At 44.5% G+C, this 51,844-nt stretch overlaps 8 protein-coding genes and 1 non-coding gene across 11 annotated transcripts; 5 read left to right on the top strand and 4 right to left on the bottom strand.

Moving 5' to 3' along the window:
* Positions 1–1,645: 1,645 nt before the first annotated feature.
* Positions 1,646–3,781, bottom strand: LOC120641763 (peroxisomal 2,4-dienoyl-CoA reductase [(3E)-enoyl-CoA-producing]-like). The gene is made up of 5 exons (XM_039917992.1): positions 3,488–3,781; positions 2,918–3,077; positions 2,472–2,641; positions 2,169–2,391; positions 1,646–1,946 (listed from the first exon to the last, which is right to left on the bottom strand). Exons 1-5 carry the CDS (start codon positions 3,671–3,673, stop codon positions 1,792–1,794), a joined length of 894 nt encoding a protein of 297 aa, XP_039773926.1. The 5' UTR covers positions 3,674–3,781; the 3' UTR covers positions 1,646–1,791.
* A 492-nt stretch (positions 3,782–4,273) lies between these two features.
* LOC120641762 (peroxisomal 2,4-dienoyl-CoA reductase [(3E)-enoyl-CoA-producing]-like) lies at positions 4,274–7,175 on the bottom strand. Its single transcript, XM_039917991.1, has 5 exons — positions 6,817–7,175; positions 5,869–6,028; positions 5,287–5,456; positions 4,987–5,209; positions 4,274–4,638 (listed from the first exon to the last, which is right to left on the bottom strand). The coding sequence occupies exons 1-5, from the start codon at positions 7,000–7,002 to the stop codon at positions 4,484–4,486; spliced, it is 894 nt and encodes a 297-aa protein (XP_039773925.1). The 5' UTR covers positions 7,003–7,175; the 3' UTR covers positions 4,274–4,483.
* A 140-nt stretch (positions 7,176–7,315) lies between these two features.
* TRNAE-UUC lies at positions 7,316–7,387 on the bottom strand. Its single transcript has one exon. It is a non-coding gene; the product is annotated as a tRNA-Glu (tRNA).
* A 5,998-nt stretch (positions 7,388–13,385) lies between these two features.
* On the top strand, positions 13,386–18,276 carry LOC120641761 (probable potassium transporter 11). Of its 2 annotated transcripts, none has more exons than XM_039917988.1 (9): positions 13,386–14,329; positions 14,775–15,000; positions 15,252–15,497; positions 15,599–15,649; positions 15,929–16,192; positions 16,297–16,349; positions 16,426–16,540; positions 16,743–16,997; positions 17,133–18,276. In XM_039917988.1, exons 1-9 carry the CDS (start codon positions 14,210–14,212, stop codon positions 18,203–18,205), a joined length of 2,403 nt encoding a protein of 800 aa, XP_039773922.1. In that variant the 5' UTR covers positions 13,386–14,209; the 3' UTR covers positions 18,206–18,276. The 2 variants fall into 2 exon arrangements, with proteins under 2 accessions (XP_039773922.1, XP_039773923.1); XM_039917989.1 differs by having other exon boundaries at positions 13,402–14,329; positions 14,778–15,000.
* A 3,207-nt stretch (positions 18,277–21,483) lies between these two features.
* Positions 21,484–24,950, top strand: LOC120641760 (methyl-CpG-binding domain-containing protein 13-like). Its single transcript, XM_039917987.1, has 5 exons — positions 21,484–21,703; positions 22,693–22,769; positions 22,868–22,972; positions 23,140–23,289; positions 23,610–24,950. The coding sequence occupies exons 2-5, from the start codon at positions 22,767–22,769 to the stop codon at positions 24,528–24,530; spliced, it is 1,179 nt and encodes a 392-aa protein (XP_039773921.1). The 5' UTR covers positions 21,484–21,703; positions 22,693–22,766; the 3' UTR covers positions 24,531–24,950.
* An 8,084-nt stretch (positions 24,951–33,034) lies between these two features.
* LOC120641757 (UDP-N-acetylglucosamine diphosphorylase 1-like) lies at positions 33,035–37,184 on the top strand. The gene is made up of 15 exons (XM_039917984.1): positions 33,035–33,284; positions 33,837–33,891; positions 34,000–34,151; positions 34,261–34,300; positions 34,629–34,718; positions 34,805–34,917; positions 35,033–35,107; positions 35,319–35,358; positions 35,447–35,529; positions 35,606–35,683; positions 35,777–35,920; positions 36,016–36,083; positions 36,359–36,473; positions 36,572–36,728; positions 36,847–37,184. The coding sequence occupies exons 1-15, from the start codon at positions 33,111–33,113 to the stop codon at positions 36,942–36,944; spliced, it is 1,482 nt and encodes a 493-aa protein (XP_039773918.1). The 5' UTR covers positions 33,035–33,110; the 3' UTR covers positions 36,945–37,184.
* Positions 37,185–37,459: 275 nt separating this feature from the next.
* Positions 37,460–39,553, bottom strand: LOC120641759 (40S ribosomal protein S11). The gene is made up of 6 exons (XM_039917986.1): positions 39,468–39,553; positions 38,844–38,884; positions 38,661–38,761; positions 38,118–38,262; positions 37,937–38,026; positions 37,460–37,740 (listed from the first exon to the last, which is right to left on the bottom strand). Exons 1-6 carry the CDS (start codon positions 39,477–39,479, stop codon positions 37,644–37,646), a joined length of 486 nt encoding a protein of 161 aa, XP_039773920.1. The 5' UTR covers positions 39,480–39,553; the 3' UTR covers positions 37,460–37,643.
* A 358-nt stretch (positions 39,554–39,911) lies between these two features.
* On the top strand, positions 39,912–45,300 carry LOC120641758 (CCR4-NOT transcription complex subunit 9-like). The gene is made up of 10 exons (XM_039917985.1): positions 39,912–40,226; positions 40,332–40,546; positions 42,203–42,274; positions 42,516–42,605; positions 42,741–42,783; positions 42,891–42,997; positions 43,404–43,499; positions 44,250–44,440; positions 44,517–44,586; positions 44,707–45,300. The coding sequence occupies exons 2-10, from the start codon at positions 40,343–40,345 to the stop codon at positions 44,815–44,817; spliced, it is 984 nt and encodes a 327-aa protein (XP_039773919.1). The 5' UTR covers positions 39,912–40,226; positions 40,332–40,342; the 3' UTR covers positions 44,818–45,300.
* Positions 45,301–46,344: 1,044 nt separating this feature from the next.
* Positions 46,345–48,348, top strand: LOC120641756. Of its 2 annotated transcripts, XR_005662382.1 has the most exons (3): positions 46,345–46,875; positions 47,383–48,123; positions 48,329–48,348. XR_005662382.1 is itself a non-coding variant. In XM_039917983.1 (2 exons), the coding sequence occupies exons 1-2, from the start codon at positions 46,526–46,528 to the stop codon at positions 47,879–47,881; spliced, it is 849 nt and encodes a 282-aa protein (XP_039773917.1). In that variant the 5' UTR covers positions 46,345–46,525; the 3' UTR covers positions 47,882–48,124. The 2 variants fall into 2 exon arrangements, 1 of the variants encoding a protein (XP_039773917.1); XM_039917983.1 differs by lacking the exon at positions 48,329–48,348 and having other exon boundaries at positions 47,383–48,124.
* Positions 48,349–51,844: the final 3,496 nt, after the last annotated feature.

Below are 51,844 nucleotides of genomic sequence, written 5' to 3'. Positions count from 1 at the left end.
CACATCCACCATCAAAAACACCTTACTTATATGGTTATTTTAAATGTAAGATGAAAGAATTAACTCATGTAATCATAATTCATTCAGCTATCTTCATCTGCTCATCCTTTCAAGACAGTTCCATGGGGAGATTTTGTTTTTCAGAAAGAAACCTGTGAAGTGGCACTATCAGAGTTCAGGTCATCATCCATGAGTCGTGACCAAAGATCAGAGAATAAGATGGTTCAAGATAGCTTTTCCTTAAATGGGATACCTCCAAAGGAGTTCAAGGCACCATCATTGTGACTTATAAGGCACCATCATGTGGCAGGGGCACAGGAGGAAGATCACACTTCTTCCCTTGCCTGGCAGCATCTGATTTTGTTCCTCTTGTAGATCTCCATAGTGTTCACACTTGGTATGGTATATAGTTGTTACATGTTTTGTTACACATATAAATCATCCCACTTTTCTGAATTTCGCGGTAGTTGCATATTTTGTTACATGCTTGACCACATGTTTAACCTAAACTAGACTACGAGCCTTATTGTTCAGCAAAACACTTCATTGACAATATGAAGAGATGAGTGACAATGATGTTGTACTTTGTGTTCATAGCACATTATGTGAATATTTGCCAACAAAGACCTTTTGGCTGGCATCTTCTGTGATGCTCTGGATGTTTGTTTTTTTTTTCATGTCTCTCGATCGCCTTTGGAAGATGTTGGTTTCCTTCTGTACAAGGTTGGCCACAAAGCATGTCGATGCTTATACTTCCATCTTTGGAGAGATGGAGGTGCTGATGGGATCACGGGAGGCAAGAAAAGCAAGCCGGAGTCAGGATCCGAACAATAGAATCATCTCTATCATCTATACCAGAAGGGTATCAAACAAAAACCACCAGCATAAGACCTTGCTCCAGCTCCAGAGATACAATTACACCTTTGGTTGAAAGTACTTTGAAGGGTTGTGAAGCAAAAAAAAAAAAAAGAAACAAACAAACATGCACTGTTTCAGTCACAGGGAAGAGTGCTAGGACAAGAAAGAACCTCAATGTATTGCCACAGCTTTGGGTAATAACCTACCTCTCCTTAATTTTCCAGTTCTGTCAAATTTCCTACTGACTGATGATATTCAGACCGGCAATCGGTAAGTGTATTGGAGGACGTGTCTACAGAGGTGCTGATAGTTACTAGGGAGGATATCCCAGAAGCATTCGATGCAAACAGCCCACAACATTGTGTTATGCAGCTCAAAAGTTGAAGAAAAAGCTTTTCATCAGTGTAATGACTAATGAGTGTTCCTTCAGCTCTAGATGTTATTAATCCCTGAACATTCTCTGGGATTTCCATGTTTCCTATGATTCGAAAAGCAAGTGAAGGATTACAAGCCCCATTGTTCATAGGTCATCTCCTGGAACATCTGGAACAGAGAATGGCCACATTTTCAGACAAATCAGGCCTGCATTCCAAAATTGAGAAGTTGAATTCACCAAGCCTCTTTGCAATTACATAGAATCAGAGCTGTTTTAGACCTCTCCTTTTCTTGGCTCAATGCCCTTGTACAGCTGCCAACTCTTTTCCTTTATATATATAAGTATATACCACCAAAGGGGTTTACCTACTATTGTCGCTCAAAAAAATCAAAGTATTTTTAATGCAACTTGGAAGAGAACAAAGGACGGTAAATATTTGAACTTACTCAATTAAGCAAACTCTTCTCAGCATACAAAGAGCCACATAGACAATAGAGTTTGGTGACAACAATACGCATAGATGCTACAGATCACATAGAAGGGTGGCAAAGATATGGTCACAATTTGCTGGAGGGCATGCCAACACCAGAGGTCCTAACCTTCTTCTCGACAATCTTTGAGAGCTCCTTCACTTCCTTCTTGGGAATATGGCGGGGATGACTTAACCAAAGGCCTCCATCAACCACCAGGGTAGTCCCATTTACATATTTGCCTGCAAACAAATTATTAAATACGTCAAATGGCTGAGTTTCAGGTGAATTTAAACCATTCTCTGCTTTATTGATGTCTTCAGACACATGATTACACCTAAACCAGCAAAAATACACAACATAGACCTAATTAATTCTATTAGCTGTGCGGAAAAGCTCTTCGGTATGACCTTTAGGTAAGCGGTGCAGATCACTTAATAGGAAACATACACAATAGAACCAACCTGCATCAGAAGCAAGGTAGAGAGCAGCCATTGCTATGTCCCGCTTCTCCCCAAACTTAAACAATGGCATCATTTCCCGATGCCCCTTGCTCATTTCCTCAGGCGCAAGCTTCCTCAGTCCCGGAGTACCTTGAATTGGTCCGGGTGCAATCCCGTTGACTCTAATGTCATAATCAGATCCCCATTCCAGAGCCAGTGATCTTGTGATGCTATCAACACCTGCCTATACAAGCCAATCCATCAGGACAAATATGCTTATTCCAATTATTCTCCTAACGAGTGGTTCAGAGAAGATCCAGGTACCTTAGCAGCAGAGACATGAATTTGGTACCAAGTTGCAGTGTAATGCAGTGTTGCACTTATGTTAATGATTAGGCCACCAGTGGACGGGCCTTTTCCTGGCCCACCCTTTTTCAGATACTTGAGGGCTTCAAAGCACATTGTGTATGTGCCCACAGTGTCAATGTCGAGAACTGCAGAGAGAAAATTTGGTCAATACGAACTTCTCTGAAACAGCATAAATAATAAGTGAAGTAGAACAAACAAGTTTATGACAGAATTATTAATCTAGCAGGTTAGCACAATTGATCAAACGAAGACTCAGTGTACTGCTGACAGAATTATTAATCTAGCAGGTTAGCACAATTGATCAAACGAAGACTCAGTGTACTGCTGACAATGGGCGAACAATTGGAACAAAGAGCTTCTCCGAATCTGAATGCAAACAAGAGCATGCTTTGTTGAAGTACCTGTTCGGAATCCCTTGGGCGTCAAATCCTCTGGGGAAGCAAGGAAGTTGCCAGCTGCGCCATTAACAAGAATGTCAAGCTTGCCAAAATGCTCAACTGTCGCCGCGAGCACTCTGGCCGCATCCTCCTGCTTGCGGACATCTCCATCAAAACCGACAGCCTGCACGCCACATCGATCATGGATGACTAAAGAGTAACACCAGTTTATGTCTTCATCTTAAGTTCAGCACATTAAGATCATGATCATAGCATGGAGCATGCAAGCTTTGTTTTACAAGGAAGAGGCTCGAGCATTTTTCACTTTTTCAGAGTTTTGAAAACACCTATGCTACCTTGCTGGGGACGCGTTCCTATGCCAAGACCGCCAGACTACGCTGATGCAACACGATGCGACAAGCGAATTAACATTTATAGCTGCTAGGGACATTACTAGGAGCAAAAAAAGAAAACGTTTTTCTCCTCACCAACCAACGACCAGAAAGCACTCAGGCTACCCAGAAAACCGACAGGCAAATCAATTTCGGCGCGTAGTAATGCAAGGTAGAGCGGAGGGAATCGATGGGGGCGCACCCGGAGGCCCTGGGAGCGGAGGGCCGCGACGGCCTTGTCGAGGACCTCGCGGCGGCGGCCCATGATGGCGACCTGCGCGCCGTGGCGCGCGAGCTGGGCGGCGATCTCGAAGCCGATGCCGGAACCCCCGCCGGTGACCAGCGCCGCCTTGCCCTTGAGCACGTCCGCCCGGAACGGCGACTCCATCGCCTTGGCTCAGATCGGCCTCGCGGTTCCGGAGCCCTCTGGGGCGCGAATGGGGAAGGAAGGAGGGCCGAAGGAGCACTCTGCAGTTGGCGGCTGCGGCCGGCCTCTGCCCGTCCTGTTTATAATACTCCACACCACAGTCCACATGGCCACACCACGGCACCGCGACAACGACGGCGTTGATCTTCTTCTCCCTCGTGTTCTCCGAGCACGTGCCAAGGAAGCCAACTCGCCCAACGGCCCAAGGTCATTCAGGGCCTTCGTCGCCGCCGTGGCGCCGTATCCATCCTGCAAAAATCAGCTCAACGAAGCCCAGAAAGAAGCCCAGACATTTATAAGCCGGAGTTCCGAGCAGATTCGGCCATTGTAAACTTTCTGCCTAGTTATTACACACACAAAAAAAAAACTTTCTGCCTAGTTAGGGTTTTCAGGTCTCTTTCAGTAAAGCTGGGCAAAGTGCCTTTGGTCGAAAAAAATATAAATTCTCGCAACTCCGTAGAGCCAATTTGCCATGTTTGGCACTCATTTCGGGGAGGGATATGCAAGTTCTTGGATATTCAATATAACATTTCCATTTTCAAAGATAATTTGAACAAACGGTTTGGAAGACAGAATGTGAGTATTTGGTAATAGTTCGGATCCGATATTAATTTCTAATCCGTTTGGGAAGATAACGACAGTAAATGTTTGAACATACCACTCAACTAAACAGACTCTGCTCAGCTGGCATTACCAAACTGACAACAATACTGGTGAGTGACATCAATATGGTACAGAACACACTGAAGAGGTACATAGCCAAATTTGCCATCACAATTTGCTGGATGGCACGCCAACCCCAGAGGTCCTGACCTTCTTCTCGACAACCTTAGAGAGCGCCTTCACTTCCTCCTTGGGAATATGGCGAGGACGACTTAACCAAAGGCCTCCATCAACAATAATTGTAGCCCCATTGACATATTTTCCTGTATATCAGATTGAACCATACATCAAATGGTTGATTTTTCTCCTTGCGACAACAAAAATGGCTAAGTTTTCAGGTGAGGCTAAACCCTTTTTTCTAACAAAGTGACACTAGAACCTATTATTCACTTACTGAGAAACACAGATCAACCATTGGGGATTAAACTGACTACTTAAGAGACATGAATGAACATAACCAGCAAACATCACAATTAAGCTTATTAACAATGCACATGCAGACCACTTCCAGATAACCTTCAGATAAGAGGATGCTCAGTACTAACTGAAACTCTGTGTATAGTTGAACTTGTTGATAATCTGGTTAGAAAACAGGGAAGAACAAAACCGACCTGCATCAGAAGCCAGATAGAGTGCGGCCATTGCTATGTCCCATTTCTCTCCAAGCTTAAATAATGGTGTCATTTCTCGACGCCCCTTGCTCATTTCCTCAGGTGCAAGCTTCCTCATTCCTGGAGTATCTTGAATCGGTCCTGGTGCGATTCCGTTGACTCTAATGTCATAATCTGCTCCCCATTCCAGGGCTAATGATCTGGTGATACTATCCACGCCTGCCTATAGATGCTGACCATCAGAAGTCCACACATTTCATCACTTTTCTCTTAAGGTGCAGTTAAAGAAGGTATAAGTACCTTAGCAGCAGAGACATGAATTTGGTACCAAGCTGCAGTGTAGTGCAGTGTGGCACTTATGTTTATGATGAGACCACCAGAGGATGGCTCTCTCCCTGGTCCGCCTTTTTTGAGATACTTCATGGCTTTGTAACACATTGTGTATGTACCCACAGTATCAATGTCAAGAACTGCAGCAAGAAAATCAGTGTTCTAAAAAACGTTTTTAAACGTCGTTTAATCTTGATTAAACGCTGAACGGTGGCCAAGCGTTGCGTTTAATCACAGTGTCGTTTAATCACAACACACGTTTAATCATGTTCAATCTACGTTTAATCACAAAAAACTCTAAACCATAGGCAAGCGTTCGCCTAGCGTCTAGCGTTTTTTAGAACCTTGAAGAAAATATTGTCAACACTCACTTCCCTGAAACAGTAGAATAATAAGTACAAAAGTACAGAAAACAGCTTAATAGCACACAAGTTTTTGAGGAACAGGTTAGTATGATTAAGCAAACAAAGATTCAGTATACTGATGATATTGTGCGCAAGTTTGGAACAAGAGCATCATGGAATCAAACAAGGGTGCGTTATGATGAAGTACCGGTTCGGAATCCCTTGGGCTTCAAATCCTCTGGGGAAGCAAGGAAATTGCCGGCTGCACCGTTGACAAGGATGTCCAGCTTTCCAAAATGCTCAACGGTTGCTGCAAGCACCCGTGCAGCATCCTCTTGCTTGAGGACATCTCCATCGAAACCAACAGCCTGCATGCCACGGCGATCTTGAATTATTGAATACTCCCTCCGTTCCAAAATGTAGGTCGTTTTGATATTTCTAGATTCATATATTTTGCTATGGATCTAGACATATGTTATATCTAGATGCATAGCAAACACTACGAATCTAAAAAAGCCAAAACGACCTACATTTTGGAACGGAGGGAGTAGTTTACTACATCGAACCATGGCAGGGGCATACTAATTTAGGAATTTTATATGACGAGTTAGAGGCACAAGCATATTGAATTCTAAAGGTCCGTTCGGTGCTTGGCTGCCTGCACAGACTCGTTCCTACATCGGTGGCACTTCCCAGACAATATTAAACTGATGCACCCTGGATTCGGTCAACCAGGACTTAGCAATTCAGCGAATCTCTCGAAGCAATATTGCTCAACCAGTAACAAACTCTCTCCCTACTTGTTAGGCAACAAAGAACCACATTTTCCACCACTAAACGAACAGCAAGTAGCGACCAGAAGTGTCTTGCACAGAGTGGACTGCGTTGGGTTCCAGGACTACTCCAATGCACTGGGTTAGTTGAACCAAGAGTACTAGGATAGAGCAACTCAGCGAATAACTCTTGCACACGACATTGGACGACTAACGAATTCCCATCTTTACTAGTAGTACTTGCCAGCAAAAGAGCAATTTTTCCCCCAGCTGACGAGTGCCGAGCATAAAGCAGCAATCTTTAAGCGAAACGCGCGCCGAACGGGAGCGCAAGAACACAAGCACGGTAGTGGTGGTAGGTAGAGTGGGCAGGAGTCGCGTACCCTGAGGCCCTGGGACCGGAGCGCGGCGACGGCCTTGTCGAGGACCTCGCGGCGGCGGCCCATGAGGGCGACCTGCGCGCCGTGGCGCGCGAGCTGGGTGGCGATCTCGAAGCCGATGCCGGAGCCCCCGCCCGTGACCAGCGCCGCCTTGCCGCTCAGCACGTCCGGCCGGAACGGCGACTCCATCTCTCGCCGCCTGGGTCCTCGGTGGCGGGCGGCGCAGCGCAGATGGGGAAGAGAAGACGACGCTGTGGCAGTTGGCTGGTGGGGGATCGCGCGGCGTGGCCTTGTTTTGGTTTTGGACAGGCAGGACGGCGTTTCGATTCGTGGATGGGAAGACGATGCCGTGCTGGGCTGCTGGCACGGCACGCAGCCGCGTCTCAGATGTTTAAGACATGGTTGAAGTTGATTTGATTGTTGATTAAGACAGATTTGATGCGCAAAAAATGTGTTGCTTCGCTAAACACTTCGGCAAATGCGAGAAGAAAAATAAAAAAAATTCCGTTGCCGGGAATCGAACCCGGGTCTCCTGGGTGAAAGCCAGATATCCTAACCGCTGGACGACAACGGATTGGTGTCCTGTAACGGTTTAACGTATATAATCACTGGTTTAACTATATTAGTACAAGAGGCTCCAGCCACTCGACATTACATTCAACCTTACCAGTCCCACAGTTTCTTAGAGCAACTCCAACAAATTGATCTTCTCTTTTCCCCTTTCTCACCGTAAAGAAAAATCCACTTTCTCAATTTCAACATATATGAAAGAAGTGTTCCAGCAGATTGATTTTTCTCCCTTTTTATATGGAAAGAGAGATGCGATGTCTCCCCTTTCTATTAAGAATTGGAGAGAAATTATTGAAAATTAAGAAAAAAATAAAGGGGAAAGAGAGATGGAAAATCAATCTGCTGAAGTAGTTTTTTCAACATCAATCTCCTATATTGAGAAAAATGAAAAAGAAAAAGGAGAAAATCAATCTGTTGGAGTTGCTCTTAAGCAGTTGCAAATTGGATTGCAAAAGTATGACACATCGCTCGTTGTTTGTACCCTGCCCCACTCCCACGAGACATACCCTCTTGACTACACTACATTTGACGTACTTAAACCTAAGCTAGTTGTAGTAAAGCAAACATGCCCTTACTACTAGCATGGTGATGGTGATCCTAGTGTTTTCGTGATGATTTTTTTTATTTTCTCTCCGGTTGCAACGGAGTAGCATTCACATTTGTGCTGCCTGGTTTTCTAAATTTTCAGAATGAAAACGTGGTCTTCGTTTTGTAGCAGCCCACACCATACACACCCCCCGCTGCAGCAGCACAGAACCGTTGGGCCCGCAGGCGAGCAGCCCAACGCGAACGTGCCGGCGGGTCGGGCCAGCCACCGTGCCAAAGCCCATCAACAGGACGGCGTCGCGCGGGTGCGGCGGCGATGAGCCCGTGCGCCCGTCGCGCCGCCGCTCTTTCGCCTGGCCACGACCGCGAGACGGGCCCACCTGCTGACCACCAGCCAGTAGCCGCCTGCCGCCACCACGAGGCCGGCGGCGGTAGGCGCGCGCACGGCCGATTCAGCAGCCGCACGTCGCCGGCCGATCCTCCTCCTCTCTCCGCCCAGGGGCCCGGCCCGGGCGGTCGTCGCAGCCGACGGCGAGGGCAGGATACGCCGGCCGCGGAATATTCCCGCTCGATCCATCGCCGCCACGCACGCCGCGATCCACAGCCACCTGGCGACCACTGTACGTGGCATGTCCAAAATTGCCCATCGATCCCTATCTCTTCGCTGTCACCTCCTCCGATCCTACTTCTTCTTCCTCCTTGGGGAAACGTTTTCGCATGCGCTGAGGCATGCAGCAGGGGTCGGCAAGTCAAATCGTTTTCGTGCATTTAGATGAATTGGTGCGAGCATTTGTCTCCACCCCACACGTAGGAGCACGAGCATCTGCATCTCCATCACCGGAGCTCGAAATCCCCTGGACAACTTTTCTTTCCTTTTTCAGGTGTGCTTGCCAAACGCTTGCACAGCTACAACAATGCATACTCTTTTTTAAAATAAAATAAAATAAAATAAAAAACTTATGCTTTACTAATTACAGTGAGATGATGATGCGTGGCGCCGGCCAGGAAAAAAAAATCACGATAGTACGTGCACCTCGAGTTTATAATACTGCATAATGGATAAATAATAGTATTATTATTTACAAGCTGCAAGTGCACCTTTTGTGATACGACCTCGAGCTAGAAAGCGCGGCTAATTCGGTTGAATCCGCCGCGGCAGCGCAACACATTTTGTCGACGGCGCTGTTGCTGTATTGTACGCGTCCACTCCTGTTTTGCTTGTCAACAGATGATAAGAGCGTCCGTCTCCGTGTGATGTGACGTCAATTATTTGGAGAACCCGCCGATGCCTAAGGCCATGCATGATGATCCAACACGGATAAGGATTGATGTTCCAAAATGCAAGAGGTTTAAGTTTTGTCATAAGACCAGTCTCAATCAAAGTTTCATGACATTAAATGTTATCAATTTTGCTGACAAATCAAGAAGAGAGAATGATGAGACTTCATGCCATAAAACTCATCTGGCAAACTCATCTGGCACAGTTTAGGCCATAAAACTCCCACTGAATGAATCCCACTGAGACTGACCTAAGTTTCAAGTTTGTATTTTTTTATGGAAAACACACCAACATAAGTAAAATCATTAAAGTTCATTCCACTAAAGTGCGAACTTGTGTCGTCATACTGTAAGTATTTATTTGCTTTGTAGGTGTTATATTCTTTTACAAATTTAGTTAAAGTTTTTGACTTAGCATAAAACTAAAATCTTTTATATTTTGGAACGGATGGAGTTGCTGTTTATTAAAACAGCACAAAATTTGATAACCTCCGGTGGAAAAAAAAGGTTTTAGGAATACGTACATCATCAAAAGGCGACTTTTGCTTCCTACTTGACAATCTATGATGGAGCTAAGTCAACATATGCTAGTAAATACTATTATATTTGTATTTAAATTTGGCTGTCGCGCCTCAACCTAAACAAATAGTACGTGTCGCACTCTCTCCTCTTTTCTGGGGCCTGCTTTTACACATTATGCGTCGTTGACCAATGGCCCAATTCATAGACTACTAGTGGTAATCTTAGTACTACCTCTACTTATAGGATAGAAAAAAAAATCACGCTTAAGACTAAAACTATGGTTATTAACATGGTCTGTGATCAGACAACAGGAGCCAATCAGCCTACACGTACGCACGACGTAATATATAAAACCTTGCATACGTCTATAGTACTAATTTTTTTTCGCCTACTACTCACCGTATGGATTTTATAATTTTAAGATAGAAAAATATAGAAAACCTGCCCCTCCTCAGATCCAGTTTACTGTGATGGACAAACAAACACATGCGACCAAAAGAATTTTGTGCCGTGGCCAATGAAAAGCCAATCATGCAGGATAGATTGGAACCAATGGATATAATAAATTAATTCCAGTGATGATCGCGACCTGAAGATTCTGATTGATCGTGCTGCAGTGTATGTAAGCGGCCAGAAATTGCAGCTTTTTGTCAGTGCATACAGCAAAAAAAAAAAAATTCGTTGCAGATGCTCTTGTTGACATTCAAAGTGATGAACTTTCATAATCTGCAGATGCCTCACTAATTGCCCTACCAAACTTTTTTCTTTTGATGTCTCATTCCTCACATTCTGCTTGAGGTCCAGGCGCTTAAGATGATGGTTCACTTCACTTGAATAGTTTCTTTTTCCAACATCAAGCTTCTTTTCATTTCTGTCAATATTGTGCGTTCACATGGTAGATTTCTGTGCGTGTGAACGTTTGCATATGCACGGCTGTTTCACAAGAAAAAGAAAACAGCTTTATCATTCAGCCTTGCAGATACGATGTCAAAACATCGTAACAGGTAGACTAATCATGATACTTTGGAGCACTGTAAGGGGTTAACGGTGACACCACTGTCTTGTCGCCAAATTAGGTCGGATCAAAAGTGCACTTCACTCTCACAGTCTCACTCAAGTGGTCCCCTCCTTTTCCATTCTCTGCATTATGTGAAAGTGAAGCACTCGTGGTGTTTTCTACGAATTACCAATAAAAAGGGTAAAGATTAACAGCATAAAACTTACCATCATCTAGCTAACTTTTTGCAAGTTCAAGCTCCAAAAGCATCCACGCCCTTTCGCTGTGTATATATCTAGATAAAAAGGGGATACTTTATTTTAAGTGTATTGAGCTACCGTGCACCAATCAGTTAAGTCTAAAGGTCAAAGACATAGTGTTTCAGAAGTAAGCGATGTCACCACCAAGAACAAGTCTCCTTTTCTTTTTATCTTTTGCTCGATGTAACCTGAGTACCTGAACGATACGAAGCTAGACAGCTTATACGTTATACCCCCACACAAAAAAGATAAAGGGAAGTGATGATAGAGAGAGGGGAAAACAGGTTACAATGAGAGGAAGAAAGATAAATGGATAATCCTATCAAGAATCAGCCCACCAAGGAAGCATATATGGTGGTGGAGCTTGGAATAACACCCACTAACTCTCCCATCCATCGATCTCACTCCTCCAGAGTCACAGAAACCATCTGCTCATCCATGACCTGCTGCGCCCTCTAAGCCCATGCCTTTCAGGTGCTCTCACTGTGCCATGAGCCCATCGCTCCTTTCTCAATTCAGAGGAGGGGGGCAGAAGGGTCACTTCTGCAATTTCAGATGGGCAAACGTTACATACACGACACAACCACAACCTACCTGGTGATGTCTACGCTGATCAGTCAGTTCCGTTTGAGCCGTGACGCAGGCGAAGTGGCTGCACTTGCACTAGCCGCCGCTCTCACCGTCAGTTTCAGCTAGCATGCCTTGGACGCTGCTTGTCTGACGCACATCCTGGCTTATTCAGAACTAACCTGGAAACAAGAAATGGCAGGGCTTGCAAAATGAGGTGTGAAAGAAAGAGTTAATCTGGAAGGATACTAGGAGAACTGGACGATTTCTACAGAATTATTTCTGCCTCGTGGATCGTTTGCAATCATAAAAAAAGAGAAAACAATACATTTTTTTTTCTGTGGCGAGAAAAGTCACAGACCCACAAGGAATTAGTTCCCGGGCATAATTCCCCTGCATTATTACTTAACAAAATCAGCGCATTTCATTCCAATTCCCCTGCATAATTGCAGTGCTTTTGTTCTCAAGAATATATGGAACAGACACAGCAAGATTATTCCTACAAACCTATCTACCAGCATGTTTCAGGGCTGGACACCAGCCAAAGCTTTCATATGTAGGTAGGCCTCTCTCTGGACTCTGGAGGGACCAGCCGGTGGCAGATGTGACTGTATCCGAATTTGTCCCTTTTTTCTAATGAGATGGGGAAAATCAAGCTCACATTAACTACTCAAACTCTCTAGAAAAGGGCGCATGGATGGGAAATTTGAAGTAGGTACGTGAGAATGCTCTCTTGTATAAATACATTGCATAGCAAATGGGTAGCCACAGTCCACAAGATGCATCTGGTGGCAGTTAGAATAATTGCTTCTTATTTTTCTCATTTTTCCAGAAAAGAAGAATATATATAAATGAATATATATAAATCATAGGGTACTTTCAGGTACTCTTTTCTTAGAATTTTTTCTGACAGTTGACCCATGAAAAATTAAATTAGTATTCGAACCCACTTTTTTATACTTAGTCCCACATTTTTGTACCAAAGTACTTTAGTCTTGTTAATTTCAGTTACTTCTTACCTTGACCACCGTATGGTTGTATTAGATGGACGGCTCTCATTTTTTTCAATCATTGTAAAAATTCTAATATAATAAAATGTATTATAATGAGTTGTAGATCATTGAACTTAAAAAATGGCTCCCACTAACTGACTATTGGCTGTTGCTGATAGTCTACAGGTCTAGAACTCCAGATACTATAGAAAAATCCCAGCATACATTAAAACCAACAATGTCAAAGCACAGATTTTAGATATTCCAAGTTGCAAGTGATCAAACAGGTGCCAACTACCATACCATACTGCTAGCAGACAAGATGAGCTGAATGAAATACTAGATTAACAGAGAAGGTGACAAATCTGGATCCCAAGAACACCAAACGAACATGAACTGATTAATTAAGTAATTTACAAAGAAGCGTCAATGCCAGTAAGGCAGTAGTATTTTTCTCTAGGGCTGTGTTTAGATGAGATGAAAAGAGGGAGAAAAAGTCACATCAGTCACTGTAGCACACTGTATCACTTTTCGTTTGTTTGTGGTAAATATTGTCCTACCATGACCTAACTAGGCTCAAAAGATTCGTCTTGCAACGTACATCAAAACTATGCAATTAGTTTTTTTATTTAACTATATTTAGTACTCCATGCATGGGTTATTTGCTATATTTAATGTTTCGATGTGATAGTAGATGTGATGGATGTGATGGAAAATTTGGAAATTTGGTGGGAACTAAACACACCCTAGATGACTAAGACAATGACTTGTCATGTCATGATGCCAACATCAGCACTCTCGACAGTTTTTACAGTCCGGTCTACACTCGACAGCCATAAAACACTAGTTAGTCTCAGGCAAGAAGTAAGCTGCAAGAAGCGCAAAACAACTTCTTTTGCTGTCCCTCCCTCCCTCGCTATCATGTTCTTCCTCAGTTCTTCTTGTCTGTAAGTAGTGGGAAACTTGCAACCATTCATATCCGAGGGTAGGAGCTTTTTGTCATTTATAGGTCGAATTCGTGGGGGCGCCCCACCAGCCTGGCTGCCTCGTCTCCTCGCAGTGCCCAGGCATCTGCTGCTCCTGGCAGTATTGCTTGCCTTCTTTTGCTCCGCCATGGTTGGGTACTTCTGATTCCTCCAGTCTCCACCTCAAATCCTCCTCCTCCTCCTCTTCTTCTTCGTCCTCCTCATTTCCTTGCGCGTCTCTTGTGCTTCGCCTGTTCGGAGCGGTCTTGGCCCCCGCTGCGCCAAAATTTGATTTGTTGAGGTCTTCCGGACGGAAGGTTGCGTTTTTGGTCAGATTATTCGTGGCCACAGGTACCCGTGGCCCATTTCTGCATATTGATTTCGGTCTGTGCTGTGAGTTTGTTGTGATTTCCCACCGCTTCGCTGTTGAACCGAATATTCCATCTTCGTTTCGTGCAAACACCAAAGCGGTGGAAGCAGTTCTTCGGGGAGCAGATAGCTGCTTAGTGGGGAGATTTGGCTGGAAGTCTTGGTGCTGGCTCCAATCTTGCTTTGATGCCAGAATCGAATGTAGTGATGCTGATGACGAGATTTGAGTTTGAATTTCGAGTGTGAGATCAAGCAGCTGCGGAATCTGAATACCGGTTCGTAGGACAATTTCCCATTCGAAGGAACTGTCGCTGAGGGGAAAAGATATCAATGGCGTCGCTGTCAGAAGGTGAGGTGACAAACAGGGGGAGCATGTGGGAGCTAGATCAGAACCTTGATCGACCCATGGATGAGGAGGCGGGCAGGCTAAAGAATATGTACAGAGAAAAGGTCTGGCATTTCCCCTTTTCATTTGTTTCATGTTGATTTTGTTTTTTGATGCCAACTGCCATGACTTGAATTTCTCCTGAATACTTGCAGTAGATGTAAGATTAGTGTCTGCATGCGACAATCCATCTCATTGTGACATCTACATTCTAGAACAAATGCACCACTTCAGCATTGCTTCTACATTTTTACTGCATGAACAATTGATTTGCCATTTGTTGAGCATGACTGCCGAAACTTGGTTTGATTCCTGTGATCATGTTACCATTTTCCTATCCAAGGAAAGAACCCTTATGCTTTATTGAAGTCTGTGGTACCCTTCATTCTATCCCCAATTAAATCACTACCAGAAGAACCTTTGGACCGAAAGAAGAATGCTAGTTTGTGATTTTAGTAAATAGATTGCAAAACCAAGAATTTCTGTTGACTGTTATTTCCTTTCATGCAGAAGTTCTCATCAGCATTGTTACTACGGCTGGCATTTCAGAGCCTTGGGGTGGTTTTTGGTGACTTGGGCACATCACCTTTATATGTGTTCTATAATATATTTCCTCGTGGAGTAGATAATGATGAGGATGTTATTGGAGCTCTTTCCTTGATTATTTACACCCTCACTCTCATTCCACTTCTGAAGTATGTTTTTGTTGTCTTGAGGGCAAATGACAATGGTCAAGGTGCTTATCCTCATGATGTGTAACCATAAAATACCTCTGAATTTATCAGCAGATTACCTTTCTTTTCCGGAAAGATTACAAAGTGCCTGCTAAATTACATTATTCGAATGATTAAACTTTTAATCTGAGACCATTTTACTTTGCTCAATGTTGGAGAGAATGAGAGATCACTAGATCAGTGATTCTGTTGCTTTACTAGCCAACTTGTTTTCATAATCTGCAAAGTGACAATTTGTCACACTTTCTTGCAGGTGGTACATTTGCTCTTTATTCCCTATTGTGCCGTCATGCAAAGATCAACACCATACCTAATCAACACAGGACTGATGAGGAATTGACGACATATAGTCGGCAAACCTATGAGGAGAATTCAGTTGCAGAAAAAATAAAGAGATGGCTAGAGGCACATGCATATAAGAGAAACATTCTTCTTATTCTTGTTCTCATTGGTACTTGTACAGCTATTGGAGATGGGATTCTTACTCCTGCTATATCTGGTAGTCATCATCGTTTATTATGAGCAATGCTAACATCACACTGTTTTGAGTAAATCTGATGGTTTTTGGGGTGTGACTTATGGTTTGTGTGTTTCCTGTAGTTCTCTCGGCATCAGGTGGCATAAAAGTTCAGAATCAGAACATGAGTACTGGTATGCTTTTGCCACTTCATTATCATTTGAAATTCTTGTGTACTGCAACTTTGATTTTCAATTAAAAATAATGTAAGCAAACAAAGGGTCGATCTTGCTGCAACGGTCGAAGGAAATTAGTGTACTGCATAAATGTTTTTTGTCGATTTATGTATTGAAATCCCATTATATATCAGCCTTTTTTGGTTTTACTATGATGGTTCTAAAATCTGAATCTATCTTTTACATAATTTGATATAGTAAAACTTTTTAATATTTGCTTTCCTCTGCGTCTTGCAGATATTGTTGTTCTTGTCGCTGTGGTCATCTTGATCGGATTATTCAGCATGCAGCACTATGGAACAGATAAAGTGGGATGGCTCTTTGCACCAATAGTTCTTCTCTGGTTCATCCTAATTGGAAGTGTCGGAGCTGTAAACATACACAAGTATAATAACTCAGTGTTAAAAGCGTACAACCCAGTATATATATACCGGTTTTTCCGACGGAGATGGAATTCTGACATTTGGACATCTCTGGGAGGAGTCATGCTTAGCATCACAGGTCAGAGTCAGATCACTCTAGTTTTTTCTTATAAGCAATAGAACTCACCTTTCATCAACCTCTAGTAAATCCATTGCAACATGAAGAGTTGTTTTTCAATTCAGGAACTGAAGCATTATTTGCTGATCTTTGTCACTTCCCTGTATTGGCAATTCAGGTAAAGTGCCTCCAGTATCGCGTAGCCATATGGTATGTGATTACATGTTTGCTAAAGTGAAGATATCTGTTTGCAGATTGCTTTCACCTTGATTGTGTTCCCATGCCTTCTACTGGCATACACTGGGCAGGCTGCCTACATTATTTCCCACAAAAAACATGTGGCTGACGCCTTCTATCGGTCCATTCCAGGTCCCCCTTAGGCCTACATGTTACCATCCTGCTATTCACTACTAAAAATTTTAAAAGACACAGCTGTCAGTGTGCCACCACATGATGTCTGCTAGATGCACATTGACGTAGTGCCGAACGCACTATCGGCACTGTGCACTGTCACTGTATACTATTACATTTTGTAATTTGGTGCTCATAGTGATACCTTTGATCATTGCAGATGCCATATACTGGCCAGCCTTTGTCATAGCAACTGCTGCAGCAATTGTTGCAAGCCAAGCCACCATATCTGCAACCTACTCAATCATAAAGCAAGCTCTTGCACTAGGTTGTTTCCCCCGCGTGAAGATAGTCCACACCTCAAAGAAATTCCTGGGGCAGATTTACATCCCTGACATCAACTGGGTCCTTCTGGTTCTCTGCATTGCTGTCACTGCTGGATTCAAGAACCAAAGCCAGATAGGAAATGCATATGGTAAGTTTTCCTCTGGGAACCAAAATCATTTCTAACAGTTGGTGCTGAATTTTCATGACATGACCTGCTGCGCTGCATAATAATAAATACATCAGACAGCACTTAATAAGTAGCACTTTCATACTGAATGAACAGGCACGGCCGTGGTTATAGTCATGCTAGTCACAACATTCCTCATGGTGCCAATAATGCTGCTGGTGTGGAAGAGTCACTGGGTCCTCGTCGTCACCTTTATCGTGCTCTCACTCATGGTGGAGGTCCCCTACTTCGTGGCTTGCATACTCAAGATCGACCAAGGCGGCTGGGTCTCGCTCGTCATCGCGACGGCCTTCTTCCTCATCATGTACGTCTGGCATTTCTGCACCGTGAAGCGGTACGAGTTCGAGATGCACAGCAAGGTGTCCATGGCCTGGATCCTGGGGCTCGGCCCGAGCCTCGGCCTGGTGAGGGTCCCAGGGATCGGCTTCGTGTACACCGAGCTGGCCAGCGGCGTGCCGCACATCTTCTCCCACTTCATCACCAACCTCCCGGCGATCCACTCGGTGGTGGTCTTCGTGTGCGTCAAGTACCTGCCGGTGTACACCGTCCCGACCGAGGAGCGGTTCCTGGTGAGGAGGATCGGGCCCAAGAACTTCCACATGTTCCGCTGCGTGGCGAGGTATGGGTACAAGGACCTCCACAAGAGGGACGAGGACTTCGAGAGGATGCTCTTCGAATGCGTCCTCTTCTTCGTCCGGCTGGAGAGCATGATGGAGGGGGGCTACTCCGACTCGGACGAGTTCAGCGTGCCGGAGCTGGCCGGGACGGGCGGCGGGGCACTGACGAGCAGCGCGTTCCTGCAGGGCGAGAAGACCTGCAGCACCATGTGCTCCAACGGCGAGCTGAGCTTGTCGTCGCAGGACTCGATCGTGCCGGCGCAGTCGCCGCCGCCGCCGCGCAGCAGCCGCCTGCTGACGAGGTGCTCGGAGGGTGAGGCGGCCAGCACGGTGGGCGACGAGCTGGAGTTCCTGAACCGGTGCAAGGACGCCGGCGTGGTGCACATCCTCGGGAACACCATCGTGCGCGCGCGGCGGGACTCGGGCGTGGTGAAGAAGATCGCCGTGGACTACATGTACGCCTTCATGAGGAGGATGTGCAGGGAGAACAGCGTCATCTTCAACGTCCCCCATGAGAGCCTGCTCAACGTCGGCCAGATATACTACATTTGAGAATATTATTAATTTCATATGTACATTGTCTTGTACAGAATACTAAAACAATAAGTTCTTGTTCATTTACATGTTCTCCACTTGTGACGATCGAGGCGATTGCAGCCTGGTCCAACGCACCAACACGCACGGCGGAAGGCCAGAGCAGAGATCAAATAGCGACATGGCGCGGAGAAGGGTCCATGCCGACGGGAGAGTGCCGCCGCCGCGGCCGGCGAGGCGTCAGCAACTCAGCATTGTTCAGCAGCTTGTCACTCTATCCATGTCGCCGTCGGTCCGCTTTCCCGTCAATGGGAGCCCCTCTGCCGTCGATTCCTCGTCGCCGAATTATATGGTTTGCCCAGCGGCCGGGAGGGACGGAGGACAAAACGTGCTGACAGGCTCGAACACGGAAGGCAGACAGACAGACTGACTTTGGTTGCCGAATTTTTTGGGTTCTTTTTTTTTTACAGGGATTTCATTAAAATTACAGCAGGATTACAATCCCTGGTAACTACCTCCGTTAACCACACAGGATTACTAATTGAATCCATTCTCGCACAAACAAGGTATTGCTGAGTTTGCTTCTCTGCCAACAAAACAAACTGAAAACGAAGTAAACAACCTGCCTAACTCTTTGGATCTCACGCCATAAGTCTAGTCTTTGATCGTAGGGTGTTCGCTAGATTGCCCACCCACCTTAAAAATGACCTAGCTGCAGCCTTTGTGCCACTGCTACCAACATGCCATCTCTCTTTGCCGGTGCCTCAAGCCGTCAGTGCTTAAGCAGCGATCACATTTCCCTGGCAATTGCGCAGAACACCCTGTTTTAATGGCTGCATCAAAAAGCCCCATATGTATTCAATTTGACCCAATCACCCAACCTTCATCAGATCAGATGGCTATCAGGTCACATCCTGTCATCCTGACCAGACGCCCGCAAACAAAGAGAGCTGCTATCAGGTCTGTTGCCCCACGTTGCTGGAGTGGATGCAGCTGAGGAATCCTTTTGCCAGTGATTTCTCTCACCGCCATCCAGAGGCGTTTTGCACAGGGGCAATCCGCTGATACATGGAACATTGTTTCCGATGGATCCCTGCACAGGGATAGTCCTGCCCTGCACCTGCAGAGGGAGAACGAAGCCGTCGCGTGCTGCCACAAGTACGGCCCACATATGCTAATGCGGCCCATGTGGGCCCAAGTAGAGAGGCGGGCCCGGATCGCGATCCTCCGTGGGCCAATTCCTTCGTCGGCTAGTGATTAAGCGGCCCAGATTGTTTGTGGCAGCGGTAACCGTCAGATACTACTACTCTGAGTTAGGACGTCGCGTCTCTGTTATCCACGACGGCGTCGGGTGGCCCGGCGCCGGCTCCCTCGCCGTCTTCACCTGCGACGCCGTGCTTCCTGCCTCCACGGCCGCTGCCGCCGATACGCAAGCCGCCTCCACAACGCCGGTTCCTCCCATGTACTCTACCGTGTCTCCGCTTGCTTGACGAGCCCTTCCTGGCCGTCTCTTTCGATCTGGCTGCCCCAGGTCGGAGCGCCGTAGCAGTAGCGAGGGCAGCAGCTGCAGGTTTTGGCGCAGTCTGATGGCACTAGGGATGCAGGCTATCGACATGCGTCTGTCTGATGACTAGGCTTCGTTTGGTGAGCCCCTGAGCTTTGCAGGGAACGTGTCAGTCTGCTCCAGGCTTCATCAGCTAGTACGTGTCAATTATCCCCAGGGAAAATTTGCAATTACTGCTGCTGATTACCTGAGACTGGAAGATATGTGCAAATTTCTGTTTAAAATTCAGATAGAAAGATGTTGGCAGGCTCTAAACGAACACCTACATCGCTATGCTCGCTGCCAAGAAACGTGTGATCCATCCTTTTCCACGTTTCAGCCTCCCTGCTTCTGATGAGAGCAGGCTTTGTTTGGTGAGCCGTGAGCTGCCGCCCGAAAGCAATGTTTTTCTTTTTCAGCACTCAGCAGACAGACAGACAGCATGGCTGATGGCCGTACCATTGCTGTCAGTTGCCCCAAGCTAAAATCCTGCGTGATTAAAACTAATCACTGACGATTTTGTTCTGTGGAAATCCATCTCCGAATGCTGAGTTTCAGATAGTATGGCAGCTTAGCAGCTGAAATGAACGTAGCAAAGGGTGTGGGATGGATCCATCGTTTTCCACGTTTGAGCATGTGGGAAAAGCTTGGTCTAATGACCCGCTCAAGTCGACATCTGCTGATCTCCCTCGACTAACCGTGTCATTTCATAAAGCTGGGGGGCTACACAGAGCGAGAGAAACGGATTCCTCTATACGTTCCTGTTGCTGTCTGCCAGTGTGCTCCCTCTCTTTCTGATCGACTCATCTGTCCTTCAGAAACCCTTTGTTGCTTTTGCCGTATCGGTCTTTCTGAATTGGTGAATATGACATGATCCATGGCTCCCAGATTAGCTTTTAATCTGCTTGGTTGCTCATCCCTTCTGCCTCTGCCGCACTTGTAATTGTAAACTTATCCATCTGGTCTGGTCGTGAAAGGATGAAGGTGCTGATTTTGGAGGATGAGACCAAGGCCACGGTTAGTTTGTGAAAATTTTTGGATTCGGAAACTGTAGCACTTTCGTTGTTATTTATCAATTAATGTCAAATCATAGACTAATTAAGTTTAAAAGATTTGTCTCGATATTTACAATTAAATTGTGTAATTAATTATTTTTCCTACTACATCAATGCTTCATGTATGTGTTTGAAAATTCGATGTGACAAAAAATTTTGAAAATTTTTGGGAACTAAACATGGCGCAATAATTGGGGGCAACCAAGAGTAGTGGCACACTGGCACTTGGCAGGCTACCTTTCCTTTCATTGGGGTATCTTCATCCGTACGGCAATTGATGTGACCTAGACAGAATCGGCAAGGTTAATACTACAGTACTCAGTACAGAGTGAGTGCTAGCCCAGACTCCAGTAGAGTAAACCAGTACTGCAAGTAAATAATGCTGCAAAACTGCCACATCATGCAGTTTGATGCAGAAGCAGCGTTGACTGAACTCTAACCTTCAGTTCAGACCACACCACCAGTCCACACCGAAATGGCAGAAAAACGAGAAGCAAGCTGATGAGGGTTTTGCAGTTGTCCTGCCTGATTCACACGTGGTTGGCAAGAAAAAGAGAGTCGAAGTAGATCAAGGAAGGGGGGAAAATGGTCAGCTGTGTGCCTGTGCAAGGGATTAATGTTGCGAGGAGCCAAGGGCAAGGACGGTGTCACAGTCAGCACATGACACCACCACCACGCCGCACCTCATCGTATCTTGAGGAGCAGACAAAAGTCGCGGGCTCGCGGCGGCATCAGGGCACTGGGCGCGGGTAAAAGAAAGCTGCTGCCTTTCCTCCGGCTCCTTCCTAGTGCGTGGAGGTGGAGCAGTGGGAGCAACAGCTACCTTGCCGTGTCCTCCTCTTCCTCTCCTCCTGTCGGCAGCAATCTCCGGGGAAGCCAAGCTCCATGGCCGCCGCAGCCGGGCCGTAGCGCCGGCCGGTGAGTTCTTACTCCGTCTCCTCGTTTCTTCCTGGCCCGTGCTGCTATTTCTTTCGAGCCGGTCACTGTGCGTGCGTGTAATAAACCTTGTATTTTAGCTTATTTTTTATGTGCCCCTTAGAGAACATGGGCGGGTTCCTTGGTTATATCATGTGATTGTTTTCCGTGCCTTCTGTACTTCTTGGTTTGGTGATATATATGTATCAGATTTTGGATCTGGAAGCAGAAATTGTGCTAAAAGATTCCTTCTTGATGGTCGGGTGTGGCTTGGTCCAGTGCTTCATTAGTTTTTTCTTCTTCTGTCAAATAGCTCCAGACTAGGATTCCTACTTGAACTGTTTTGAGGTGCTGCACATGCAGCGCCATGCTAATTTGCGAGTTGGGTAGTACAAAAATAGCTCAGCAAAAGACAAATTCATGAAAAGGAACCTTTCAGTCAGGCTTTTTTTTGTTAACTTAGGTATTTAAAGTTTTATTTTAAGACTTGAATCGAGTTAGTCTTCAAAGCAACTTGCTAGGTAGGTTAGCCCACCAAGTTATGAGTATTTTGATTTTTGTAGAATCGTAGATGATACAGAGACCTGAGTCCACACTTCTAGGAATTGCTCACTGCTAGCATGAGCGTAATAGGTCATCTCTAGGATTTGTTTAGATTGTCTCTTTCCGAAGCTGAATGGGTGGATTGAAGTAAGGAGTGGATTAATATAATTTCAGTTGCTCTGGTTCATTTTGAGCCATGCAGTGACTTCTGAAGTTCTTAGTGTGCTTAAGTGCTCCATGGGAGTGTGCCCTTGTTCCATCGGTTTTCTTAGCACAATACATGAGGTAGTGCATTATCATTGAAGAACATAAGTACTGATCACACCAAGCCATTTTTGCAATGCACTCCATGCATACGTCCTCAACATACCTAACGTTTCCTTGCATGACTTAGTGAGTCATTCATTGTCTCTCTGAGCTAAACAGGATCTTCTGATGTTCCAAACCAGGCATAATTATTGATTCTCGTGAGGGCTCTCATTCTATAACTCAAAGCGAGATTGTTCTTGCAAAACCCACCGCCATGGTATATAAATTTGAAACTCTTTCCTTTTTGTTTTTCTTTTATATGGCCATCCTAATTGACAGTTTTCTTTAAATTTCCACTTGCTATTACTGGCCTAGGCTGATGGCAAGTATGAGCCTGCTGGAGAGGGGTTACCTGATGGTTGGTTGAAAGAACGCAGACCTAGAAAGAATCGATATGGATCTAGAATCAGGGGTGACATGGTAAATTGTTGTTCTCCTGATTCAATTGTGAAAATGTCTCAAATTGATAAGTTTCTTTTGGCCTTGTTTTTATAAGATGTTCATTTTATGGTTTTCATTCTGATGCCTGATTGTCTATATTGCCTTTTGTTCTGTGACTGTGACTGGTCGATTCATTTTATTCACAGTTGTATATTGACCCAATCGATGGATATGAATTTCGCTCTCTTAAGGATGTGTACCGCTATCTTGAATCTGGAGACATCAGTCAATGTGTTACGTTGCCAAACAAGAGAAAAATTGAGGACCTGCATACTGCAGGGGACCAATCTGATCATGTAAGTTGATTCTTTGAGCTTTACCTGCATCTGTGTTTCTCCCTGTTAGCTGCAATATTGGAATGATACAGTGATGCAAATCACCATGAAGTTTGATTTTGGGTAGTATTTCGGATTTCCTATGTGCACCAAAACACAAACATTGTTCCATAGTCCATACGATGCATCTTATGTTGACATAGGTCTGCTAAATTATTGTGGTGTTGTTCTGCCATGACTTTTGCATTCCGTTTAAGTGAATTGGAAGGATTTTTTTTCTTGTTGCCTTTTCTCCTTCAGTGGTTGGCCACAACTGCTGATCTTTGTTTTGTAAAATTCAGACAGGAAAACAATCAGATCATACACAACCAGATACAGCTGTTGAGTCTGATCAATATGATATACCAAGAGGTGCAAACTTACTGAGAAATGTCCAAAATGAAATTGTTCGAGTTGAAGCTGCAGAGTCCAACAGCATCCAATCAGGCTCGATAGAGCACACTTCAGAGAAAGCTGAATCTGTTACCAGAACTGGAGCAAATATGGAGCAGAAACCTAAGGAAAAGAAACGCAAAACTAAACCTGTCAAAGAGATTGCTACACCTCTTCGATCATCACCTCGTTTAGCTGCACTGAAGATTAGCCAGGAAGCAAATAATAATGCACCAAGAGATGAACCTATTAGCACACATTCAGAAATCACCAACCAGTCACAAAAAAAGCAAGTCCAGAAACCTAGCCGAAAGGCCAATTCCTCTGTACTTCCTGAGATGAAAGATGGAACACCTACCCCAAGTTCTTCAGAAAAGTTTGAGGACAAATACCCTTCAGTTCCCAATCAAGTTCAAGGAGCATCAGCCCCATACCCTTCAGGAGATGTTGGATGCCACAACGCACCAGCTGCGACACCTGTTCTGCCGCAACAAGTTGGACAAGGTGAAACCTCTGATAATATGCCTGGATCTGCCCTGTCGACGCTATTTCGACACGTCTGGTCAGATCCATGCCTTGTGTTTGCGTTCAGGACTCTGATGGGTGATATTCCTGTTCTTAATGACACTTTACCATATCGATCTTCAGCTTATGATGGAAATAGAAACTACTTCACCCCACCTCAGAACTTGAATAAAGGGGCAGCAACCAACTGGTCCTCTTCGGCTTATGATGGTAACAGAAACCAAATGCAAGTCAATGATGTTGGTCTGTCAGTGCCAAGGCCATCAGATAAGTTCTACGGCAGTGGTCGGTTCCCTCCCCAGTGAATTCCATCCGGGTGAATATCGGAATATGAAACAAAGTTCTCACCTTGCCATCTCATATCCTAATTGTAGTCTACTTAGCACTATGTTAATTAGGGATCTCGACAAGGATGCACGTTGGAAACAAGGCTGCAGCTTGTAACTGTGTAGAGGATCCATCACTAATAAAGTAATATGGCTGCTGCATGCTTTTCTTGCGCTCATGGGATCAATCTAATCCACAGGAAGCAAAAGCAATCGCCACTTTCTTTTGTTTGTATTATTGTAGCATTCACTTCTTGTATCGTTAGAGCAGACTAGATATGCTCATGGAACTAATACCCCTCGCTGAATTTGTGATTGGGGTTGTAATCTGTCTGAGACCAGCAACTCCAGTGTATAACTTTTGATGTGCATTGCAGCATTGGACTCGGTTCACGTGGATTTGGCTCCTGACCACTTCTCTCTCTCTCTCTCTCTCTCTCTCTCTCTCTCTCTCTCTCTCTCTCTCTCTCTCTCTCTCTCTCTCTCTCTCTAAGGAAATCCTGACTTACGCATTTCTTGAGGAAATCTTTTAGTTTCTCTGTTGAATTGAAATATGCTATGTTGATATGTACTCTTCATTGATTCTTTGAAAGTACTTGAGTGTGGTTGGCAGCTCTGTTTGTTCTTTGTTTTGGTTACACACTGCGGTTGGGTTATATAACTAGCGATGCCTACATTAGTTGTTGGGAGATGCATTGGATGCCATGGGAAGTACTCAAGTACAGATCACTGGTCTTATCTCTGCATGCTTGTGGTCCTTCAACTATCTTCAGAACAGTGATAAGACACACCTAAAGAATTTGCCGTTCCGAGAGGCCCAGGCACTGACCTGTTATATTTGGGCTCGAAGTTTCCTGGTGAATTTGATGTGTTGCCCTTTTCTAAATTATTTTTGTACCAGAAACCTTTGGGAGATGATCTTGAAATAATGCAATCTGTCAGATGGCCGTGGGCTTTATCATCTGTAAAAGTTCCCGGCTCGTGCAAACAAAGCTCTGATTGGGCCTCCAAATGGAGTATGCAGATAGAAAGTTAGTCAATGATTGCTTGTTATTCTGAGGCTGCAGATGCCATAACAAGCTGAAGATTCGGCATTGCCATCTGATCCCATGCTGTCTCATGATGAGATGCAACTTTTAACAGAAAAAATAATGTTGGCCCAACCCACAGCATTAAGATAAAATAATGTCCTAAGGCTAACCAACAAGAAGCATATTATTGGATATGGTATAGTAATACGTGAGGTACTTACAAAGCCAAAATACTTTTGCTAGCAGCTGGACATTTTGTGTTAGTTGCTCTAGGTCAGCTATCCAATTTTCACCAAACATTTATTCTTTCTTGCAAACTCTGTTTTTTTGTTATGCGTGCTAATATATATCAATTTGTAAAAATGATTCTCATTACTAAGTTTTTTTTCTTTCCAAAATGCTTTCTTAAGTTTTCTGGTACACTGGCAAATCGGTTTATTTTGTGAGGAGTTTTTTTTTATGTGTGATATGACAAACTGTTGTTGTGCCGTGCAGAATTTGTCCCCAATTTGGCAATTTCACAAGAAGAGAAACCAAACAATGCACTAAATAGTGAACACCGATCAGAACTAATAAAGACCCAATAAGTAAAAAAGCTGATTCTATTTAAGTAATTAGATATAGGTTGAACTTAACATGACAATTTGGACAAAGAAAATTTCCACGTTGTACTAGCTTCTAGACAAAATTTTAGACTTGAAAGGACTAACATGGATGGATAGAGGTGGTTGAGAGTTGAGACCAAGTTCATGCCTATCTACACACAAAGCATTCCTTTTCATGTGTTCCTAAAAGGTACTAACCGAATTCGTGAAAGGGCCTGTAGCCTAGTGGTTATAAGAACCTCGGTAGCACCTGAGGTCCTGGGTTCGACTTCCCATGGGAGCGAATATCCTGGGATTTAACGGTATTGTGCATTAAGTGGTAGGCGACGTTCCCGTCGACAGCGAGGCGCCTGTGGTGACTTCGTCAATCTCGAGGATTTGCCGGCTCAGTCTTCGAAGATGCTCATAGGGGTAGGGCTTACGTACGTGTGTTCATAGGGGTGTGAGTGTGCGTGCGTTGTGAGTGTCTGAATTGTACTGTGTAATCTAAAAAAAAAATACTAACTGAATTCTACCAGGACATCGTGTCAAATTAACCAACAACAGGCAAAGTTCTCTTCTCTAGTTCAGAGGTCAAGTTTGTTGCAACCATAGGTCCTTGCACGACAGCGATTTCAGACCTATGAACAAATGAATGAACCGAAACGAACAGCGACGAGTTCACGAGTCAGAGTCAGTACAGTAGTGGCAACTGTATCCTACGCCCTACTGCACATTGCAATCGCTAAAGCCGATTAGGAGCACCAGAAAACAAAACGCTTTACTGAAATCTGCAATGATAAGGCCGACAAATCCGGCGTTTTGTGGTCCATGACACTGCAAATAATGATGAGCATCAATGATAGTATGGTACTGAAAAAATTTAGCAGTTTCAGTATCGTTCTTCAGAAGTCGTGTGAGAAAGATGCAGGAGCATACGGCTCGTGACTCGTGAGGTTCTGCTGGTATATATGCTCGCGTGCCTGCAGAGCAACAAGCCAAAGCCTGAACATTTCAGTGCCTTCTTTTTCCCCAGGCCGATCCGATCCCATGCACGATCTGTGATGTGAAAATCTTGCCGTGTCTGCTACACTACCGGCTGGTTGGTGCCCGCCAGTGCGGCTGCATCTCATCTCATCCGCCGTCCAGTGACAGACAGGTAGCACCTTTCCGATCAGCAATGCTCTCGCCACTTGGTGATGGCCTGCAAGCTCGAGAACTAGTGACATGTCACCAAACCATGGCCATCGGTTGATAACTTTGATACGGTTGGTAACTATGAACGAATGAATGCTCCCAAACCAAAAGATGTTAGATATGTTTGTTTGAGATCTCTAACTAATAAAATCACACATTATGCAGATGTAGGTAGTATGTCAGCTTGCATCTTTCTTTCTATCCATACTTGTGTTTGTTCATGTTTTCACATCATGGATTCTGGGTTGGTGTTGAGTGAGAAGCAAGTAACTTTCTTTTTTTTTCAGAGAGGTGGAGGAAATAAGCCTAGAAATGGCAACCGACAAAAGATCAGTGAAAAGAGAAGTTGTAAAAGCTACCATTACATTACCTAGGCCCTGTTTAGTTGAGTTTACATGTAAACGTAAAATTTTTTTGCGTGGTAATCTTGTCAATTTGAAGTACTAAATGAAGTCTATTTACAAAACTTTTTGGACAAATGGGTTGTAAATCGCGAGACAAATCCAATGATGTTAATTAATCCATGATTAATCAATAATTAGAATTTTGATTTTGACAAATCGCGAGACAGGAAATAATGCGTTTTTTATTTCGTCTAGATTTAAGTCTCCAGGTGCCGAAATTTTTTTTTAGAATTTTGATTTTTGTAACTAAAAACCGGCGAAGCCTTTGATCATCCGGCAGATTGGTGTCGGTGATCTGCTGCAGCTAGATCTGCCGGCACCTTTTCTTCAGTTCCATGTACTGAGCTGTTACATCATAAACATGTTTTGATCATTGAGATGTTCAATGGATGTTCCTGGGGTTACTTTAATTTCTTCACTGTGCTGAATTTGATACCATGAGAAAATTTGTAAAAAAAACTTGATTGATAGGAGGCTAAGGATGGAGTCGTAGAGGTTAGAAGGCAAGGCGATCGGATTATCCTAATCCGGTTGGTAGTTGGAGATTCGGTTTTAAATGTGATCAGTGCCTATGTCCCTCAGGTAGGCCTTAGTGAGAGCACCAAGATACAGTTCTGGGAAGATCTAGATAGCATGGTTAGTACCGTGCCTACCAGCGAGAAACTCTTCATAGGAGGAGATCTCAACGTTTTTAAAGAAGAAGAAAAAAAACTTTGACCTGTATCAGCGGCTAGGCACGAAAGAAGGGGAGAATGACATTTATAGGATGGCTAGGATCCGCGAGCGGAAGACAAGGGACATCAACCAAATCAAATGCATTAAGGATGTGACAGATCGACTGCTAGTGAAGGATGAGGAGATCATGGATAGATGGAGAGAGTACTTCGACAAATTGTTTAATGGGGAGAGTGAGGGCTCTACCCTTGAGTTAGATGACTCTTTTGACGATACCAACAGACGTTTTGTGAGGAGAATTCAGGAGGTAGAGATCGAGGAGGCTTTTGAAGAGGATGAAGGGAGGTAAATCGATGGGCCTTGATGGTATCCCATTGAGGTGTGGAGATTCCTAGAAGATAGAGTAATAGTATGGTTAACTAAGCTTTTTAATCTCATTTTTCGGTCAAACAAGATGCCGGAAGAATGGAGGAGAAGTATATTAGTACCTATCTTCAAAAACAAGGGTGATATTTAAAGTTGTACTAACTACCGTGGGATTAAGCTGATGTGCCATACGATGAAGCTTTGGGAGAGGGTTATCGAGCATCGCCTAAGAAGAGTGACAAGTGTGACCCAAAACCAATTTGAGTTCATGCCTGGAAGGTCAACCATGGAGGCGATTTTCTTAATACGACAATTGATGGAGAGATATTGGGAACAGAAGAAGGACTTGCACATGGTCTTCATTGACCTTGAGAAGACATATGACAAAGTACCGAGAAATGTCATGTGGTGGGCCTTGGAGAAGCATAAAGTCCCAACTAAGTACATTACTCTCATTAAGGATATGTACAAGGATGCGACGACGTTTGTCCGGACATGTGATGGCAACACCACTGACTTTCCTATTAACATAGGCCTACACCAGGGGTCAGCATTGAGCCCTTATTTATTTGCTTTAGTGATGGATGAGGTCACAAGGGATATACAAGGTGAGATCCCTTGGTGTATGCTCTTTGCTGATGATGTGATGCTAGTTGACGAGAGTAGAGCAGGAGTTAATAGGAAGTTAGAGCTGTGGAGACGCACGTTAGAGTCGAAAGGGTTCAGACTTAGTAGGACCAAGACCGAGTACATGATGTGCGATTTCAGCGCGACTAGGCATGAGGGGGGAGACATTAGTCTAGATGGACAAGTGTTGGTCCAGAAGGATACTTTTCGGTATTTAGGATCGGTGCTACAAAAAGATGACGACATTGATGAAGATGTTAGGCATAGAATTTCAGCTGGCTGGTTGAAATGGCGGCAAGCTTCTGGCATCATTTGTGACAAGAGGGTGCCACAAAAGCTAAAAGGCAAATTCTATAGGACAGCAATTCGTCCGGCGATGCTATACGGTGCTGAATGTTGGCTTACAAAAAGGCGACATGTTCAGCAACTGAGTGTAGCAGAGATGCGGATGTTGTGGTGGTTTTGCGGGCACACAAGGAGGGATAGAGTCCGGAACGAAGTTATTCGGTATAGGGTCGGGGTGGCACCAATTGAGGAGAAACTTACCCAGCATCGGCTGAGATGGTTTGGACTTGTCCAACGAAGGCCTCCTGAGGCGCCGGTGCGTAATGAGGTTCTTGAGTGGGTCGATAATGTAAAGAGGGGTAGAGGTAGACCTAAACTGACGTGGGATGAGTCGGTTAAAAGAGACCTTAAGGATTGGAATATCTCTAAAGAGATAACTTTGGATAGGAACACTTGGAGACTAGCTATCAATGTGACTGAACCTTGAACTTATTTCTTTTGGGTTTCATCTTTAGCCTACTCCAACTTGTTTGGGAAAAAAAAAGACTATATTGTTGTTTTTGTTGTTGTTGTAAAAGAAAATAAATAAAAAGAAACCGCACGGATCGAACTGGCTCATCGAGCCGTAGCGTGTAATAGCTACGTACGACGGTACCGATAGTTCTCCTTGAATGGAAGTTTTGTGTTTGCTGGCGCTTGGCAGACAGCCATGTAAATGCAGACGTGGGCGAGGCGAGCATGAATGCAAGTTTACTGATGGGAACTCCCAACTGGGAGAGGTAGGTCAGGCCATGAAGAGGAGCCTTCAGACGACGCGTCAGGGAGTCATGCCCGTGTCCTGCAGACCATCTCATCAGGTCAGGTGGCAACCAGTAAGATAGGCTTTAGAAAAAGGGAAAATTCGATTCATGCCACCACAACTCCGTGAAATTGGGTGTCATGTTGAAAATCATGTCACTCAATGACATGGATTTCAACATGAGATCCAATTTCAAGAAATTGGAGTGGCATGGATCCAACCGACCCTTAGAAAAAAGAACTGCCGGAAAGCCAAAGCAGTGTTGTGTTGTCCTGCACATGCTCCGTGCCTATGTTGGAAATAAACCCAGCGCGATCGTGTTCGCGGCTGGGGGTGTGTGTGCGCGCGGGTGTGAGTTCGGGTCCGGCCGTGTGTGCGCACCGGGACGAGCGGAACGCGATCGTGTGCGGCGATCGTCGTGGCGTGAGTGGAGTCAAGAGTGGGGGGGGGGGTGATCGAGCTCGTCCGAGCGAGTAGAAGGGAGGCTGTTGGGGTCGTTAGAGCGCCCGCATTGACCGCGGTATCTCCGGAGCACGTCGAGCGCGTAGGAGCGCGTCGCGGCGGAGCAGAGGAGGTCGTGCCGGCGTTCCAGGGCAGTAGGTGGGTCGTGCGTGCGTCCACCGGGCTATATAGTCTCCTTGTAACCCCGTGATCAAGCTACCGAGTTGAATTGGAGAGCGGCGTCCGGCGCCGTGCGTTAGAGCGCAAATTCGCTCTGCGTGGTGTCCAATTCGTGAGGCTAGCGGCTTGGTGAGTACGAGGGAGGTGTGGTGTGTCGATTTCGCACCAAGGCCCGGGGCTGGAGTTGCCCGGAAAGGTGACTTCACCGGCGGCACTCTGTTCGCCGTTCACGGCGGTGTTCTGCGTCGGGAGGATCCCAACAGCCTCCACCATTGGAGCAACTGTCCAAGGACGGCATGGTGAATTGCAGAATTGGTGACACTGTCCCATGTTGCTGCATGTATTGCTATTGCAACTCCTATCTCCTGTCAGTACAAAGGCCACTGATTTTTTTAAAAAAAAACGAAGTACAAAGGCCACAGATTAGGTGCCCTCTAATGACCCTCAGTGTCAGTCAGACAGTGGGTTGGGTGGTAGGTAGGTGAAGCCTTATCCTCTGCATCATATGATTAACTGATAAAGAAACCAGAAACAGAAGGCCCTGAAATGGGCAGGCACTGGTAACGAGATGGATGTTCTTCGTTTAGCCATCCTTGGTCATTGCTCCGGGAGGCACAAATACTCCGTTCGGCTGCCTGTGTCTGGTGCTAATTATAAGAGAAAAATATTATTGGTTGGATGGTGGCTAGATGCTGGTACTGATTTGGTGTAAAAGAAAAACACTCAGTTCGGCTGGAATGAAGTGGCTGGGCTGATTGGCTTACCGAAACAGCCAGCCCAGTCAGTTTAGGCCATCCAAACGGGGCCATTATTGGCTGGTTGCAGCCGAGAAAGGTTTTCTTTCTATTTTGCTGGCTGAATCTGCACAATTTACTGTAGTTGTAAGCCAGAATTGCCTGAATAATTCTCCTTCTGAAGATCCACCGCAATGCCAAACTGAACCTGCAGAAAATGAAAGAGGAACTGATGGTACTTAAGGAGGGTTTACAATCCTGACCAATGACCAATATATAACCATATCCGTACAGGAGATGACAGGATTAGATTTTTTGTTGGAGGAACTGTCCAACGGCATTCGCTGTAATCAGCTCGCGTCCAAATTAATCCAGAGGTATGGGGTGGGACTCTGAGAGTGAGGCTAATACATGCACAGGGATCACGCGCGGTATATAAACGCGCCGCGCAGGCGGCCCACCCACCGGCGATCCGAGAACAATCCGTTGTCCGAGTTGGCATCTTTGGCCAAACCACCAGTATCATTGCCCAATCACAGATCCCCCCCTCTCTCTAATCTCTGTTTGCCAGTGTTTAGATCCGCAAAAAGATAGTAAAAAAAATCACATCGTATACTGTAGCATACTATAGTAATTTTTGTTTGTTTGTGGTAAATATTGTACTACCATAGGCTAACTAGGCTCAAAAGATTCGTCTCGCAACGTACATCAAAACTATACAATTAATTTTTTTTATTTACCCACATTCAGTACTCCATGCATGAGACAAAAAGTTTGATGTGATAGGAGAGAAGTTTGGAGAAAAAGATTTTGGCCGTGTTTGGTAAAATCCGTGCATGTTTCCCGAAAAAAGAATCTCGTATGCATGGAGTACTAAATAAAGTCTATTTGCAAAACCTTTTTAGGGACGAGTGTAACTTTTCGAGACGAATCTAATGACGGTAATTAATTGATGATTTGCTACAGTGATGATACAGTAACCATCCTCTAATCGCGCGGTCAAATGACTCATTAGATTCGTCTCGCGATTTACACGAGGGTTGTAGAGGTAGTTTTGTAATTAGACTTTATTTAGTACTCTAAATTAGTGGTCAAAAGTGGAAAAAAATTTCATGCTTTTCTAACCAAACACGGCCTTTTTAACTAAACACAGCCTTTCTCGCCTTCTCCCTCTCATCTCCCACTACCTGCTCCCGCTGCTTTGCTTGTGCGCTGCGAGGGGAGAGAGGAGACGAGATGAAGGAGGAGATGGTGGTGGGCTTGTCGGCGCCGGGGCCCGTGGGGAGGTGGGGCGCCGCGCCGCCGCAGGCGCTGCTGGAGAGGATGAAGGACTACGACCAGGAAGGCGCCTTCGCGCTCTGGGACGATCTCTCGCCCGAGGACCGGGAGCTCCTCGTCCAGGACATCGAGGTAAGCAACAATGCGCGGTGGTTTGGCCCGTGCCGGGGCCAGGATTTCGCTTTCCACGGGAAAGATTTGGTTTTACCTGGAATTTCGTGTCCAGGTTTGTTCTTGCGTTGGAATTGCTACTCGGTTGTTGTTTTGAGTTCTGGTTGGTGATGAACTCTTCCTCCCCCGCTCGTCAGGGACGCGCATGAAACTTTTTTTTTACTAGTTATTAAGGATCATTTGTGCATAAATCTTTTATACTGGGGGTAGGAATTCCGCGCAGCGCCTTTGGTCCAGAGCTGGAATTCTGCATATACATTTCGTTCTAAGCTGGAATTTGTCATGATTATTTTACTTAGTGATTTTCAGTAGTTAAACTAAGATTTGTGGATAAATATGGTGTTTTTACTGCAGTTTCAATATGTGTTTTTGGACATTTTCAGTTGCCATCAAATTTTCCATAAACTGTATTTCTTGTTCTATCAGCATGAAGCAATATGCATCATTTTTGGGTGGTTTTAAGCTTACCACTCTGACAATTACCAATTCATACTGTCTACTGTATTTCCGCAGAGTATAGATCTTTCAAGGATCGACCGGATCATTCGACGCTCACTTGGATCACAAGGTGAGAGGTGGACGAATATTCATTGCTCCATTGTAGAACGCTACGTCACGTGCATCGTTAAATGGCATCCTCCGTTATGTACTTATGTGGTGTTCATCCTAATCACAGGCATGCCGCTTCCGGCCGTGGAGCCCGTGCCAGAATCTAGTGTCTCCAAGGTGGAGGACAGGTCTCCAGCGGACAAAGAAAGATGGTGGAAGAAGGGGCTGAAAGCCATCTCCGAGGGGAAGCTGGCCGTTGTCCTTTTAGCCGGTGGTCAGGTACTCTGAATTCTGGGAAGTCTTCTCCTAGATATTGCCTGGCATATCTATTGCTGCACTGAATTGGGAAATAATATCTTCATGGTATTTCTTCTAATGTTGTGCACAGGGCACTCGACTTGGAAGCTCAGATCCTAAGGGTTGTTTCAGTAAGTTGGTTTAACCTGAATCCTTGTCTGTTACTTACTACAAATGTAACATGTGCAGTAGTATGGGTTTTCTTTTCCCATTTTGGAACCATATAGATGTATGTTATTGCTGCAGTTAATTATTTCTTGCTCCATATGACATAATTTTTTGGTCGATGGGGACCATGTATTCTCCATGATATCTATTTATGCTGTGAAATTTTATCAAAAGCATAAAAATCGTATACTTCTCACCTTTGTTCATCCATTTTATGGTGTAATTGGCCTTTTCCTAATAATTTGAACTCCCATCGTGTTTGATGGATCCTAACTTGTGTTTTTGCCTCAGATGTTGGGCTTCCATCTGGAAAGTCACTTTTCCAACTCCAAGCTGAACGGATTTTGTGCGTTCAAAAGCTGGCTGCTCAATCTAGTGAAAGTAATAACTTCTACTGCACCTAGTTTCAAGTTACTTATCTGTTCTTTGCTTCAGACTGTCACCCTCAAATTGATAATAACTTGCAGGTCCAAGTAACACTGTGCCGATCCACTGGTATATAATGACAAGCCCCTTTACGGATGCTGCCACTCGCAAATTCTTTGAAACCCGTAGATATTTTGGCTTAGACGCTGATCAAGTAAGAGCTACTATTTTTTTCGGCTGTGCTATTCCAATGCTTTCAAGCAAATGCAGACCTCAAATTCAAAGTAAGAGGTTTGTTTCACGATTAGGCTTAAACCTTTTCTTGGCAGGTGACATTTTTCCAACAAGGCACACTTCCATGTGTTTCGGCTGATGGTAGATTTATTATGGAGACACCATATAGGGTACAATATTCTTCTGCTTCTACTTTCTTTTGACCTTGTACACTACAGCCAGGAGTCACAGATTTTCGTGTTTGCTATTTGATTTATGAGTTTGCTCGTGGAGTGCAATTGCTGATTTAAAATTTTTCATTTTACAAAATTGTCTTGATACTGAGTATTTTCCAATGCTAAGTTGTGACATTCTTGTTGTCCATGCTATGCTGGAAACTAGGTAGCGAAGGCTCCTGATGGCAATGGTGGAGTATATGCTGGTAATCCCCATAAAACTGCAAAACCAATCATATCATTTACTAACTAATCCTTTAAGATGCTTAGTTTGACTATCATAACATCTCACAGCTTTGAAGTCCAAAAAGTTGATGGAAGATATGGCTGCACGAGGTGTGAAATATGTAGATTGCTATGGAGTTGACAATGCACTGGTGAGCATGTTCATTTTGAGAGAGATCCTTCTGTTTTGTTTTCTTTTTCTTTTTCTTACTAAAGACAAGTTTATAGGTTCGTGTTGCAGATCCGACATTCCTAGGGTACTTCATTGACAAAGGTGTATCCTCTGCAGCTAAAGTGGTTAGGAAGGTACAGTCCAGTACTTCTCATGCTTCATTGACTGGTGGGCTGCCATTTATCATAGCAATATGCCTCATTGATAGTCAATTGAATACTCAACAGGCCTATCCACAAGAGAATGTTGGGGTATTCGTTCAACGAGGTCGCGGTGGACCTCTCTCTGTAGTTGAGTACAGTGAAATGGATGCAGCTATGACTACTGAAATTAATCAATCAACAGGGCGCCTCCGTTATTGTTGGAGCAATGTATGATTATATTCTTTGCTCCTTGCTCCCCTTCCATCCTTCCTCCATCTAAAGCATAAGCATAACAACATATTTTCTCTTTCTTCCTCTTGTAGATCTGCCTGCATATGTTCACTTTGGACTTTTTGAACCAAGTGGCAAACAGCCTTGAAAAGGACAGTGTGTGAGTATTCTCTAGTTTGCCTCCTTAACAAATTTCAGAAACCTTCTGTCAATAACAGAGTAGAAAACCACATTAGTTATCTAGTTGCAAATATGGATTTTAAACCCATTAATGAGTGACAGACTTGAAGTAGCACAAGATATTTTATAGAGTTCTGCATTGTGATTTTTACTGTAAGACATGCGATGGGAAATAATTTTACCTGGCAATCAACAAGTCTGACTGTAGATTATATCGCAATGTAGAACCTGATATTTGTAAAATTTTGTGGCCAGATATCATCTAGCTGAGAAGAAGATTCCTTCCATCCATGGGTATACAACGGGCCTGAAGCTTGAACAGTTTATATTCGATGCTTTCACTTACTCCCCATCCACAGCACTTTTTGAGGTTTGAATTTCAACTAGTAATAATAGGTTACATGTTTCTATTGATGCGGTCTCTTGAGAGCAGCAAACAGTTACCAGCATATTTCTGAATATTTCCAGGTCTTGCGGGAAGAGGAATTTGCACCAGTAAAGAATGCCAACGGCGCAACATATGACACTCCTGATAGCGCGAAACTCATGCTGCTCCGTCTCCATAGCAGATGGGTTGTTGCTGCAGGCGGCTTCTTGACGCATTCTGTGCCCTTGTATATGACAGGTAATTTTTCTCTCGGTTCCCATATTCAGAAACTTAGCAGGAGCTTTCAAAATTCCCCAAAATAATTTATTTCACTGACCATTTCTCACATTGATGCACCATTGCTTTTGGCTCATAGGCGTTGAAGTTTCTCCACTTTCCTCCTACGCTGGGGAGAACCTGGAAGCCATATGCCGTGGGCGAACATTCCATGCGCCGAGCGAGATATCATTTTAGATAGGGCTGTTCATGACAGCAAAAGCCGAATGCAAAGGATTGATGTGGATGGCCAGGTTGTTGTACACTTGTATGTTTTGTGTGTTGTGTAACGTAGCCCTTGGATTTCGAACTCATCGCGAGTTTTCCCCCGCATACTTTTTGTAGCGCCAGCTCATGGCCAGGGACCTGCTGATCATAGTCCCTGTTCAAAACAGGACGACCGTATACATTTCACAGGCTGATCAGCAATTTGCACAATGCGTACGAATGGCATTAGCATTATCTTGCACAACACGAACAGATGCCCTCACGCACTCAACTCTCTCAAACTGAGCGTAATATACAACAAATCTGCCACAGCTGCTTAATGAAGCTCAACCCCGGCAGCGTCCACCAGGCTCGCTACGAGGCCTCTGCTTAATGCAATGGAGCAGAGAGGAAATTACGTTCGATTATCTTGAACAATGAACTATCTTGAACGATGACTGGGATATGCTGGGAAAAGCATTGCACCAAAGCCACAGCAGCAGAGGGGAAACAATACAGATCATAACAAAACTTTGCACGAGAGGATTCCATAAAGAGTAACATGTTCTGGTGATGAGACTCCATTCAGACAGCGAACAATCTCCAAACCATAGTTGAAAACACCAGCCTAGCAGGATTTTTTAGCAAAAAAACACCATTCTATAGACTACTCATGGAACAGTCTAAAGCTCAGGCTGCGGTGAAGGCCTTCTTCCCGCCACTGCCACCAGTGGATCCAGCTGGGATGACTTTCACCACGTTGAACCTCACAGTTTTGGAGAGGGGCCTGTTCACAGTTCAGAAACAACACTTCAGCAATGAACAATATTACCTTGGCAGGCTATACAGTGGACTGGAAAACTAGACATGGTGTTGTATTTCATCAATAAATGTTGGAACCCCAAACCCTAAATAAAGCTCAACAAACCAAGCAAGATGGCCATCAAAGGTGATGTACCAAGTTCTGAGATCACAAGTATTACCTGCACTGGCCGATGATGACATAGTCACCTTCCTTGACACGGAAGCACGGGGAGATGTGAGCAGGAATGTTGGAGTGCCTCTTCTCGTACCTGCAAGGTGTAAAGTTACATCATTTCTTGAAAACATCAAATTTCACTTGGAAGAGAACATGAGTCTAGGCTCCACAAACAGTTCACTTACCTCTGATATTTCTTAACGAAGTGGAGGTAGTTCCTGCGAACAATGATGGTTCTGTTCATCTTTGCACTATGGCATGTTCCAGCAATAATCCTGCCTCTGATGGAAACAGTTCCAGTGAATGGGCACTTCTTGTCAATGTAGGTCCCTGTATGAGAATAGAAATTAAAAATCTGTTAACACTTGAAAGAAATATATTGCAAACCCATCAATGCATTATTTTCGTGGGCCTTGATAGTACTGGGTATTATGGCCTCATTGTCTTCCAAATTAGCAAACGAAATTTGGAGCTAGATGGCAATAGAAAACCATTTAAAACAGATGGGACACTATGGAGGCCGCCTCTTATCCTTCATTATCTCAGATAACAATAAATTATTCAGGTACGTTTAGTACTTGGAACTTGGAATCATGACCAAATGTTGATTTCCAGATTAGCAAATGAAATTGGAGCTATACTACCAAATTAAGTACATAGCGCTGCAATTCTTCCAATGGCCACCTTAAAAACACAAGGAATTTGAAGATAGAGAGAACTCACTATACCTTCAATTGCTTCCCTGGGGGTCTTGAAGCCCAGGCCAATGCTCTTCCAGAAGCGGCTGCCTCCCTTGCCTGGCTTCTTACCCTTGGCAGATTTCTTTGTGCTACATTTAAGCAGAAAATTTCAGTTAAGAAATGTATGTAGCTCACAGAATAGAAAGCATGGAAGAGGCAATAGGCGCTCACCTAAGGAATACCTTAGGCTGCTTGAGGAAAGCCTTCTCAGTCTGGAAAATGGGCAGATGCAAAACATTAGAACTATGAGGCAACCTGCTGGAAACTACTTAAATACACAGGAATAAATTTGCAACATCCCTAACTAATACAGTAATCGTTATGATCTGAAATAACTAAGTCCCTCTTAACTACTAACCAGCAGCGCTAACATTACGAAATGTAAGTGATGCTTTCGAGTGCCAGTACAAAACCTACAGCATCTAGTCCAACCCAAATCCCGAAAACTCATCAAGTTATTGTGGCTTTAAACTACAAATCCGCGGGGAACAGTAGACCTGATTAAGGATCGCATCACTAGTTTACTACTAACAGACTCTACCCATACACAAACACCCACACGCCGATAAAAATGCAACAAATATGCAAACTTGCGGTGGACCGATAACATCGAATCGATAGATCGCGGCAAACCAAGCACGCCAGCAGCCGCAGGCACCGGTACAAGGCACCACAGATCAGGGGCGAGGCAACCTATCCACGCGAACGCGCGCCGCATATCGAACTGGCCCGAGCGAGTGGCGTCGAGCGGCGAAGCAGAGGAGAACACGGGAAGAAGCGCGGGAGGAGCGTTACCTGTTCCGCCATGGCTGCGCGGCGGGCGGCGAGCGGCGAGGCGGCGGCGGCGCGCGGGGGGGGGGGGGGGAGTGCGGAGCTGAGACTCGGAAGGAGGTGGCGGCGCGGCGGAAACCCTAGGGAGCACTCTTATAGCGGAGCGGGGTTGGCTCGGAATTTGCAGAAGCACCCCTGCATTCTTGCGCTACGAGCCCCCTTAGCTTATTGTATTTTCCACCAACACCCACATCAGAGTGTGTAGCTCGGCCCAATGCTTTCACGGCCCATCATACTGGCCCGGCCCGCTAATTTTCAGTTACTACAGCGTCCGTCCGCAGTGACGCCACCTCTGGGAGTGGAGCCAGTTTCAGACCCTGCGCCCCCGCTGCACTGTCCGATCCCACCAACCGTCTAATCCGGGCCGTCCGTTGGGCAGCCAAAGGCCACGAGAGATCTGCTCGGCCTGCCTTGTCGTCTGCGTCTCACACTCCGCCCACTCCGCCTCCCGTTCCCCTCCCCTCCGTCTCCTGCATATTTATCGCCGGCTCGCCGTCGTTCGTCGCCTCATCCTCCTCCTTCGCCTGCCCGATGCGCCCGTAGCGTGCTGACCGCCGTAGGGTTTGCTGGAGTGGCGCCGCACGTCGCCCGTGGTGGGACTGGTTTCGGCGTCCATTTCGGGTTGGAGCAGCCTCGGCTTCCGCGCCGGTAAGCCGCCGAAGGCTGGAGGCGAGTCTGGCGGAGTGAAGATCCACCTGAAATTCGATCGGTTCCTCGGATAAGGTGAGTTGTGTGTTCGATTCGATCGATTCGCTGCCCCCCGATTCGTTTTGTGCTGGAGATTTGTGAACAATTCGTGGTGATCGATGTTTCGTTGCGGCGGTGCAGTTGGAGGTGAGATGGCGAACCTGCAGCCTTCCCTCGCCATTCCCCCCTCGTTCGCCGGGGCCTCGCCGCCATCTCCCTCGCCGGTGGCTGGGAGCAGCAGCGGCCCCGCCCTGGGCCAGGCGGCCAAGGATAAGAAGATGGCGTCGGCGGAGCAGCTGGTGCTGGAACTCTGCGACCCTGAACTGCGCGAGAACGCGCTGCTTGAGCTCTCCAAGGTTCCCTCCGCAGCTCTTGTAGCGCCCCCTCGTGGGGAATGATTTGTGCATAGTGATCTCTACCTTATCAGTTAGATTTGTGTGGGAATTTTCTCTGGTTGATTGTTGATGGAATTTTGTGGAATTCGGTTTGTTCTTGTGACTTATGCTTGCGCAGGGTGGAATATCACTTATGCTCAGGTGCAAGTATCCGACTTGGCAAATCCTTTTTGAACATTGCCAAATATCACTTGGAATCCGACACACTTGGCTGTCTGAATCAGCCGAGGCTTTTAGTACACGGGTGTCCTTGTAACTGTCGCCGTTAGTGTTACTCCATCATGGGTGCGGGGTTGAGCCATGCTTCCGGTGCAGGTGTCCGACGTGGCAAAACCATTTTTTGGACATTGCCAAATACCACTCTGTATCCGACACGCGTACAGCTGTCTGAATTATAGTCACCAAGTTCCCAGGATGACGGGAACGGGGAACAGGAATGACACTTGGGATGGATTTTTACACTGGGGACAAAAATGTTCCCTTGTTCCCGTCCCTGGAACGTCGTTCCCGGAAGGGGCGTTCCACGTTCCCAGTGATTATGGTCTGAATCGGACAAGTTTTTCAGGACATGGGTGTCCGAGTAACTGCGCACTTAGTGCTACTCCATTACAGGTGAGGGCTGGAGTCATATTCAGGTATAGGTGTCCGACTTGGCAAAACATTTTTGGACATTGCCAAACACCACTCAGTATCCTCCATGCGTACGGCTGTCCGAATCACCCAAGGTTTTCAGGACATGGGTGTCTGAGTAACCGCTGGCCTTAGTGTTACTCCGTTACATTTGTGGGGTGGAGTCATACTCAGGTGCAGGCATCCAACTTGGTAAAACATTTTTTGGACATTGCCAAATACCACTCAGTATCCTACATGTGTATGGCTGTCCGAATCGGCCAATGTTTGCAGGATATGGGTGTCCGAGTAACTGCCGCACTTAGTGTTAATCCGTTACGGGTGAGGCTGGAGTCATACTCAGATGCAGGTGTCTGACTTGTCAAAACATTTTTGGACATGCCAGATTCCACTTGTTATCCAACACGTGTATGTCTGACTCAGGGATGACGTTATGCAGCCGTTGTGATGTTATGCACTTTTGTCGCCCTCGTTACGTTATGAGGTTTTGTCGTATTGATGAGTAACCTAGTTTATTTTGGTGGTTTGGTGTAAGAATTACTCTATGCATTGATTATTTTCTGATTGTTTTTCTCTTGATTCAAAAGCTTCAACTTTAGCTAGAATTCTTGAATTGTGATCAAGGCCTCAGCTTGTAAGAAGTATCGTGGCCAGCGGTGATTCGAGATTTCCGTTACAAGGCACATTTATTTATTTGTAGAATGGGTTCGATTTTATTAGCTTCTGCATACTTTCCTAAATCTTGTGTTGCTATTGCAAAATTATTAGTTTGGTTTCTGGCTATGAATGGATGCCCAAATAAGTGCCTTCAAATTTGTAGTATCTTTTTGTTATCAGTATTAACTAGTTGAGCTAGGATCCATTTCTAGTGAATGAGTTCTTAGATGATCTGAAATTGAATGATCGTAGATTTGTAAGTTCAGTTGTTAATATGAAATAGCATTTGCAAGAGAAAACTGCTTAGTATCTAAATGTACCTTTTTTCAGAAAAGAGAGATATTTCAAGATCTTGCCCCGCTGCTGTGGCACTCATTTGGCACAATTGCTGCGCTACTCCAGGTATGTTTCTGGCCTGTTAATAGAAAAAAATTTGAATGCTTGTATACACACAAAGGACTGAAAGCTATGTGTGAGGATACTTTACACCTTTTGTTGTGTCCCTGCAGTGAATCTCTTATTGTGCTAAGTCAGTGTTTTTCTTAGAAATCAGCATGGCATTTGTGGTCATATTAATTTTTTTTCCTGGTAGTGGAACTTCTGGTTTAACATGTTCTGCTTCATAACCTGGAAACCTATACAGGAGATCGTGTCTATCTACCCTTCACTTTCACCTCCAACACTATCACCTGGTGCATCAAACCGAGTTTGCAATGCTCTTGCACTTCTGCAGGTAAGCTTTTTCCAACTAAGGGGATTGTAGCTCAAATTTTTTGGTTGCTGATTGCTGATACTGTAGAGGGAGCACATTAGAATTATGGAATAACTGTGTTGTTTAACTATTTTTCAACTTCATTGACTATTGCAGTGTGTCGCATCGCATCCTGAGACCAGGATCCTTTTCTTAAATGGTAACAAGTCATGCCCTTGCACAACGTTGTTTGAATGAACTGATAATGTCGATTATTAGTCCTATCCTCTGTCTCCCTGTTGATGAAAAAAACTATATTCATTTCAGCTCATATTCCGCTGTACCTGTACCCGTTTCTGAATACTACCAGCAAAACAAGACCTTTTGAGTACTTGAGGCTTACTAGCCTGGGTGTCATTGGTGCTCTTGTCAAGGTAATTTGTGCTTGGAAGTTAACCTGAACTAGCGAATCCATTATAACGACTCTGCCTCCAGCATTAGATAGGCACATTGTGCATGCTATATGATAAACAGATCTCATCAGTGAAGATTCATGTAGTTCTCTTAAGCTGTTATGTAATTAGCACAGTATAATGCACAGTATAACATCAGCACTAACCTGAGACGAATCACAAGTACTGGCATCTTTGTTATTTGTATCATTGACCATTGAGGTGTTTTTGTGTTGTCAATGTATGATGCATAAATAACAATATATTACTACATATCAGGAAGTTCCCTTCATTTTGCTAAAATACATAGTTATATAGTAAATCCTTGCTTTCTCTAAAAGTAACCAATTCATTAATGAGAATGTTCTTCTTTTTTGTGATAATGCAGGTTGATGATACTGAAGTCATCAGTTTTTTGCTGCAAACTGAAATAATTCCTCTGTGCTTACGAACCATGGAGATGGGCAGTGAGCTGTCAAAAACTGTATGTAGCTAGCCAACTCAATTCTTGTTTGAATATCAGCATTTATTTCTTCTGCTTAGCTCTGGCAAAGGTGTGAAACGTTTTGGTATGTGTTCTGTCGTCTGAAGTTTATGCACTACTTCGCTGCTATAAGTTATCTCTAGAATCTTCTTGTCCTGTACCAGTGTTCTCTCTGGTAAGCCTAGCTGCTTTAAATTCAAAAACTTAAAAGGTGAATTGTACACGGAACTGGCCATTCAGCGACTGCCCTATCGCTTGAATCTACTGTTCTGTCACATTTGCAGCATCCCCCCTCCTTTTATGTGGATGTGAGCTTGGGGGGGGGGGGGGGCTGAGCTTCTTTTGGTGGTGGAATTTAGTGCTAAATTTAAGGCTGAAATATGTCCCATGGACCATGCAAGCTCTTATTCAGCTACGTTTTTATTGCCATCACTACCTTAGCCAACTATGCATATGCGAGTGGCTAGCAACAGATCATTGGTGTCCTGGTTTGCGTATTTCTGCTTTTCTATTGTGTTTGAATGTGTTCCTCTTCATTTGTTTAACATCTTAGATCTAGGTTAATATCTAAGTTTTTTGTAGTTTATTCTTAGGTGACGTTATGCTAATTATAAAATTTTCCTTGTATTAAAACATAGATCACTAAGTTTTACTTTTATTTTATATCTTTGTTTGTGGTCTTGATGTGTTCCATCTCTAGCCTACACTGACTTACTTGAGATTGAAAGGCTTTGTTGTATGCATATGCAGGTGGCAACCTTCATCGTCCAAAAGATTCTCCTAGATGATGTTGGGTTGCGCTACATCTGTGCCACTGCTGAGCGTTTCTTTGCTGTAGGCAGTGTTTTGGCAAACATGGTTGTTTCACTTGCTGATCAGCCCTCCACAAGGCTGCTGAAGCACATCATTCGTTGTTACCTCAGGCTGTCAGATAATCCCAGGTTTGTGCTATCATTTGTGTTATTTTACACATTTCTCCAAACGATGTGGTTTTTCTAACTTCCCCTCTTAATTCAGGGCCTGTGCTGCATTGCAAAGCTGCCTTCCTGATATGCTCAAAGATGGGACATTTAATAACTGTCTTAGGGTGAGTCACGCTCTTACATCAGTTATCACCAATCCATCATCACGCTCTACCATAGCAAAATGGTTTGCAAAGTCAAATGTCTCAAAACAAATACTAACTATTGACGTACTGCCAACACAGGATGACCCAGCTACAAGGCGTTGGCTCCAACAGCTGCTGCACAATGTGACAGGCGGGGGAGGCATGGGAGGAGCTCCTCAGCCAGGCCTGGATCATATGATGGGCATATGAAGGTGAAGCAGTCTAGTCGTTGCAATTCACTACAATAATACATCATCCCGCAGTGAATTGCAACTAGAGAACCAGAAGAAAAGTAGAATGGTCTAGTCTAACTTTTTCTGGGGCTAAACAAAGAAGAAAAGGATTGTTGTGTGGGATTACCGTAAGCGGTTAAGCTGATGTGCATTCATCATGTAATGCTGTGGAAAACAAGCACAGCACGCTGCTCCATTTCTGTGCTTGCACCGGAACTCTTTTGCTTTGACAGTTCAGAACCTGAGAACAAAGAGGAAGAACCCCGTTCCGTGAAGCTCTCTCTCTCTCTGCTGATGAGTTGGGAACATTAATTGCTTTCAGATGATGCCTTGAGAAAAGCATATCGAGCAGGAGTATGACGCGTGCTTTATTTCCTGTCCAGCACTGTACCAACATATGTCTGATTATATTTGTTTAAAAAGGGTCGTGTATTAAGGTAGGTCGGTCTTAATTTGTGCAGAGGACAATGTCTAGCCCATTTTTTTCCATAGGGGTACCGAGCAATTTAATCGCCCCAGTAACATTCATATTCCAATTTGCCATTTTTTTAAGGAGCATGCTTGGGACATATGAAGTGAAAAGGACAGGAACCATATATCATGTTCATTAAATACTACAATGTCATGACACTTTGATTCATCTTGCTTCAAAAAGATCATAGTTATCCTCCCACCTAGATTTCAACCTTTTCATTTTTGAAACTTATATAGCAGAGATTAATTTTTCAACCGGGGAATCGAAGTAAAATTAGCAGATCAAAAACTTCAAACGCAAAGAAAAAGGAATATAGAATGAAAGCTGCACCGAGTGGACAGCCAACTAGATTTTCACCGCCACAAAACTAAGATTTAGGAGAGGCTTGGCTACCTTACTTGAATTTGAATGTTTTGGGCCGCATTTTCTTCTACCTAATCGTCCTTCTCCTATCATCCCTGCTCGACGGAACCAACAAAGTAGGCATGACGTGCTTCCCCTCGTCCTTACTATGGCACTAACTCTCCTCACCGGCTATCTGATGCGTCAAGTGTTTGGACGGCACCCGAGTATTAGCATTTTGCTTTGGTAGGTAGTACCTTAATTTGGAAAAAAAAACAGTACTCTACCTATTTCTTAGAGAAGAAACAATGAATTGGAACAGCTTAGTAAGAAGGGAACGGAAAAGAAAAGAGAAACCAGACAACTACACCACGGCCCCGTTTAGATCCCTCAAAAACCCCCCACAAAAACCAAACTTTCCAACACATCTCTATCACATCGAAACATTAAATGTAGCAAATGATCCATGTATGGAGTACTAAATGTAGGTAAATAAAAAAATTAATTGCATAGTTTTGATGTACGTTACGAGACGAATCTTTTGAGCCTAGTTAAGTCATGATAGAACAATATCTACCAAAACAAACGAAAAGTGCTACAGCGGTTTTCTCCCAGCGCTACAGTGTTTCTCAGGGGACTAAAGACAGCCCACGTCGGAGACCAGTGACACAACAATTGCAATCTTTCCTCCCACAGGCTTGCTGCAGCTTTCAGAGCCACTCAAATCCCCCTCCTCTTTACAACACACACAACGCAAGCTCCCAAGAACGCAGCCCCAGTGGGATTTGGAAGCTTCTCCATGGGACACCGAGGCTCGTAGACGAAGCAGAGGAGACCAGAAAAATTGTCGAGCAAGAAGCAGGAAGCCATGGCGTTCCTCCTTCCCAAGCTCACCACGCCGTCCTGCAAGTTGCCCCCGAGCCCCCTCCTCAAGCCCCAGCTCGTCCTGCCAGGCCACGGCGGCGGCAAGATCCACGGCTCCGGGTCCGGCGCGGCGCAGGCCGCAGCCCCGGGCCACCTCAGTCTCCTGCTCCTGCTCAGCGCCTCGCAGCAAGCCGCCATCCCGTCGGCCAAGTCCACGGCGACCAAGAACCGGGGCAAGGGCGGCGGGGACCCGCAAAGGTCGGATTTTTACCTCAATCTTGGGACGGCGGTGCGAACGCTGCGAGACGACCTGCCCGACGTCTTCGTCCGGGAACCCAACTACGATATCTATCGGTGAGTAAGAAGAGGCGTTTTTTTCCCCTTAAGTGTTGCAATTTCGGTTAATTTTGGATTAGACCTTTGACAATCGATCAATATATCTGTAGTATGAAGTGGATTTCTAAGTTTGGTGATTATTGATCATTGAGAAATTCCTTCTGCTAACTATAGCCTGGTATTTCTAGCGGATTAAGGTCAAACATAGAAATTGAGCGGCCAATGGTCACTCTGTGCTTGCATAAGGGCCAATCATAAAAAATAATGGCGATTTCTCAGTGATGCCAGTCATCGTTCTATAAGTGGAGGATGCCTGTTATGGTACTAGCCTTTCAGAACTGATAATTTGCCGTATGCAATAATGAGAATTGAAATCAATAGATCAACAACCAGTTTATTACTTATGTCTGACAAGAATTCCAGGCCTGCATAAATTGCTGTTCTTGCAAACTTAGTTGCAGGCATGCTTTTATGTGCTTATTCATTTAATAATGGAGATTCAAAATATTTCTACATCAATTGCAGTGAAGACATCACGTTTGTCGACCCACTGAACACTTTCCATGGAATTGACAACTACAAGACTATATTCTGGGCACTTAGGTTCCATGGCCGCCTACTATTCAGAGAAATTGGGCTCGACGTATCACGCATTTGGCAACTGACAGAGAACTCAATAGTTGTCCGGTGGGAGCTGTGGGGCACCCCCCGTGTCCCATGGGAATCATATGGCTGCTTCAGTGGCACATCGAGGTACAAGGTTGACCGGAATGGGAAAATCTACCAACACAAAGTCGACAACTTGGCATTGGACTTCCCGCGATCAGTCGCAAATGTTGGCAGTATTGCTGACATGGTAGTCGCCACATGCCCGCCCAGCCCCAATTTGACATTTTGGGATGTGGTTGAGACAGGTGATGGTTGCTCGTGGACAAAGCTTTATGAAGCTGTGGTCGAAGCTGTAGAACGGGAAGCCCACAATTCCAGTGGCATTGTCATTGGAGGTCTAATCACTTGTTCGTAGGATGGAATGAGCTCCAGCACTAGTTGCTTGGTAGTTCCTAGGGAAATGTATAGAATGTGGGTACATGAATCATGATACTACTAATATCTCTTTGTATACTGTAGCTCTAGAACAGCAAATTTAGATAAAACACAAACTAGATGGCTATATTTCATCACCGTTGTCACATTCTGGGGTAGTGCTTTCACATCTTATGTCTTGTGAGATCCATGGATTTTGAGCGATATATTGCTTCTTAAAACATGCTGACTTTACAACAACAACAACAACAACAACAACATAGCCTTTTTTCCCAAGCAAGTTGGGGTAGACTAGAGATGAAACCCGAAAGAAATAAGTTCAAGGTTCAGGCACATTGATAGAAACTTGTGCTCCCAGGGAATCGAACTTGCGACCTAGTTGAGACAAAGGTGGAGCATTACCACTGTACTACCATAAGCCTAAAACATGCTGACTTTGTGTTGCAATATTCTGTTCCTGTTGCTCAATTATCAGGGAATCAGACAGACTGTTCTAGGAACAAGTGTGAGGATTCATATTATCTGTACGGTAAGGGTTTCTGGGATCATAAATTTAGGCTTATGGTCGCAGCACCGGCATGTTGCAATTTGCTGTGTCATAAGCCTTAACAGAAATTCTACTTGTGATTTAAGCCGACTGATTCTGAATGTCTCCATCAGAAAGATTGCATGCACTAAACTTCTGAATTAGTGCGCCTGCAAAAATGCATCCACTAAAATCGCTTGTGAAAGTGAAAGCCTATCAGGTTACCACTTTCAGGAGCGCATCATTGGAAAGATAGAGCGCATCATTCTTTAATCCTGTCTCTTTCGAGTTAGATTGAAGCTATGATTAGCACAAATGATCGGCCGACATGTCGTCTTGAAGTACTGTACCACGCATTAGTTCCCTTTTATTTCTGTATGTACTTTTAATCCTGTCTCTTTCTGTAGGTACTTTGGTGATTCACCAATCACACAAATTAACTTAGTTCTACCGTCAAGATTTGACTTCTTCAAAATAACAATTCCCATGATCTGAGATTTTGAACAGAAGAGAGGGTTCCACTTTGCTCATCATAGCCAGTATATATACTAACTAAAAAGGAAAAAGTCCATTTTTGACAATCCAATTCTGGCCTCAGTTTGGTTTTGGCCATCGAACTCGAAAACCGGATATCTTTGGCTATCCAACTATCAAAACCGTTTAAATTTGACCATCGGGCTGTTTTGGTAGGTGGTTTTAATTTTTTTATTTATAATTAAGTCCTTAGATCTTAAAATGATTATTACTTTTTGCCCGTACGTCCGATTTAAGTCATTTTTGCGGTCACACATTCGTAACGGTGAGCTTTATCTTTTAAAATGTTCTTCATACTATTTTATCACTATTTGTTATATTATTCTTATATTATTGTGTAAAAACAACAATATAAGAAAAGTAAAACAAACAATTACAAAATAATATGAACAACATTTTAAAAGATAAAGCTCATTGTTATGAATACATGACCACATGAATCACTTAAATTGGAGATATGAGGAAAAAATAGTAATCATTTTAAGTGTCCTTGGATCTTAAAATGATTACTATTTTTTCTCGTATCTCCGATTTAAATGATTCTTGTGGCAATGCCTTCGTATCTTAAAATGATTACTATTTTTTCCTCATATCTCCAATTTAAGTGATTCATGTGGCCATGCCTTCGTAACAATGAGCTTTATCTTTTAAAATGTTGTTCATATTATTTTGTAATTGTTTGTTTTACTTTTTTTATATTGTTGTTTTTATACAACATAAGAATAACATAATAAATAGTGATAAAATAATATAAAGAACATTTTAAACGATAAAGCTCACCGTTACAAATGCGTGACCGCTGCAATGACCTAAATCGGAGGTACGGGCAAAAAGTAATAATCATTTTAAGATCTAAGGACTTAATTATAAATAAAAAAATTAAAACCACCCACTAAAACAGCCGGATGGTCAAATTTGAATGGTTTTGATAATTGGATGGCTAAAGATACCCGGTTTTGAAGTTCGATGGCCAAAACCAAACCGAGGCTAGAGTTGGATGGTCAAAAATAGACTTTTTCCAACTAAAAAGGACAGGGAAATGGTTCACGGAATTGTTCAGATTTTTGAAGAGTTGAGAATGGCTGCTATCACTGACTGACTGGCCAGCAAAAGGAAAGTTTCAGAATCAAAGCAAGTCGTCCAATTTGATAATCTTTGGATGAGGAGATCAAGAGATACGGCACATGTGCAGAGAGCTGGCAAGCTAACAAACTACGGTGTCAAAATCTGCATTCAGAGTAAGGCCCTGTCTCGTGGACGAAACTGACTGAAACACTATCTGTTCGGATTGATGAGGAGATCAGGAGATAGGGCACAATAGCACAGACAATTTAGCATCAAGAAATGACAGGTGCGACTGCAAAGTGCAAACGGATCAAAAAAATAGCCAGAAAAGCAGGTGAGCCACTTTTCTGAATATTAACTAACTTCAGATTTTCAGTTCCGGGCCAATGGGCCACCACTTTTCTGTCAGAATGTAGAAAATGATTGTGCATGGATGAATAGGGAGAGGGATGGTACATTTGAGAATGCCAGATCGATGACCAGAAAACAGGCCAGGTCATGCTTCTGTGACATTCCATAATCTGCTGTTTGATCTGCTGGGCACACAACGAAACTTGCATCCAGAACGCCACAGGGTTCTGTGTCCGGTCCATACGTTCACGAGCGACCTCGTATGATAAGGATGCGTATGAGCGGTGGTTGGTGGTACTGCACAGGCCAATATCCTTGCCGTACTCCCTCCGTACTAAAAAGATGTAAATCTCGCTTTTCGAGAAGTCAAACAATTTTAAGTTTGACCAGATTTATACAAAATAATATTAATATTTGTGTTACAATATAAGTATTTTTAGATTAATCATGTAATATATTTCTATATTATATTTATACGGAGACACAAATGTTAGTAAATTTTTGAATACATTTGGTCAAAATTAAAATAATTTGACTCCTCGAAAAATGAGATTTACATTATTTTTGAGACGGAGGGAGTACATGAGAAGCAAGCAGGTCATCTTCACCAATCACCACGCGAGGGCGCGTGTCCCCGTCGGAATCCATGGGCATCCCTCCCTCCCTCGATCACGCAGAATGTGTACAAGAGCGTGGCGCCCAGATATTCGAGGGCTGTGACACCCCAGCTTATAGCTTAAATGCTTAATAGGATTAATATGATATTCCTACCAACAAGTTGCAACTTTTTTTTCGGAAGCTGGTCTTCAAAGAACTCTAAGGTTAAGCGTGCTTGGTCCGGAGCAATTTGGGGATGGGTGATCGACCGGGAAATTATTTCCGGGTGCACACGAGTGAGGACAAAGTGTGCAGAAAAGACACGTGTTGGTCTGTGAGGGCAGTCTATGTTTTAGAAAACTGCCAGATGTAAGCGGGCCCGGCCTCAAGGAGGCGGGACGTTACAGAATGGTATCAGAGCCGACTCTCTCTCGCGGTTTCACGGGCACGTACGGGCGTAAGTGCGGAGGCATGAGTACGGGCGCGTGGGGGTGCAAATGCCACCAGCATGTGCACGGGCGCGTGGCGGGTCAGTGCGTGGGCATCTGGGATGCGCGGTTGGCACTAGACACACGGACGTGGCATAAGGACCGTTGGCACTGGACGCATGGACGTGGCACATGGGCTGCTGACACTGGACGTACGGGACGTGGCCAAGAGAGGATGTTTCTGGCTTGGAATTGACTGACGAGGACGTCGGTCTCTTAAGGGGGTGAGTATGTGACACCCCAATCCAGGGCTTAATATGATTAATATGATACTCATACCAACAAATTGCAACTTCTTTTCCGGAAGCCGGTCTCCAAAGAACTCTGAGGTTTTCTTTTCCGGAAGTCGGTCTCCAAAGAACTCTGAGGTTAAGCGTGTTTG

Source organism: Panicum virgatum, chromosome 7K (genome assembly GCF_016808335.1).
Source record: "Panicum virgatum strain AP13 chromosome 7K, P.virgatum_v5, whole genome shotgun sequence".
Taxonomy (NCBI): domain Eukaryota; kingdom Viridiplantae; phylum Streptophyta; class Magnoliopsida; order Poales; family Poaceae; genus Panicum; species Panicum virgatum.
The sequence above is the reverse complement of the archived record's forward strand: the minus strand, read 5'-3'. Positions and strand labels throughout refer to the sequence as shown.

Bases quoted from the DNA above. Each gene is read 5' to 3' on its own strand.
- LOC120641757 (XM_039917984.1), top strand. From the start codon at position 33,111: ATGAAGGAGGAGATGGTGGTGGGCTTGTCGGCGCCGGGGCCCGTGGGG. The intron at 34,918-35,032 runs GTAAGAGCTACT...TTTTCTTGGCAG, and splicing joins TTGGCTTAGACGCTGATCAA to GTGACATTTTTCCAACAAGG. The intron at 36,729-36,846 runs GTAATTTTTCTC...TTTGGCTCATAG, and splicing joins TGTGCCCTTGTATATGACAG to GCGTTGAAGTTTCTCCACTT.
- LOC120641763 (XM_039917992.1), bottom strand. From the start codon at position 3,673: ATGGAGTCGCCGTTCCGGGCGGACGTGCTCAAGGGCAAGGCGGCGCTG. The intron at 3,078-3,487 runs GTGCGCCCCCAT...TGTGGCGTGCAG, and splicing joins TCCGCTCCCAGGGCCTCCGG to GCTGTCGGTTTTGATGGAGA. The intron at 1,947-2,168 runs GTTGGTTCTATT...ATTTGTTTGCAG, and splicing joins CTACCTTGCTTCTGATGCAG to GCAAATATGTAAATGGGACT.
- LOC120641759 (XM_039917986.1), bottom strand. The intron at 38,263-38,660 runs GTATAGTGAGTT...ATTCTCATACAG, and splicing joins CCCCAGGGAAGCAATTGAAG to GGACCTACATTGACAAGAAG. The intron at 38,027-38,117 runs GTAAGTGAACTG...TACACCTTGCAG, and splicing joins TTCGTTAAGAAATATCAGAG to GTACGAGAAGAGGCACTCCA.
- LOC120641760 (XM_039917987.1), top strand. The intron at 22,973-23,139 runs GTAAATTGTTGT...TTTTATTCACAG, and splicing joins CTAGAATCAGGGGTGACATG to TTGTATATTGACCCAATCGA. The intron at 23,290-23,609 runs GTAAGTTGATTC...TGTAAAATTCAG, and splicing joins CAGGGGACCAATCTGATCAT to ACAGGAAAACAATCAGATCA.
- LOC120641756 (XM_039917983.1), top strand. From the start codon at position 46,526: ATGGCGTTCCTCCTTCCCAAGCTCACCACGCCGTCCTGCAAGTTGCCC. The intron at 46,876-47,382 runs GTGAGTAAGAAG...CATCAATTGCAG, and splicing joins CCCAACTACGATATCTATCG to TGAAGACATCACGTTTGTCG.
- LOC120641761 (XM_039917988.1), top strand. From the start codon at position 14,210: ATGGCGTCGCTGTCAGAAGGTGAGGTGACAAACAGGGGGAGCATGTGG. The intron at 15,001-15,251 runs GTGCTTATCCTC...ACTTTCTTGCAG, and splicing joins GGCAAATGACAATGGTCAAG to GTGGTACATTTGCTCTTTAT. The intron at 16,193-16,296 runs GTCAGAGTCAGA...TTTTCAATTCAG, and splicing joins AGTCATGCTTAGCATCACAG to GAACTGAAGCATTATTTGCT.
- LOC120641758 (XM_039917985.1), top strand. From the start codon at position 40,343: ATGGCGAACCTGCAGCCTTCCCTCGCCATTCCCCCCTCGTTCGCCGGG. The intron at 42,275-42,515 runs GTATGTTTCTGG...AAACCTATACAG, and splicing joins CAATTGCTGCGCTACTCCAG to GAGATCGTGTCTATCTACCC. The intron at 42,784-42,890 runs GTAACAAGTCAT...TATTCATTTCAG, and splicing joins CAGGATCCTTTTCTTAAATG to CTCATATTCCGCTGTACCTG.
- LOC120641762 (XM_039917991.1), bottom strand. From the start codon at position 7,002: ATGGAGTCGCCGTTCCGGCCGGACGTGCTGAGCGGCAAGGCGGCGCTG. The intron at 6,029-6,816 runs GTACGCGACTCC...CGTGGCATGCAG, and splicing joins TCCGGTCCCAGGGCCTCAGG to GCTGTTGGTTTCGATGGAGA. The intron at 5,457-5,868 runs GTACTTCATCAT...TTCTTGCTGCAG, and splicing joins GCCCAAGGGATTCCGAACCG to TTCTTGACATTGATACTGTG.